Source organism: Desmodus rotundus, chromosome 11, assembly GCF_022682495.2.
Source record: "Desmodus rotundus isolate HL8 chromosome 11, HLdesRot8A.1, whole genome shotgun sequence".
NCBI classification, from domain to species: domain Eukaryota; kingdom Metazoa; phylum Chordata; class Mammalia; order Chiroptera; family Phyllostomidae; genus Desmodus; species Desmodus rotundus.
The window spans coordinates 80669400-80730347 of record NC_071397.1 but is presented as its reverse complement, the minus strand read 5'-3'; the positions used below and the strand labels follow the sequence as shown (position 1 = coordinate 80730347).

The 60948-nt window shown below is 39.8% G+C and overlaps 1 long non-coding RNA gene and 1 other non-coding gene across 2 annotated transcripts; one reads left to right on the top strand and one right to left on the bottom strand.

The window, feature by feature from the left end:
* The first annotated feature begins 2417 nt into the window (after positions 1–2417).
* On the top strand, positions 2418–30633 carry LOC123478843 (uncharacterized). Its single transcript, XR_006654219.2, has 5 exons — positions 2418–2598; positions 19157–19440; positions 22953–23098; positions 23759–23834; positions 30293–30633. It is a non-coding gene; the product is annotated as an uncharacterized lncRNA (long non-coding RNA).
* Positions 30634–41222: 10589 nt separating this feature from the next.
* On the bottom strand, positions 41223–41329 carry LOC112297458 (U6 spliceosomal RNA). The gene has a single exon (XR_002974030.1). It is a non-coding gene; the product is annotated as a U6 spliceosomal RNA (small nuclear RNA).
* Between the last annotated feature and the right edge of the window lie 19619 nt (positions 41330–60948).

Genomic DNA, 60948 nt, shown 5'->3' with positions numbered 1-60948 from the left:
GATTTAAACAAGAAGAAACTGTTGTCAGCAACTCAAGGAACTGGATACCAAACCAGCACTTTCTAATGGGTAAATACCTGAGTACCTTAAACAAAGTGAAAATAACAGCCTGGGACCTGGATAAGTCTAAGTGGGAATAAGAGCAAGTCATCTCTGTAGATGTATTTAATCGAAAGGAGACATTAGAGGTTGGGAGAGTATAGGGTTTGAGGCACAATCCTCCGTCTTCACTGGCTGAGAGTCTGGGTGCCGCCAGAAAGCTTAGTCATTAGGACATGGAGTGCAGGGTATAAGTCCAGCTGTTGGTGACCTTGGACTCCAAGGTCAGGGAAGGACCAATTTCATCAAGACCAAGTCCAAAATAAGGCCCAATGACCTTTCTTCTCCCTTAGAAAATGCACAACATCTTTATACTCTCTGGGCTACTTTAATTTTGCATGATTTAAATATTCATTTCTGTCATCTTTAATCGAGCCAGATTGTTTATGTGCTCTGCCAAAAGCTATTGAGAAGTCAGGAGAATAGCCAGGTTCAGAGTCATTTCCAAAATACAAGACAAAGTATAAAAATTATGAGACTGTTCCTTGAACATAAAAACAAGTAACATTTCCAACTTAAGTTCAAACCCAGCATCATAAAAAAAGAAGCGTAATTGTAAATTTTAACAGCTGCAACTGAGTTACATTTTGTGTGGATTCGTGAAGCAGCCTGCCCACAGAGAGAGGTTATGAATCACCAGCGCGTCTGTGTCAGACTCCGTCAGCACGTCAGTTTCTAAAATGACGTTGACCGTGTTCCTGTCAGTCATCTCACGATGCTTCCGATATGAGTCCTGTGCTGTGGAGTGAGATTACTTTGGAGATTCTAACTCGGGGGTCCTTTTGATCAGGTCACTGAGAAATCTGCTTCTATTTTTCGTAGTTAAAAAGCAGTTAACCCTTGGTGGAGTTGGAGAAGTTCTAGTGGCGGAGATGAAGCAGAATAGTGAGGAGACTGTTTGGGCAACTATGCTGAACAACAACTTGAACTGGACCTGTATTTTGCCCTCCTGATGTTTTTTCAGAGGAAAGAGTAGTGGCAGAACATTGACAACTCTTAAAGGTTGGCGTAGGGACAAGGGGGCCGTTACACTCTCTAGTTTTGTTTAAAATTCTCTAGAATAAAAATTATTTCCCCAAAGTAGTTCCTAGGAAATCCTTTTTTTAATAAAAAGAAAATAATTTAAGGAATTCTTAGATCTTTATTTATTTTATTAATGGAAAAGCAACTGAAAAGATAAAAAGATATTCAGTTATATATGCCTATTATTTTGCTTATTTTACACATTTACATATGCTTATTATTTATATTTCTATGTGAAAGAAAGTGAATAAATAGGTGTTTTCCTAAAGAGACTGTATATTTTCTCTTACCTCATTAATAGTCTGAAAAATTCTAGTAAGATATGCACAGTAGACAACTAGAGTCCACTTGTCACCATAGGGGGCAGGCTTAGGGAACAACTCTTGACTGAATTTACACACACAAATGCATACATTTGCCTCCACTACGTTGGCTATCATCATGTGGGAAAACTCCAGTTAGCATTGATTCCACACTCGAGGTACTCTGAAATATTCAGTGCAGCAAGATTTCTGGTAACTCGCATTCAAGAGGGAATACCCCTTGGCATAGCTATGTATATATCATTTTAATGAGTAAGACTAGCTTATAAGTTACAAGCCACAATGTGATGTGTCTGGTTATGTAGTTTAAAGCCTTGTGTGAAAATTCTTTAAGGCTGGTTGTGTGTGTGTGTATTTGATTATGTTCTTTTGGTGCAGGAAATATAAGGAGAACCAAACTGGTTATATTTTATAGAATTAAGTAAAACTCTAGAACCACTGATTAGTTAATTAATTATTAATATTTAAAAAGTTTTTTGGAAGATTTTATTTATTTTTATTTTAAAGATTTTATTTATTATTTTTAGAGAGGGAAAGGAGGGAGAAAGAGAGGGAGAGAAACATCCATGTGTGGCTACCTCTCATGTGATCCCCACTGGGGGCCTGGCCCGAAACCCTGGCATGTGTCCTGACTGTGAATCGAACCGGGGGCCCTTTGGTTTGCAGTCCGGTGCTCCATCCACTGAGCCACACCAGCCAGGGCTGATTTATTAACTTAATAAATTCATTCAATGAAGAAATATTTATGAAGTGCTTTTATGAGTCAGGCACTGAGTAGGTGCTGCAAATACACTAAAGAGCAAAGCCCTGTGGCCATGGCTTCATGGGTCTTCTGGACTAGAATGGAAGCAAACATTAACCTAGCCACACTTGTGACTGTGCAGTTACAAAAGCTCCTAAGTGCTGTGAGAAAAGCACAGGGTGCTTTGGAAGCATGTGATGTCATCCCCATCTAGCTGGGGGTCAGGGAACACACCCTCCAGGAGATGATATATGAACTCATCTTTGGAGGGCAAGAATGCCAGATTGAGGAAAGGAAACAAGAGAAGACCTTGATTTCAGACAAAAGCATGGCACTTTAGAAGCACTGAGGGGCCAGGGTTGCTGGACTGTGAAGGGCAAAGGGAGACTGGTGAGCTATGAAGCTAGAGAAGTAAGCTTAAGCTCAATCCTGCAGGGCCCTATATGTCATGGAAAGAATTTGCTCTTTAAGAGCAATTGGAAAGTCTATTAAGTGTTCTAAGCCTAGGGATAACATGATCTGATTTACACTTTTAAGGAAATCACTTTGACTAGAGTCTGGGAAATGGATGAGAGGAGGGCAAGGTGCTTGTAGTCTCTGGAGAGGCGGCGGTGATTAGGGGCCCGCCTCTTCGCCACAAATTGGGAATGTGGTGGTGAGTAGAATGTTATCCTGTCTTATTCAAAATCACAAGCCGTGGGAAGGCAGACTTGAAAACAGATAATGATGATACAATGTCATGAGCTTCATATGAATGGTGAGTAAAAGACATGTGAGCACAGCAGATGAGGCAATTATATTTGACTTGGAGGATCAGGGAAAGCTGTACCAGGAGGTAGCAATTGATCTGGGCTCTGAAGAATGAGTAAGAGCCAAAGAAGAGATTCAAAATTATTTCAACAAGAAGGAAGAGCAAGGGCAAATTTAAAGGTAGTTTGAAATGCCCTGAGCTTCTGGGAATGGTAGGCAGTTTGATTTGCCTTTCTCTCTGCCAATCACCACACTGCCTCCAGCCCGGATCAGACACTTCCCCATTGCTGCCTCTAATACCTTCAGTATCTTAGATCACAGCAGCGCCAGGAATCCATCAACTCCCACAGCTTTTCACTGTGCCTCACTCCCCTAGGGTCCTCAATTTCCTAAACTAAATCCCATGTACTATCATTAGCATCATTTCTTGGTTACAAACTCTTAATTCTCTTGCCCTTCTCTAACTGTGTCTTAAAGACTCAGTAACCCCCAACCCTGGTTTGCTGCAATACTGCCTACCTCACCCTACACTTGAACAGCTACCCTTGGCTGGAAAAAAGAAAAAAAAAAAAACCTCATGTCCATAGGCTCTGGCATCATTTGGGTCCACTGAACTCAAGGAAGATCTCAGTGTAGCTAGGCTGTCCTACTATATCTTCCTAATCCAATTCACTCCTGCACACTTGTAAAAGATCATTTTATACCTTCTACTCTCTCCTCAAAATAGCATACCTTCATTCTCACTCTCAGCTGCTGACTAGCCTCTTGTTACAATGGGAAAATAGCAACTGGAAGAGACTCCCGCATGCTCCCACATCACCTCCACCTGCCCGCCAGTGCCTGAGCCCACGGGCTCTTCCTTTCTTACTGCTGTGGGTGAACTGTCAACCCTGCTCCTATCAAAAGCCAGCTCCCTGTTCTCTACACACTCCCTCCCCCATCAAGAATATGGCGCCAGCAATTCTCCTCTTTCTTTACTTCATCATTAATTTTCTCCACTCTACTGACTCATCTCCATCAATGTGAAATACACTGCAATATTTCCCATCCTGAAAAAAATCAAATCAAAATGGGCTCTCTTGAGCCCACATCCCTACAAACTGTCCATTACTCTGCTCCCCTTCACAACAAAATTTCACTAAAGTTTTATCTTTATTTGTCAATTCTGGTTTCTCTTATTTCCATTCTTTCTTAAACCCAACCACTTTCCTGAAATTGCTCTTATTGTTACCAACCAAAACCTGCATTTGCTAAGTCCCATATGAAGATTCGGTCTTCATTTTATTCAACTCAGCAATATTTGATATAATTAAATGTCCCTCTTTCATGAAACACTGTATTTCCTCTGGAGACTCAAATTCTTCTTGTGTTTTTCTTTTTTTTGTAAGATGCTCTCCCCCCAATCCTCTTTTGTTCCATCTTCTTCCCACCAACCTGCAAACGATGGAGGTTTCTGGGCCTTTTCTTTGTTCACATCCATTTCTTAGATGGCTTATCTAGTCTCATGGATTTAAATACCATAATACACTGATGACTTCCTCTTTCTATTTTTTATTTCCCCCATCCGGGACCTCTTCACTGAACTCCAAACTCAAAAGTCTCTCTACTTGATTTTTTCATTTGGGTCCCCAAGAAGTGCCTGAAACTTAGAACTGTTGTTGCCAGCCTGGCCCTCGCTTTTTCCTCACACCTCCCATCTAGCCTATTACCAATTCCTTCCAGCTATATCCTCGGCAAATAACCAAATTCTGATTATTTTTGTCACCTGCACTGTCATGACCCTACTCGAAGACACCAGTGTCTCTCACGTGGAGTTTTTCAACAGCCTCCTAACTGCTTCCACTTGTGCTCTCTCCAGCCCTGTGCAGCATCATTTCAACTCAAAATGCAGAGTGATCCTCTCACAATGTAAATAATATCTTCTCACTCTTCTGCTCAAAATCCCTGAATAACATTCCAGCTCATTCAGAATATCAGCCAAAGATCTTATGATGGCCTTTGAAACCCCCTGTGATTGGGTTCCCTGTTTCCTCTCTGACCTCAAACCTTATCAACCATCCTACTGTGTGCCCCACTGCAGGCATCCTGGCCCCTTGGTGTTCCTTGGACAGTGCAGGCAGGCTCCCTTCTCAGCACCGTTGGGCTCACTGTTTCTTCTTCCTCCACAGCTTTTCCTAAGAGCCTCACCATCTTCTAGTCTCTGCTTTGCTGCTTCATCCGTGAGGTCTATCTTGACCACTCTGTTTAGAGTGGCAGCTCTTCACCTGCTTCATTCCTCATTCCCCATCTGACCATTATTTTTCTCCATAGTGCTATGGCCACCTGACATACTGTTTAGTTAGGTTAACCATAGAACCTGTGCATATTAGTCCCAACAGTTTTGTAGTTAAACATGGTTAGGTCTACCATACAGTTCCTTACAGTTCAGCACTCATGTTCCTGGTTGGCGGGTGGTTTCCCTTCATCTGGGGTTCAGGTGCTGAAATCCTTCCATCTGAAACTCTGCCTTCAGGATCTCAGAGTCTTCTCTATCCAGCAGGCACTGGGGATAGGGGAGAAAAATAAATGGAGAAGGCACACCAGGTTCTTTCTGGAAGTGACGAACATCACTTCTGCTCACATTACTTTGGCAAGAGTTAGTCATATGGACACAGCTGAATGTGAGGAAGGCCAGGAAATGTAGTCTCTGTCTGGGCCACGGCCTGCCAGTGACAACTCAACTCTGGGAGCGTTGATGGACAGAAGTCCAGCTGTGCCACTCACAATACACATTTATTTGTTTTCGTTCCAAGGTAAGCTCCATGGAAAAGTGATCTTTTTGTTTCTATCCCATTTGTAACTCCAGGACATAGAATGGTTCCTGATTCCTGGTAAATTCCCAGTCAATATTTGTTTTCATTTATTTTTAAAAGGCCATGATAGGAGGAAGGAATGGTTATTGTCAGTGTGGGAGTGGAGGCTAAAAAGAAAGAGTCAGACCATGAGAAACCATGGCTGTGTACACCTGTAGCCAGCATGAAGCATGAGCTTTCCTAACACATGATCTTGCCCAGATCACAGGAAATTGGACTAGAACCAGAGCATTTGGCCCCATTTTTTTTTCCATAAAACCATTTGGACAGTAGTTGCACACCAGGAATTTCTCTGTTGCCATCCTGTGGCTTTGTAGATAAGCAGTAGTGAATCAGCCAGAGCCCAAAAATGTAATTCTGTTTGATTTAACTGCTCTTGTATACACACGGCCTATGTTCCTCCATGGGAACATTTTACTTTGTTCAGGGGACTGTGTGTTAAATCTGTGGCATAATTCCAAATTATTTCTTTGGCTTTTTTCCTTTACATGTTCTCCTAATTTAGGCTTAATCTGTTATTACACAGGCACATGTAAAACATGAAAAACCATCAATGCACTTGGGTTGATATTATGGGGGTGACTTCAGACTTTAAGCCAAGCCCTTAGGCTCTTAGGCAGTCCCTCCCCAGTGCCACCATGGAGACCTAACCCTGAATTGGGCAGGCTATGTTTTTAAATATTTTAATGTACTGATTTTATAGAGAGAGAAGAAAGAAGAGAAAGAGAGAGAGAGATTGAGAGAGGTCAATTTGTTGTTCCACTTATTTATGCATTCACTGGTTGATTCTTATATGTGCCCTGACTTGGGATCAAACCAGCAACCTTGGTGTATCAGGACGATACTGTAACCTGCTGATTTACCTGGCCAGGGCTGGACTGTGTTTTTGATTTAGTGATTCATACTGGGTTTCTTTGACCTACAACATGATCATGATATGCTAAAGTAAGAGAAAATATACACGTATATTTGGCCAACACGTTGTCACACATTCAGATGTTTGGAAATATTACATAATTGGTTGCATAGTAGTTATGTTGACATACTCCATATATTTACAGGTATTTTTAATTGGTCACATACCTTAACTTTGCATCATAAAAATCACCCATAAGATGCACCCTCTAAAATGGGTTATGCAATGAGAATGATCAAAATATGCATAAAATACTGGTTTTACTTTTTTAATTAAATATTGGAAAGTATGCTTATTATTTGCAGAGAAATCAATCCAAAAAACTTGTTAACCCAAACAATGGGTGTGTGGTTGTGAGGATGCCACACACACCTCTCTGGGAGAGGGAGAGAGAGAATTTAGCAAATACCTGACAACCCCCTCAATCTTCTGCTGTGGAATGTAATTCAAATTTCCCTTCCTCACTGAATATGGTTTCTGCTTGCATCTGAGGAAGATAAAAATATCTACCCCACATTGTTTCCGACAGGCATTTATGAGTATGAGAAGAAGTAAAGAATGTTTTAATATTTTGAAAAAATGTAATGCACTATGTCTCCAAGTACTAGTATGTTTTTTGTTACTGCTGTTATGAGTCAATGGTTTCTTAACGGGTTGATTATGAAAATTGCTTTTGTCTTCACGAAGATTCCTGGGTGCATCCCCAGAGATTCTGTCTGACTCAGTAGTTCTGCAGTAGGCCTAGGAACTATCTTAAGTGTTCTTCAGGCAATTCTGGTGATTAGCCAGGTTTGGAACTAGTGGTCTTGGAAAAATTCTACTTTAGGAACTAGCACTGTTAATAATGTATGTTTAACTTTATTATTCACATGAAAGGGAAAATATTGATTGATGGTTCCAATAATGGCACTATCAATTGATTTTAGGAAGGCAGTATGTGTTTAGTGGAAAAGTTCTAGGTTGGGTGCTCCTGGATATGAATCTTGACTCTCTACATAGCTTTTCATGCTTCTATATCCATTTAGTAAATGTAAATTAGGCATGTACTTCTGTGAGTTTCAATCTCGGTATCTGTTAAAGTGAGGGTAATAATGCCTATCTTGCAGGGTTGGTGGGAGAATTAAATTGGATAGCTTTTGGAAAGGCACTGAAATTAAATATCTCCATTAAAAGATCATTTCTTTTCTATTCTTCTAATGCTTTTATTTATTTTGAATCACTATCTAAAGTTTTGGAAGCAGAGACAGCCAAAATAGATTAATTAGAACTATATATCATGCTCCCCCTTTTTCCAGCTTTTATCCTTTTTGATTAATATTTCTTGGATTCAAATGTCTAAATGTGGAATTATGATCGCTGGATGTTCTCAGAGAATACCAGGTCCTGATAGTGCGATATTAATTTTGTGGAAGAGTGAAAATATTGGCAGTAAATCCTGACTTCTAGGACAGTGGGTGAGCTAAGAAAAATCCGGTGTGATGAATGACCCATTAACTTATGAGAAGCTTGGGCACATGCTGCAGGGCAGGACAGAGCTGCAGGCCCTGGACCATAGTGTGGTTAGGTATTACACTTTGAGTCGCATGCAGAAGAGGGCTCTATGGCATTCTCATGGAATGTTTTAAGTAAGCAGCTGGCTTTTAACAAGAGGCCATTATTAATGAATGGCAGATCTTTCCTCTGCAGTTCATGTTATTGGTCTTGCTACAATGCCACTGGTGTGCGAAGCATTCTCAAAGTTGGAAAGAACATAGTGGAAAACAGAAGGAGAATGCCGAGTTTATTTGCCATTGTTTGGATCTTAGAGATAAAGCATCAGCTTTTTAATTGCTGAATCTAGTCTCTTTCTAAATTAGTCCAGGCACACTTTGAGGGACGCAATCTGAAGTTTTAAGAAAATATATTTCATTCCAGTTTCCTTTAGTGCACACTAATGGGAGATGTTAGCGCCTGTTTCTGTTCCAAAGCCTCTTTTAGAAGATTTCTCTGCTCCTGAGGTATTCTACGTTCTTGCACGAGACCACGCAAAATGAAACAAGTAGGAAGCCGACTCAGAACGCAGACTAGAGACTGCAGCTGGCCCTTGAACAGTGAGTTTGAACAGTGCGGGTCTGCTTACACGCAGCTTGTTTAAAAATAAATACTGCAAATGTGTTTTTTCCTTACAATTTTCCTCATAACATTTTATTTTCTCTAGCTCACTTCATTATAAAAATACAGTATGCAATACATACAACATACAAAATATGTATTTATCAACTATTTAGGTTGTTGTTAAGGCTTCAGGTCAAGAGTAGATTATTAGCTGTTCAGTTTCTGGGGGTCAAGTTATATGCAGATTTCTGACTGCATGGGGCCCTACACCCCATGTTGTTCAGGGGTCAACTATATTCAGTTGTTGGCCATGAATTAATTATAGTTTGTCTATGAAACTTCAAACACTGTAGACTCTTCCACTTTTGTTGGGTATTTCTAGATTACATTTCAGAAGCTACTGCTCCACCTTTCTATGTGTGACCTGTGATAATGGTGGAGCAGCTCTATGCTGATGGATATCAAGTGTCAACAGGCTTTTCTCCAGCTGTACGCAGCCTGCAATGGTCTCTCATTCCCACTGGCAGATAAGAGCAAAGGGATAATTTTTGTAAAAGAAATGAAAAAGAAAACAGAGAAAAGAGTAGACAATCTTTGTAAGAAGACTCTGAACTGAAGCAATTTATTTTTCTCTCTAAATCTACAGGGGCAAGGTAAGTAGCTTGGTCCAGCTGAGAAGGGTCCAGCAGGTTACGGGGCCCAGAGTCTAGAGAAGAATCCTACTAGTTACTGACAATGCCAAAGGTTGGAATTTTCAGACGAGAGAAAGGTAACAATCGATGTGAGGCGAGTTCTGAGATGAAACAGATCAGTATGTGGTATGCAAGCATTTCAGCTAAATAGTTGAGGTGACTAACAAGGGAGAGAAGGTTGATCCTGGAATATTTTGACTCTTGTAAAGTAAAGGGTGGGGCTCTTTGTTGACCAGGTGTCTGACATTTGTCTTCAGGTGGGGAGAGGTCAAAGTCAATTCCCCTCAGAGAGGTTACAAAGAAAAGCTCCTGATCATAAAATAAATGTTTGCTGAGCTGAGCTGTTCACCTGGCCAGTAGCCAGAGAGCAGAGAGCTTCTGAGGTCAGGCTCAGACCTGAAGGGTGGAGAGGCAGGGACCCTTGCAGCTACCTACATTCCAAGTGCTGACAGCATAGGTTGGAGGCAGAAGAAAATCATGTCCAAGAATAGGTCCTAGATTTTTGCTTTTAGACATTCATTGACTTAGAAAAGTCAGGGTTTAATTTTCTTAATTTCAGAAAAACGGAATTACTGATTAAACAAGACCAGGGTCGCCCTACTTCTTGAAGTGAGCAAATACTGGGAATGCTGCAAATGCAGCTCTTTGTAATGCAAATTAGTGCCACGGTGCCTTTTGCTCAGAGGTCTGCTCTAAGATGGCTGTGATTGTAAAATTGTACTATGACTTGGGGGTGGGGAGAGCTTTTCCATTACTTCCTAGCTTCATGTGTGCAAATCATAACTCTTAGCTTAAGCTTTGTCTGGAAAGTCATTTCTTATTATTCCTGAGTAGAATATGTTTTCTACTACAACAGTTCATTGCTTCACTGTTGAACTGTTTCGTTCATTCATTTGCTTGTTCAACAATTTATTCAACCTTTAATCTGGGCACGCACCGTCTGGCAGGCATGGTGGTTGCATGTTCTGGCGTGTTCCATTTAGACCAAGCGGTTTTCTGTGACTGGATGTTTAATACCATTTAGATGGGGATAAGATGTAACTACGGGGGCAAGTTATGGGCGAAGCCTTTTCTTCTTAGGATAAAGGATTCTAGAGATGTAACAGCATCAATTATTTCTAAGAAAAGCCACAACATTAACAGTCTCTCTTCCAACAACATGCTTTGAAGAGAGATTTATTCATAGGTTATAAGCCCTCATGACCTAGCTGGACAGTTCATCTTTTCACAAAGAAGTCTCAGGAGAACCAGCCTGAAGTCTAGTCTCTTCACATCCACAGAGGGAGGATCCATCCAACTTTACATTTACTTTGTAAAAGTCTCTCAGCCATGCATAGCTTTTCTGGAGCATAAACCTCAAAATACTTCCCATGCCTCCAATGCAACATTAAACTAAAAAAATCCTTGAAAGCAGTGTCAAGGAAAAATGAACAAGTGTTTAAATTCTGCTTTTTTTCTTCTTCTTAATTTAGAAAGCAGCAGCCTTTACTGGTTGAGGCCAGAGATGGTCTCGCCTGCTGTAACAATAGCTAGTGTTTATCGTGGCTTATAATGTGCTAAATATTTCACCCATGTTGAGTCCTCATAACAAGGCTGAGATTGGCACTATTTCTTTCCTTATTTTACAGATTCGGACCTAGAGGTGCAGAGGCCAGGTGAAGTGGCTCAGTGCTAGCAAGTATAATTCTGGGGTGTTGAACTTGGACAGCCTGGCTCCAGAGTCAGTGCTCTTGAACACTACGCCAGGCTGGGAAAAGCAACAGGGGCAAAATGGGCTGGTTCCCTTCCTGCTCTCACATCTTGATTTATCTCCACTCACTACCTCAGCCTTGCTGAACACGAGAGGCAAGTTAAAGTTAGAATGTAAGAACGAAAATGATGCACAATGTTCTTGTTACTCCGGGGATAAGGGCTCTCGTGTGTGAGTGCGTTGGGGGTCGGAGTGGGAAGATTGCAGAGGCAGAAAACAGGAAGCTATTTTGGCTAGCTGCCAGCCCAGAGTATGATAATATAAATGTAAGCCTTCTAAATATAATAAATAACAGGCCTGGTTTTTAGCTCATTGACTTATATCCAAGTTTGCCCCAGTGGTGGTAGTGGTGATGGTGAGGGGGGGCATGTAGTGAGTGGGGGAAGTGGGGAGGTGAGAGAGAGCTGGTGTCGGATGAATTCAGATGAGATAACCTTTAAGAACAGACAGATACAGGAAATCTAGATGGAATGGCAGGATTATAGCATGTCTTTTTTTCAGACTTAAGGGAGTTGGAACTAATCGCTGGTGTGGCTTGAGATAACGCTCGTTTCTGCAGGAACAGGATGTGTGTGAGGAGTCTTAGGTGTGGGTGAATGTCTTTGGTGTGGAAAAGGAGAGAGAGCAGGCCTTTGGGGGTGTCTGGAGCGAGGCTCACATTGGCCACCTGCTAATGGCCAAAAGCGCCATCGTCAGAAATGGTTCACCCGACAGAGGGCTTTTGGAGCTTCGCTGTACAGAGAAGGCAAGAGACTGAGGAAAAAGTGCCTCACACAGTGAGGCTTTCACGGGGCTTCCCGAAATATCTATGCCGGTCAGCAGGCATGCGAACCTTGCACACTTTATACATATTACACTAATCCCTTTGAAAGCACAGTCTGCACCTTCTGAAGGCTGCACCACCTCGTCTGACATTCTGGGCTCTGAATGAAAAATGAAGCATTAGATGTGTTGCTTTTTGCTACCTGCATAGCAAATGGACTTCAGATAAAGAGATTTCCGTACATCTATATGTCCTGGGCTTGCTCTCTGCATGTCACCTTTATTTATACAGAATGAAAATTTTCATTGCCTGGAAAGGCCTTTATTGGGACCTGTAAGAAGTTGGCCTCAAATCTGGCAAGCAGGCTTCCAAACAAGCTCAATGTCCTTGAGCAAAGAAAGAAGTAAAATGTTTGTTTTATTTCTTCATTAATATATCTACAATGTTTGCCTTTTGCCATTCAGGTTTTAAATAAATATACTTAATAATGGACATTTACGTCAGTCACTTAATTTGTTCCACAGAGTATTTCGAGCCTATGAACGGAGCCAAAATAAAAGCAAACTGTTTTATCAAGGTCCACCCCCCCCCACCCCCCGCCCCCAGGCTGTCTCCCACAGTTAAGTCTTATCTCCTGGGATTTGCTGTGATAGGAGAAGCTAGCTCCCGGTAATCCAGGTGTGCCTCATTTTAAGAGCAAGGGGATGTTATTGTGTTTATAACAGCTTTTGCTTTGGAGGTACTCATTACAGATCTGTTCTGAATAAAGCTTCTCTTTTGCTTTTAAAAATCATTTGCATGTACTTTTCCAGGAACAAGTTTGCTTACCGTGTGCTGCTTGGACACGGGTTTGTCCTGAGCAGATAGAATGTTCAGGAACTCCGAGGTGATTTGAAAGATGCCCTTGTGGGGGCCTTGATGCTTAGTGATAAAATTCCTACAGGTCAGCATTGTCCTGACCTCCTTTCTGGCCAGACAGTTCCATCCTGTCAGGTGCTTCTCTAAAGGCTTAGAACAGGTAAAGACCTGAGGTGCAGCCAGGGGCCTGGTGTAGCACAAGGAGCCAGCCCAACCTTGGGCTAAGACTGTCCTGAGGACCTAGCCCACCTCCACCGCTGCCTGGATCTGAGGCCTCGTGTAACTCGTTTAACCCCTACAAGGCTCAGATCTCTTGTTGGGAAAGTAGGGCGGTCACACAGACTTCACAGGGTTGTCATTAAGGTTAAACTCTCCTCTTCTCTTCCAATTCTCACTTTGGTTTGGATAACTCCTGCTCAGCTTTCAGTCCCCAACTGAGATGTCCCTGCCCCCCTAAGTCTTCCCTGCTCTGTCAGGGTAGGATCCTCTTATGGGCCTTGGCTTCACCTTGTGTTCCTGTCGTAGCTGTTTTCATGCCACATTGCATTGTGTCTCTTGCCCATTAAACTGCAAGCTCTGTGAGGACAGGAATCAGATATGTACGTGTATCTGGCAGGTGTCATAGCGCCTGGACTCACTCTGGGCTCTCAGTATTCGTGGAATGGAATTAAATTAAGGCGTAAAATACCTAGTGCGTGGCCAGGGGTGGCAGACCCCCTTCCTATCCTTGCTGTGTCTTAAACACATCACAACTGTAGGCAGACTATTAATACTCTGAGAGCCATTTCACACACAGCTGGGTTTCTCTTCTGCCTAAAGCTAGAACTTCTTCATTTCTCTGTCTCCATAGACACATTTTTATATAAAATTACTTCCTGTTTGCATCAAATAGCCTTGTTTTGAAGACTTCCTGACAATGTATTAAAACTACTTAATGAGACCCTCTGAGAGCGATCCTCCTAGCAACCAAGCAGGATCTGGCGGTTAGGTGGTAAGACCCTGCAGGAGTAAATCTCCAGGGCGGGGAGAAAAGGGCACAGGGAGCTTGAGAGGCTGGGTTAGAGTTGGGTGGCAGGGAGACCAAACCAAAGACAGGGGAAAAGATAGGGCACAAAGAACACTGACCTCAGCATACATGTTTAGCAAGCTAAAATATTGAAAATAAGATGATATGTTATGGTTCATCACTGATGCTTTCTTCTGAATAACAGGGACAAGGAAGAGGAAGAAGTAAGGTAGGGTTGTGGCAAAGAGCAAATAAAAGGCTGCTACCAGACCGCCATTTAGCCCTAAGACCAAATGGGGCCCGTCTTGGAACAGTGGTGGTGCTGATTGTTCCCAGATTGCTTGGCCCATAATTAGGTCTCTGTGACCTCACCTGAGCCTGCCTGTGCCTGTCACCTGCCTTCCTCTCCTGACTAAGAAGGGAAAGCTTTCTTGATGGCTGCAAAACTTGGCTGGGTTTGAAATGTTTAGGATCTTTTAAGAAAAAGTTCAGTTCTATTGACAATTCTAAGTTACGTTGACCTTAACAGTGATGACTAACTTCATGGCTAAAATCACTGAGAGATAATAATTCAACTAATTCTCAGGCTATTTAAAGTAAAGTAGTCCCTTCCTGTCCCCCTAATTTTACTGGGAAAATTCACCAAGGAAAGGGAAAGCCAAAAAGGATGATATGTCAACATGCTCGCAGAGAATGGAAAATGAGGGAGTTTCTCTGTAGCTTGAGTTAATAAGTTGAAACCACCTATGCTGAGAGCTAGGTCATTTTCAAAAATTTTATTTTACTTATTTTAGAGAGAGAGGCAGGAATATTGATTAGTTTAGTTGTTTCACTCATATATGCATTCATTGGTTGCTTCTTACATGCTCCCTAACCAGGGATTGAACCCACAATCTTGGGGTATCTGGACGATGCTCTTACCACCTGAGCTATCCAGCCAGGGCCAAGAGCTAGGTCTTAAGAAAAGGTATAAGTTTCTTAACTTATACCTTAGAGGAAAGATTTAAGGAGACAGTGACTTGGATTGAAGGGCGCTCTAGCTGAGGGGTCGAGTGGTGAGTACTCAAGTATTTGAGTGAATAGAATACATTCATTCAGTGATAACATGAAGTGTAGGGAATGGACCAACCAAACTGGACCAGCTCTCCTTCCCTTGCTTCAGCCACATTTTCCAAATGCTTGTTTCTATCTTTTTTTTTCTCTTTTTCATCTCACCAGTTGTACGTATACTACCAAGTAAACTGAGCTTCTTCCCATGCATTTGTGTATCCTAAGGACTGCAGGACCCCAGTCCAATACTCACCATTGTTCGCTCCTAATATTCTCCCATTTTCACTGACTCCGAGCACCTTCCCACCCTCTATTCCTTGTCATGTCACCTGTGGAGATTTGCTTCTCTGTGCCTAAGGCAGTGCCTCTGGTTTCCAACACAAACACTTTAGCCGACCATCTCCTTTAGTTCTCACCAGCTTATCACCTCTGTAAATTAGCTTGCTGGATATCCCAGGTGTGGGTACTGAGTGGGGGTGGCAGTGAATGGGAAGAGCAAGGTAATTGAAGAATCTGGAGATCTTCATGTGAAAAGTTCAGGGCAAAGTAGGCACAATGTACTGTGATCAGCATAAGAAGTGGGTGCCAGATGCAGCCGGGAGCTTGTCGGAAAAGCACAGAGAGGAGACACTGGGTCTGCCAAAGAGGAGTGGCCCTGCCTGTCTATACCCCCTTTTCCCGGTGGGCTGCCCCCTCTTTACATTAGGAATGGTTAAGTGAGCGCTGCTCGTCTGACGACCTAGCTGGATGGGTTATTCTCTTACAATGAGAAAAATGTTCTAATGCCTTTGACAATCTACTCATGGCAAATATATATTATCTAAAAGATTGAAGGTGGAGGGGGATTCTCATGTATCGATACTGGAAACAGAACCAAAGAGGAGAGAAATGTAAAGGGTCCCTGTCAGGAGACAAAGGCAGGAAACAGGAAAGCAGGAGCTCTTCATCTGAAGGAGTGTGGCCTCAGTCCCCCCTTGGCTCCCCTGTTTGGAGGTTAAGGATGTGGATGTGAGAGAGAAGATACGGAGGTGGAGAAAAAGATCAGACAGCATGTCCGTGTCTGAGGCCTGCTCCAGGTCGTGCAGAATCCCAGAGCAAAAGTGCCGTTCTGCCGATACTGGACGGATTCGGGACGTCTGCGGTGCTGTAAAGGCCCTCTGCTCCTCTCGGTCCAGCCTCTGTGTCCTACTTCCTTGGCATGATTCTGCAGCCAACGTGCTTCTTAGTGTTCCGCAGTGACTTGCTCATCTTCATTGTCTACCAAATAATGGTAAACACACCAACTTCTTATTAAATCAAAGCATAGTTCTCTAAAATATTACATAAAAGGTAAATAAAAAGTTTAGCTCAAGAATAAATGAAAACCAGGACCAAATATCTTTTGGTTTCTACCATTTGGATTAAGGGTGAGGCAGACATAAGAAAGCTTACAGTTCTGTTCCCAGCTCCAATTTTCAATTATTCTGTCAACAAACATTCAGTGGGTGCCAGGTGAGTGCCTGGTGCAGGGCGGGGCACAACGGTGCGGACTAAACTCTGCATTCCCCCCTCTGGCATGTCTGTTCTGTTGGAAAAGCAGAAATTAATCAAATAATCACACCTCTTTATGACTGCTAACTGTGCTATGTTCTAAGAAGGGAAAATGCCATCACTGTCATACTTTCCTGCAAAGTGTAGAAACAGTGCTGATCTCATAGCACTGCCAGGCCCTGGCTCAGACAGACTGGGCTCCACGGAGACCTGCATTGAAAGGTTGTTCTTTCTGCTGTAAAATCGGAAAGGGCAGGATGAGGATGATTTCAATGGCTGAAGACTTGATGGGACAGTAGGAATTTGATTAGACTCAGGACAGTATTCTCTTGCCTCAGAAAGCCTCTAGTAACCCTCTTTCTGGGTCACTGGGCGTCCAGGTTAAACTGAAATGACCACGGCTCCCCATCTTTGAGGTGGAGGCATTTTTAAGATCCATCCTTGGAGAAAAATTAACTTTACGAAGGCAAATTTTAGATGGTATTAAATTGCTTTGCTTTCATCAGGAATACTATTTAATGCACTAATATGAGCACGAAAGGAAAAAAAATTACAGTAATTACTAGTGTAACACCCAAAATTTAAAAATTCTAATTAAAAGAGTAATGGCTATAAAACATATTTTCATTTTTCAATGGGATTTAAACAATGTCTTTAATAAATTCTCAGAAAATCAGGACTTCCAAACTTTATGGCAAAATGATACATTCTCAATACATATTAGATGATGATATTTTGTTTACATTCCAAGAGTTTATACAATGGTATAAATTGAGGTGGCCATCCAGAAGTTTTCATTCCTAAAGCAGATAAGAGAAGGTTGATTTGAAGACTAAAATATTACTTCCTTTGTGGTTATGTTGTCATAGAAGTTTAGAACTTTAAATTTGTCATGTTTCCCCATGTCAATTTTTCTCTTCAGGCTGTAGAAGTGTCACTTTTCCTTCCTCAGAACCCCACACCCGCCGTCTCTTTGCTGCTCCCTTGTCCTAACAGTTGGCACACTAATCTGTATAATTCGATTTCAAAGGTCTGCAAACTATCAATGCAGTAACTGAACTTGTAATTTCTTTGAGCGATGCAGTAAATGAACTTGTAATTTCTTTTAGCGAGAGACCCTTTATGTATATTTTCCTCTTTTCCATTCATCATGATGGACTGTGTCTGAAAGAGGCATTAATTTCATGCTCAAATGAGGGTTTAAGCTGTATCTACACATAGTAAAGTGAGCTCATTCAGTCATGTCTCCTGGACCTGTTTTAGTAACTTCTTTAGCATTTGTAACTTTCCGCCAGCCAGGGTGACATCTCATGTTTAGGCTGAATCATTTACACTAATCCAGAAGGTCTGGACATCCTCAGGAGGCCACTGGTCACTGCAGTCACTGGGGCAAGTCTGACCATGGCCCCACCCCCACTCTGTAGGAAGACAGCAATGATGTGCTTTCCAAAAGATGGAAGATGAAGGTGGTTTTCAACCATATAAGTAGTAACAGGTTATAAGGACTTGGCCTTCATATGGGATCCTGTTTCTTTAATCACACACCACGTACATCAAGACTTGTTATTGCTGCAGCTTGACAAAGTGTCAGGTAACCAGTCAACAGCAGACCTGGTCTCCTCAAAGAGGTTGTACCATGCTTGTCCACAAGTCCTATGTGTTAGGCTTCTGTGTCCACCCACCCTCTATTCCTACCAATTATCAGCCCAGCTTGATAGTTTAAAGGATTAAAATGCTGAAATGGTAAACTAATTCCATCTAAAGTGCTGGTGTCAATTTAATGAATCAACATGTTACCATTTCTAAATAAACACTGAGTTGTAACTGGACCTTACTCCATTGCAATGTTGGTAAGTTTAGCTTACTACAGCATCCCCCTGGAGGGCTTGTTAAAATGCGGAGGAGATTGCTAACTCCTGCCCGCAACGTGTCCTGCCCCCAAAGTGTCCAACTCAGTCTCTCTGAGGTGGGCCCTGAGAATTTCATTTCCAACAAGTTCCAAGGTGATGCAAAGCTGCTGGTATGGAATCCACACTATGAGAACATTTGTTCTCCTGGCTCTCAACCCTGGCCAATAAAATGTTTACCACGTAACTTCTAAAAAAATTACTGGAGAGTGACTAAACCCCACTTCCTGAGACAGTAATTTAGCTGGCTTGGGATGGGGCTTAGATAATATTATTGAAGCTCCCCAGGTGATGCTATCATGCAGCAGGGTTGAGAATGAATGCCTTAATTCAAAAGCAGTAATAAGTGGGAATTATAGGCATCAGGGCTGGGCCAGAATAGAGGCTCTTTCCCTTCCTCCCCTTTGGCCCCTGGGGTATAGACAACAAATGGTATGGTCAGTCTTCACCCTCACCTAATGGGACATGTAGGCTGATTTGCATCATTTTAATTTGATTAGCAATATGAGGTTCAGGGAAATACAGTGATTTGCTCAGACAAGAAGATAACAGAAACTTAGGGCTCCCTCTTCCTTCAAACATCCTCGATTAGTCCCTGATGTGCTAGAAGGCCAAGACCTGGCATTTCACTTCTCAGTGGCTTTTGAAACATGAGACTCAGTCTGTGCTGGGCAGAGATATGTGATTTACTTCTGAGAAGCTTGGCATCAAACGAAGTTACCATTTTCACTTGCAAGTCTGGTGTGTTTCTCAAGAAGATGCATTTAAAAAATAATTTAATCTCTTGTGTTTGCTTTTAAGTGATGGGAAAACATGAGTATGAATTCAGTTTAATGATGAATCACCAGCTGCACGGAGCCCCCAACGGACTGACTCACTCGGTGTCTGACTCATGTGCTGTTGGGTTTACATTGTTTGAAGACGGATTGCTATGACTACTGGAGGTGTTCAACTTTCTCCGGAATTTTTGAAAACCATTGTTTACGGTTTATAAAAAAGAAAAAGAAAATACGAACACACACATGTACGCACATCAAGACTTTAGCAGCGAGAATGGCTGTAGTTCCTAAGGTTATGGCTATAAGGTAAAGTAGGTTATGAGTCCTGACTAGATAAATAATAAATACGTTTTGTTGCTTGACAAGTATGATTGATGTACATGAGCAACCCTCCTCAGGATATGTATTTTGAGTTGCTTCTCAAGAATTTGGATGAGTTCAAGTGATAATTCACTTGTCCCTGATGTTTTGGTCCCAGTGAACAGTAGTAAAAAGTTACAAAGTGATTGTGAACACTAAGAATATAAGGGGATATAATGCACAACCCAGGGAATATGGTCATTCATACGTAGTAATAACTGTGTACAGTGGCAGATGGTTGCTAGACTTGCTGTGGTGATCACTTTGAAAGGTACATAACTGTCAAATCACTATGTTACACACCTGAAACTAATACAATATTGTGTGTCAACTGTACTTTAATAAAAGTAAATACAAAAAAGAATATAAGCATTTTTAAGTTCAAATTCCTTAGGTTTATTTCTTACATTTTGTTTTAGATAACAGTGTTAATGATCAACACTTAAGGATATTTTTACTATTTTACTTTTGCTCTTAGAGGTACAAAAATTAATTTCCTGTTTTCTGGGTTCTAAGTTTAGCATCAGACACCTGCATTGCCTCCCGTTCCTTCTAGTGGAGGTCGGACATACAGTTCGAACAAGGCTGCCCATGACTTTGTTCTTTGAAACAATTGCTATCTTTTCCTTGATGATCACTCACAACACATCGAGAAGATACTCTCTGTATAAACTAAATGGTAGGTTATTGGATGGCAGAAATCAATCTTTTAAATCAAAACATCCAAAGTCATATGGTGATGATTTTAACATAATACCTTAAAATGACCAGAAATAGGTAATCTTTTCTTGGAGGAGCTCATGACATAGATGTTTTAAAATTCCTGGCCTATCCAGATATTAGTGATGGAGAGGAAATGACATTGATTTGGGAATCTAAAATACGCACCCTAAGTGAAGTTATACAAAGAAAGTTAACCTTCTCTAATGTAATAGCTAAACAAAATATCTAAATAATACAAAAGCTTATTTAACTGGTTTTAATATTTTTAAAATTTTTATTTATTGATGTGAGAAAGAGAGAAAGAGAGAGAGAGAGAGAGAGAGAGAGAGATTGATTTGTGGTTCCACTTATTTATGCATTTATTGGTGGATTCAGGTAGGTGCCCTGACCAGGGATCCAATCTGCAACCTTGGTGTATTGGGATGATGCTCTGACCAACTCTGAGCCAGCTCTGAGCTAGCTTGCCAAGGCTAGAAAACTTATTTTAACTCTTATTCCCCTCTCCTGACACACCGTTTCAGAAAGTCAATAAAAACTGTGGAAATGTTTGGTTTGAATTTTATCCCCTTTTCCTTTCCCAAGCTTCAATTGATGAAGCTACTGCTGAGCAGTAAAACGTTTAGGACGACCCTGGTAGTTATGCAAAAAGACTGTAGTTTTTTAAACAAGTGATTAATTTAGAATTTCTCCAAAAGAATTGAGTGTGAAAGACTTGGGAAATATCATCAAACCAACACAATGAAAATAATTTGTGAACAACAGGAAATCTGCTAAAATAGTCTGGAAAATCTTTAAAATCTGTCTGATTAAGACCTATCTAATTGTATACACAGGCAGTTATCTTTAATTTTCCCATAAGGTTTTGGTGTATTTGTTTTCTGGTCTATAGTAGACAGGGACTCTTAGCTGCAAATAACAACAATCCAATATAAACTCTTTGGAGAAAAAAAAAGTTTTGAATCCAGGGCACAAGTTTTTTTTCAAAGCTCTGTCTTTCTCCATCTTGCTTCTCTTGACTTTTCTTTACACATTGGCCTCACTTTTATCTATTATTTAAATAAGATGGTTTATTTCTTGTGGTTAGAAAAGATAGCTGTAGGTTTCTTTCCTTCCTTCCTTCCTTCCTTCCTTCCTTCCTTCCTTCCTTCCTTCCTTCCTTCCTTCTTTCCTTCCTCTCTCTGTCTCTCTCTCTCTCCATCTCTCTCTCTCTCTCTTTCTTTCTCCAACTCACTACTGCTGAGGGAGGGAAACCCTTTCTCATACTACTTCTATATAGGAAATCTCAGCAAAGACCTAGGCTGATCCTCTTGGGACATATGTCCACTCCTGAATGACTCACAATGGCCAGAGGAAGGCTCACTCTGGCCTTCCCCCCTGGAGACCCAGAAAGGGTGGGGTTAGCCTCATTGAAAATACATAAACTGCACTCTTTTTAGGAAAGATGTGTGCTGTTACCAGAAGAGAAAGGGACACTAGATGGACAAAACACAACCCATGGCCACTCTTTGGCCATTTTATGTTATAAGCCATAAATTTATTAGGAAATTGGCCTTTCTGTTTAGTGATTTCTAGATGGGTTTTTGGGTATATGAGTGTGTGTGCACATGTATGTATGTGTGGTGACATCCTGAACTGAGCATGTCCCTGGAATTTGTCCTTGGCAATGCTTTTGAAGCTCTGAACTGGAAATGATCTGGTGAACAACCACACAGAAATGGAGAAGAAAGAAATAGGAAGATGGTGTGCAAAGGGAAAAGTAAATTCTTCACTGCTTTTACAACATTACCTTAAAACAAGTCATAAATGTGAGCAACTTGTTCTCTACTGCTGCGAACGCACCCAAGAAGCCTGCTTATGTCCCCTATTCCCAGAATGACACCGTCATCCTGATTCTATCATCATAGATCAGTATGCCTGCTTTCTCGATTTACGGAAATAAAATCATGTGCTATGTTCTATTTTATGTCTGGCTTATTTCATTCAACATTATGCTTATGAGATTTCTCTATGTTGTGGAGTGTAGCTTGTTCATTTTCATTACTCTAACATTTCATCATATGAATAGGCCACATTTTATCTGACCATTCCTACTCTCTTGATGGATACATGGGTTGTTTCCAATTTTCTGATACTATAAAAAGTGTAGCTATGTACAATTTTACATGCTGTTTGGGACAGATATGAATACATTTCTTTTGTTTATATATCCAGGAGAGAAACTGCTGGATCATAGAATATGCACCTAGTTGTCTTTAGTAGATATATCTAATTTATTTTTCAAAGTTGTTGTACTAGTTTGCACTCATTTTTTTTTACCAGTTTGTACTCTTACCAGCAATTAATGAAACTTCTAGTTGTTTTCATATACCTACTACCACTTAATATCGTTAGAGTTTTTAATTTTAACTATTTTAAAGGGTGTGCGTATGTTTTCTTATTGTGGTTTTAATTTTCATTTCCCTGATGACCAATGTGGTGGAGCATCTTTTCATGTATTAATAGGCCATGTGTTGATTTTCTTCTGTGAATTGCTTGTTCAAATCTTTTGTTGATTTTTCTACTGGGTTGTTTTTTTCTATACGGATTTATAGGAATTCTTTATATATTCTGGACACAAGACTACTCAAACACACATGCATATTTGTGGCTTGTTTTTTCATCGCCTGAATGGTATCATTAGGTGAAGTTCTAATTCTGTTGTATTTCAATGCATCGTTCTTTTCTTTTATCATTAGAACTTTGTACACCTGGGTGTTCTTGACCCTTTGCATCTCCATTTCATCCTACAATCAGCTTGTAAATATCCATGAAAAGCCTGCTGGTGTCAGATTGCTTTGAAGTAAAATTTTAAGAAGATATCTCTTGGGAAGTCATATATAGGGTGAGGCATAAAAGATTGGAAGGAGCCAGTATGTTAGGCTGGGGTTGGGGTGGGAAGGGAGACTTACCTACAGCAAAGGGAACACCATGGCCAAAGGCCCGAAGTATAAAAGAACTTAGTAAAGTCAAGAAACAGTAAGGTGGCCTGTGTGGCAGGAGGAGAGGGACGAAGGTGAAACTGGAGGGAGATGGGTCGAAGCCCACAGCCTGCAGTCTTCAAGGCCACCGTAAAGAGTTTGGATAAACGAGTGATCAGCAGACTTAGAAACTGTTGTTTTGTTTGCTTGTTTTTTGTTTAAAAATATTTTACTTTGGAATTTATTCTACTTTGTTTTTAAAAAGTAGGCAATTTAACTCAAAAAGCTCTTAGAAATTTACAAAGCTATAATTTGATTCTCTTGGACTAAAAGCAGAAGTGTAACATAAGAGTTATATATAACAAAAAGACAATAAAGTGTAATATAACGAAAGAGTTATATTAGATTCTTTGACTCAAATTTGGGCTGCCAGAGGTGCTTTCTGAATCTATTTAACTCCCACAATTCCCTATATTTGAACTCAGTGGGCTAAACCATTTATTTGAGAACTAAGCAGAAATGTCCCCCACATGATTCAATATATGTTCACTTCATGTCTATTTTCTTTCTTCTTTGTTCACCAGGAAGAATCATAAAAGAGATGAATCACCTGTACATGGAGGAGTGTGAATCTGTGCCCATTATCCTCAAGCATCCATGGTAACACTGGTAGCTTAGAACTCTTATCAAAAGGTCTTTTGTTAGTTCCAGGGCACCACTAACATACACAATGCTTACATGTTTTGATGCTTCAAAGAATCTTTCTTATTCTCTAGAAAGAATGCAGTTGCTTTAGCTACCACAACACTGCTCCATGTATAAAGTGCTCTCCAAGAGAGGCCAAACTGTTACATTAATGTCAAAATGAGCAACATATAATAGAACTTTATATCAGAGTGATTACATATGGATCTAGAAAGTAAATCCTTGTTACCTTGTCTTAATGCCATAAAAAATGCAGTTCAGTGAACAGTTGAGTAACTTTATTAGCAAGTTACATTGTTAACTATTTGAAGGATGCAAAGATGACCCAGGCTGCAAAAAAAAAAAAAAAAAAAAAAAGCTAATATTAAGGGCCTTACCTCTTGCAGAGCACAGAGCAGTAGGGTGCTCTTACAGAAAATGATGTGGGGCAAGGTGAGAGGAGATGGAAGAATAAGACAAGAGTAAGAGATTGGTAAAAAATCCAGTAAAGCACATGACTTGCCTACATTTTTTTCCAACAAAAGAAATGAAGCTAAAGTAATTTAATTCTAATCGTGGAATTTGCTATTGAGCTGCTCCCTGATAACACATGGTAACATTTGTTACAGGATTGGAGGGAAAGGAGCCAGTAGAAACCACTCCTGGCACCTTCTGACCATCTGCAGTTACCTCTAAATTCCTATTAAATTACAGCATCTGACCTGCAGAATTAAGTTTTCTTTTAAAGATTGAGTAAGGGGAAGAAAGAAGTAGTTTAGAAGAAAAAATGAGGGCTCATGCAAAATCAGCCTTGGAATCGGAGAGGCACAGAGAAGTCATTGAAGGATTAAAGATGACCTTTTTTGAGGTCATGCTCCTCTTCTAGGCTTCTGTCACACTGCCTCAGCAGATGCAGAAGCAAGTCACAAGGCCGAGGTCACGTGAGTGCTGGGATGCGGGGTCTGTGGCCCCATGCTCTCAGGTAGTTTGCACTGAAGCCCTGCATGTGGACGGTCCTGCATCTGGGCTGAGTGGTAAGGCAGCTCTGCCTCCACTGAGAAACTAGTGGGAAGGACCTGGTACTTACGTGTAACTTCATTGTAATTCTAGCGCCGGCCCTGTGCTAGCTGCATAGGCAGTACTTGATCTAAGCATCAGATTCCTAGAGGGCTGTTGTGAGGAGTATGTATAAAGTGTCCAGAACCCTGGAGGAGTTAGCAAAGTTTTGATAAATAGTAGTGATGATGATGATATTGGTGACTATGATGATGGTGGTGATGAGGGAGAAGAAGGGAAGGAAAAGGAGGAAGAGGAAGAGAAGGAGGAAAAGGATAATAATGAGGAAAAAGATAATGATGATTACAAGAACCAAGCATTGGCTAAGGCTGACTTTTTACCTAAATGTTGGGTGAACGCAGCTCACACCTAGATGAAAGTACCGTGTTTTGCCATGTATAATGCACACCCATGTTTTTGTGCACATTATACATGGGATTATTATATGCATTATTATACCCACGGTATGTAATCATTATACTCATGTATAATGCACATCCTTATTTTTCCTTCAAAAATTCGGGCAAAAAAATACATATTACACATGGAAAAATATAGGTATTTTCTTCACAGCACTGAATTAGACCCAAGCATTACATTGCAGCCTCCTATTTTTATAAGATTTTGCATATGTACACAATTTTGTCATTTCTAACCTTGTATGAATATTCATAAAACAAAGAACAGCAGTCTTCAAACGAAATCAGCTATTACAAGACACATTGGATAAAATAATTTCAATTTTAAATTAGATTCTCTTTATTTACAAATACTTTCTTTTTTTTTTTTAGTAATGAGAGAGAATTTGACATTTGTAGGGCATTTTCAACATTCTGAAAGAACAGGAAATCATGTAGCAAAATTAGCAAGTAATCTTGGCTTTTGGCTATTTTCTGCATCGAAAAATAAAATCAATAAACATTTTTGCAGGTGGGATGTTACAAAAATGTTAAGCCATGCATCATTCAAGATGATTTTAGTAGTATCTTTTTCTCGGAATTCCTCAAATGAAGGCATTAGCTACATGGTGGTGGGCAGAAAAATTGAGGATTGGAGAGACTACAGAACAAACTTGTAGTTTTCTTATTAGAAATCCTCTGGGGGCAATGTAATATATATATTTGGATCATATATAAAATTTTATAAATTCTATTGTATATAAAATTATACACTGTATATAAGGTAGGGGAAAAGTAGGTTTACAGTTGAGTATGCAAAAGAGCTTATTCTTATATTATTATTTATTAATTATCATATTATTTTTCCATACATACAAATGTAGACTTACTTTTGCCCCACCTTGTATGTAGATTCTAAATGTATAATATATACGTTTTCTAAGATTATATTTCAAGTTCAATGGAATTTTGTACTAGTCTTATTGCTGCTCATATCTCCTTTATTGCTTACCAAATAGCATTATAATTAACTGTTTTCTTTTCTGTTGGACTGTGAGCTCTTTGCAAAATGGTTTATCAGTGTGTAACGCAGTGGAGGGTCTGGGTAGCAAAATTGTAATTAATTCATAATTGTTTTTCGTTGGCTGAGTCCAGTTTTGCACATAGTAGGTGCTCAACGAGTGCTTGAATGAATTTTGAATAAATAATTGAATGGAAGGTAGTTTTGAGAGACTTGAAAATGCCTATTCTTAAAATGAGAAGAAGCAACATGCTTTCTTTTATCATTCCCGCTCCTGCACCTCCCCCTACAAAATTTGGCCTATGGTTGGCTTAGGTAAGGCTGGTAGCAGCCCACAACATTCCAGGACTGTGTGACCTTGTAGCCAAGTTTCTGTAAATGTGGTCTGGAGCAGGTGGCAAACACTATGAGACCAAAACCAAACACTGCTGTAAGCCAGTGGGTACCATTATGAAAGGGGAAAAAAGCTTTGAAGAAATTTAATAATGCATTTTGATATTTCCATCAAGTTTATTAAGTCCTTAAAGATCCAAGAAATTTACAAATTTGAAAAAGCTTTTCTTTGCAAATCGTGTACCGACAATTGAGCACATAGCAGTGAAATTGGTAGTTAAGACTACTGGGAGAGTAAAATCCACATGTAAGGTTATAAGAACTTTTGAATGAGTAATGTACTCATAGAGATGAGATTTCTTGCAGAAAACTGATGAACAAGTTTGTTGAATGTACAGTAGATGTTCTTGCTGTGTTCTTAGGCTACTGAAAAAAAAAGATGGAAGAGACATTTGGAACATGTTCTCTTTCACATTCCTTCATTATGTCTTGTTTGCCTCAAATCTTTATGTATGGATAAGATAATGTCTGGAATCTTCCCCTTCTTGAGATAGAAATATTTCCTCCTTATGGTCTAAGTCAGCATTATTTTGAAGCAATGTATATGTAATTTTAAATAAGTTTATCTTGCCCTGGCTGGTGTGGCTCAGTGGATTGAGCACCGGCCTGCCAACTAAAGGGTAGCTGTTTTGATTTCCAGTCAAGGCACATGCCTAGGTTGCGGGCTAGGTCCCTAGTAGGGGGAGTGTGAAAGGTAACCACACACTGATGTTTTTCTCCCTCCTTTCCCCTCTGTCTAAAAAGAAATTAACATCTTTAAAATAAACAAATAAATAAGTTTATCATCTTCAGTCACTTTGCAGATTGCTGTCAGCTATAAATCATCACAGACCACATTTTAAGACTAAAAAGAAATTGAAAAAATGAAGCTTGAACATAGGATGTGAATAATCTCTTTCAAGTATTATTCTTTCATGCCAGGTATTTTTAGTGGGTTTGTCAATGAAAATTAATTCTTTTATTTTTTTGAAGATTTTATTTATTTATTTTTAGGGAAGAGATGAAGAGAGGAAGAGTAACATTGATGTGCGAGAGAAATGTCAATCAGTTGTCTCTCCCATGTCCCCAGCCTGGGACCTGGCCCAAAATCCAGGCATGTGCCTTGACCTGGAATTGAACCAACAACCTTTTGGTTTTCAAGACAATGTCCACCAGGGTAAAAATGTCTTAATTCTTAATTTTTAATTCTTGAGACATTTCTGATTCTAATTCTTAATTCTTAAGACATTTCTGATTCCGAAGCCCCACCCCCACCCCCGTCAAATGGGTAGGAGACTTACTTGGACTGTCTCCAAAAACAGGACAGAAAATGTCCATTACGGTATGCTCCAATGAAGAGCTTCTTTGAGTAGAAAGTCAAGACTATTCAGAGCAGAGGACTGAAAATATGGCTGTTAGTCCACATGCTTGGCAGTAGTTAGTACCTATGGCCTAACTTCCTTTGCTGAACATTTTCATACCATCAGACTTGTTGATTGTCTCCTGGTGACACAAGAAAAATCTGGGTAGAAGGAAAAAGAGAAATTTTAGAAAAGAAACTTGAGTCTCATTAATTCGATTAGGCCTCACGGTATATAAGGTGACAATATATAAAGTTGTGGGGTATTGGAAAGAACCCCATCCTTGAAGTTAGACTATTAGGGTTCTGGCCCTAAACTCTGACACCTAACACTTTGGGCAAGTCCCTCAGATACTCTGAGATGTCGTTCCTCCATCTGCTCTGTCAATGAATTGGATAATCACAAACATTAAATGAGATAATATACACACAGTTGCTTTCTGAAATACAGAAGGTTGTGAAGGCGTAAGGTATTATTTTTCTACGTTATAGTGGATCATATCTTGTGTACTATATTAAAAGCCTACATAAGAATTTTTTACTAAATTAACAACATCCTAAATTTCTTCTTTTTGATATCTCTACTTTAGCTCAAATAAGATTCCTTGGTAATCTGGTTAGAACATTTTCAAAGCAGCACTAGAATGCTTTTATTTCTCTTGAACTTTTACAATATTGGGTGACAAATGTCTCCCTCGGTCTCTGTCACAACCCCATAGAACTAGACAAGAAGCCAGCAGACCCACCTCAGTCTGTGTCCAAATCCATCATTAGCTGTGTGACTTTGGGCAGATCCTATTATCTCTCTGTGCTTATTTACCAAACAATTAAAAAAATAGAAATAGTGCTATCCAACTTGTTTTTCCTCAGAGAATTGTTGTGGAAAGCAAGTGAGGAAATGGCCATAGGCCACTTAGTGAGCTACAACAAAAGTCTGCTCAAACAGTGATTCTGCATTACTTCTCTGACATTACCAATCATAGTTTGTTATATTGTAAATGGACTTGACTACAGTAAAAATAGCTTTCCATATTTGGGGTATTTTTCAAATGTATAGTTAAACAAAGCCATTGTGCCAATGTTTGCATATAAAGGCCAACAAGAAATGGAACTGAAATATGTAACATCTTAGCCGTAGCAAAGTAGCTACTCAAATATAAGCGGAATGCATTACCTCAAAGTATTAAGAGGATGGACCATTAGCTGCTTGGTTATTATTGCTAAATGCAGTTTCCCCTGTGTATAAAATTATCTCAGTGTTACAAGCAATCATTTCAAATCTTAAAAACGATCTGGCATAGGTGAGTTAGCTTATTTTATACAACATAAGATGAAATGGAAAAGGCTATATTTCCTGGAAAAATCCAGACAGTTAATACAAACAACACTGCATTCCGCCTATTGAAGTTCACGGCGTTTCTGATCAAATCACCATTCAAAAGGCTCCTTCAGCCCGAGATTATCCAAATAGCCTATGCCGATTCAATAAATCAGACAATTGGTGAGTAAATATCAAATCTTTGTGCTATGCTGATAAAGCTTCAAAGGTAAAATTAGTTTCAGAACAAAGAAAGATTCACAGAGAAAGAAGCGCCCATAAGGAAAATGATTTTTTTTCAAGTAAAATGGGTCTTTGACATTTTGTTTAAGAAGAAAAAGCATTTACTTAATTAAAGTTACATGTTCATCTTTCCTCTTCTGCATGCCTCTGAAATAGTTTACTGCTAAAATGGCTTGTAGTAATATTCTGACAGGCTTTGTGGAAATATATCCCGTTACCAAAAGTTACATACCATATGCTATTGGGCACATTGATATTGAATAGTTCTCATTAAACTTTGTAGGAAAGAGTCATAAGCAATTTCAGGAGTTTAAAAAAATATTTTATTTATTTATTTTTAGAGAGAGGGGAAGGGAGGGAGAAAGACAGGGAAACATCAGTGTGTGGTTGCCCACCTGGCTCCTGCAACACAGGCAGGTACCCTGACTGGGAATCAAACCTGCAACCCTTTGGTTGGCAGGCTAGCACTCAATCCACTGAGCCACACCAGCCAGGGCCAATTCTGAGATGTTTTGAACACTTAGCAGGGAACCAAGTCAAATGTTCAGTAAAATGAAGGGCTCATTTTGAATGTTCCAGTTCACATCAGTTCTGTTCTGAGTAGAAAGAGTTAGTGATTTCCCTTCTTTTCAACTAAACACTCCTTCCAATCTCTCTCTTTAATAGGCAACACCAGGCATAAAGACTGAATTCTCCCATCTATCTTCCTGTGCCATCAATGGTATGAAGAAAGATCAGCCAACAGCTCACGAGCAGTACAGACTTCAGGAAAGAGAGTGGAGCATGATGTGGGCAAAGCAGGGTGTCTTCTGCTGAGCCCTAAAAAGAGTATAGAGACACCAGCAATGTGAGATTGAAATGTTTCAAACACAGGGCAGACTGTGGCCATGAGGTGAGAGCCTCTTGCTGGCAATAATTTACCATTGACGTTTGAGGGAGAAACTAATAAACATGGTTCAAATACTCTTTGATTATGGTTATATGCGAAAGTCACAAAACTTATTGCATTGCTGGACTACTTTGTGGGATACAAAATTAAATATAATATTTGGGTTATCAAACATAGTAAATAACTGGGGTTTACTTATATAAATCTGCCAGTAAGCACTAAACTTGCCATCAAGAATTCTCAACTTGGGTTTCCAGTGCTAAGATGCCTATAAAGTAAAGCTCTCATGGTATAAATTCAGTGAAGCCAGAAGCTGGCCACAAGAACTCTCCATGTGATGCACACTGAGCATGATTTTTCAGTTGGATCCTTCCATTTGATGGTGACTCAGTTCTTGAAATGCTTGTAACTACAGCCTCCTGAGTGAAGAAATGCAATCATTGTATTCTGTTGCTTTCTTCCTTGCCTTTGTTCTGTCTCTGCCTTGACAAGCGCTCACTGGAAACAGAGCAGGGATTTATCCAACTCATTGAGTCTGAGGCAATTAAAACGATAGCTCTGGTTTGAAATTCCAAATTGTTTCAATCCTGTGCTACCTACATTAAGTGAAGCTTTACTCTGGGATAGTGAAGATGGCCTTTGGCCCCCTGGCCTCATGTTACTTAAATTTCTATTGAGAAAATTCTTTACCTTTTCCGGGGGTTTCTGTGGCAGCACTTTTGTTAAGCACTGCTTCTGAAACTTTCATGTGCGTGCAAATCACCTAGAGATTAACTAAAACAGATTGTAATTCATTCAGTAAGGTTGGGGCCTGAACTTCTACTATTCCAAGAAGTTTCTAGGTGAGCATGCTGGTTCAAGAATATACTTTGAGTTAGCAAGGCACTAAGCATTTTTTCCATCCCTTACTGCACCCATGGAAGGAAGACCAATTTATGTAACTGGTGAGATGGCAAGAATCTGACCTTTATTCATCGTGATCCTCCCGTGAAGGGAGTTATGAGGGCTGAGGCCACCCATTGGGTGTGGCCACACCTTCTGCCCTCTCCCTTTGCAGCTGCCCTGCCAATGGGTGGATTTTCTTTTTCGTCTGGCAAACCTCCTCGGCAATTTCTGCCTGTGGGGGCAGGACATCTACAGCTGGGACTGTGAGACTCGTGTCTGGAAGGTCAGTGGACTTGGTGAGGCTCCACCTCAGGAAGCCCCTCTGCCATTGGGTCTATGAAAGATCAGAAATTCAGCCAAGTAAATCTAAATACCTAATTGGCTTTATTGAATGATTCATGAATTGGGCAGCGTCACATCTAGAAACAGAAAGGGGCTCTGAGGAGTTGTACAAAATGGAAGGCTTTAATAAAGAAAAAAAAAATCCTCACCTCAGGATGTGTTTACTGATTTGAGAGAGAGATCGACTGGTTGCCCCCCCCTCCGCCCCGTAACCCAGGTATGCTCCCTGACTGGGAATAGAACCCATAACCTTTTGGGCATGGGAGGATGCTCTAACCAAGTGAGCCACCCAGCCAGGCCAAAATGCACGACTTTTATACGCAGAAAGAGACTGGAACAAAGAAGTGGATTATTTTCAGGAAAGATTACCTTCCTTTAGGGGAAGTAGGGGTCTTATCAGGCAGATTACTTGACTAGTCTTAACCAGAAAATTCCAGACTGGTTTGAAATTCCACTCCTCAGAGAGGCTGACACTGCACTTAGGCTAGGTAGTAAAGTCTTGGTAAGGCTTAGCAAAAATGACTACATGTTAGGTCCGTGACTTCTTTTTTCAAGAAGTCCAAATATTGTTTTTAATCCAGCTGCACCAGCAGTAGGACTGAGCTTCTGATCTTTATTTGAATCCTGTGTATGTTTCTCACATTTTTCCGAGCCTGGTAGGGAGAGGAAAATAATTAATTGGTCCTTTAATTTCCAGTGAATGCTACAGAATCCCTGGCCTCCTGAGAGGGAGCTCATCGCGGTCTCTTGGATGTCTGAGTGTAGTTTTCTACTGTGTGTGTTTAGGGTTAAATGAGATAGCGTGAAGTATCTGGCATAGAGTAGACACCCGATAAATGGTGGCTACTATTATTACTAGTACAGAATTTTTCAGCCTTTGCTTACTGTTATTCCATAAGCTTTGGGAAAGCATTACCTCTAATGTCTACTTCCTGCCACGATCGCTGGAAAAAGGACACATACGCACATACATTGTCTGAATTCAATTGCTTGCTAGTCTTAATATCAACTTAAAAAAATAAAGTCAAACAGTAATGTGCCTCAAGACATCATATACACAATTCAGGATTCTTTGTTGCTCTACTGCTTTTTTTTTTTCTTTTCTTTTTCATTTTCTGGATCTTTGAAGTAGAGTAATTATATGGCAAGATTTCTTTGAGGATTTTTCATTTGAGATCAAGACCAATTCTATACATTCAGTCTTAATGGACAGCCCATTTTAGATCAGGGACCTCACACACCAGATAATTTGAATCATTCCATATTGAAAGAGAACAGACACTCAAGCTTGGTAACAGGATGTTATCGTTCATGATTGAAAACATGAGGAAGTTATTAAGAACACTAAAATGTGACCTGGCAGCTAGTAATATGCAAAGTAGTGTGTTACAATGAGAAACATCTTCTCCTTCTTTAAATGCCCATAAGGAAGGCACATAAACAATCTCCCAAACTCTTTCCTTGTTTCAATTTCTTTGATAGCATTTGCTGCTATCCTATCTTCATGGAAAAGAACACATATGGGAACCAACAATAGCATTCACTTTTAAAGACATTTTTGGTCATCAAATATGGTTGTAACCACTCAGAATCAAAGCTCTGATTTCATAGAAAGTCAAAAGGCACATATATTTAGCAAGTTTATTTTTGGAGGTAGGGATGGGGAAGGTAATGACATATGATTAAGGTTATACTGAGCATAAAAATTTGAACTGTTGGAGAAATAGCTTTTTTCTTAAATTCCTGATCAAGACAAAAACATTTTTTAGAAGAGGAAGTGATTTAAGATAACTTGGCTGTTGTTAGAAAGGTGTGCTCCTTCAGGGGAGGGCTCCTCATCTGGTTTGCTCTCTGACATGTGCCAAGTGCCTGAAAGAGTTCTGACACTCAGCAGGGTTTAACAGATACCTGCCGAATGAACTCATGCGCCACTTTTTTATATATGACCAATTATGTTATGAATTAAGTCATCAAAGGAAGAAATTATTGTTTAATCATCTTAGTGCAGAGCATTTAATCTGTTTCTTCACTTGCCAAATTGCTGACTTTAACTTTTTTCGTAGAAAAAAAGAGATTTCTATTTTCACCAATGTGACCGAACATTTACTTCTTTTTTATTTGTTTTATATTTTTAGTTTTTAATTTTACAATTATAGTTGACATTCAATATTATGTCAGTTTCAGGTGTACAGCTTAGTGGTTAGACATTCCCATGACTTACAAAGTAACTCCTCTGATAAGTCTTGCATTCACCTGACAGCATATGTATTTATAACAATATTATTGACTATATTCTCTATGCTGTACTTTTCATCCCAGTGATTATTTTGTAACTACCAATTTGTACTTAAATTCTTTGCCTTTTCACCCAGTCCCCCAAGCCCCTTCCCATCTGGTAACCATTGGTCTGTTCTCTGTATCTATGAGATTGTTTCTGTTTTGTTTGTTCATTTTGTTTTTCAGATTCCACATGTTAGTGAAATCATATGGTGTTTGCTTTCCCTGTCTGACTGATTTCACTTAGCATAATGCCCTCTAGATCCATCCCTGTTGTCACAAACAGTAAGATCTCACTCATTTTTATGGCTGAGTAAAATTCTCTTGTATATGTGTACCACATTTTTATTTATTTGTCTTTTAATCAGAGTGTTTAATCCATTTACATTTAAAGTAATTATTGATAGGTTTGTAGTTTCTGCCATTTTATTGCTTCTTAATTGTTTTTGTAGTTCTCTGTTTCTTACTCTCTTGCTAGCTTCTCTTGTTATTGATGCTTTCTGTACTGTTGTGTATGGATTCTCTTTTCTTAATTTCTTGTATATCTCTTGTAGATTTTTGGTTTATGGTTACCATGTGCTCCATATATGCAAGGCTATGTTTATAGCTGTTTATTTTAAATTGATGGTCACTTAAGTTTGAACGTATTCTAAAATCACTATCATTTTTACATATCCCCTTGATGTTTATGTTTTTGTCATTATGTTCTTTTACTTTTGCGTGTGTGTTTGTGTATATTCCTTAATTTACTCTTGTGATTACACATAATCCTCCTGATTTTGTTTTTTAACCTTTGTACTAGCTTTAGTGTTTGTTGATTCACTGTTTTTATTATGCTTGTTGGCTTTGTCAGTGAGAATTTTTTTGATATATTTATTCATATTTTTGACTCTTCTTCTTCTTCTTCTTCTTCTTCTTCTTCAAGAAGTCCCTTGAACACTTCCTATAATACTAGTTTGGTAGTGTTGAACTCCTTCAGCTTTTTATTGTCTGGGAAGTTCTTTATTTCTCCTTCAATTATGAATGATAGCCTTGCTGGGTGGAATAATCTTGGTTAAGTCCTTGCTTTTCATCACTTTGAACATTTTGTGCCAATCCTTTCTGGCCTGAAGCATTCATTTCTTGAAATGAAGAGAAATGTGAGAACACACTCAAATTAAGTTGAAATGTAATTGCAACCCAGCTCTGTCCTGCTCTCGACACAGGCAAGACGAGCAAGTCAGGCAGCTCTGCCCAGAGCCTCTCCTCCAACGGTGACTCTGGGATCTGGCTGACTTTCACCTTGAAACTGTATTTTGGAGAGGTTTCCTTCTAGTCACATCGATAGCAGAGAGGAAATGCACACAATTCACATACACTTTGTCTTGGGCCAGCAGAAATATACTATTTCAACTTACATCCTCATTGGTGGGAACTCAGTCACATGATTTCTACCTCACTTCAAAGGAGGCTGGGAAATCCACAGTGGTATCGATAGCTTGGTAGTTTAGACTTGATGTTGCTATGTAATTTGAAATAAAACAATTTATGTTTTATTTTAGATGGGTGTATCTCCTAGTGGGCCAGGAGAGATTCTGTCATTTGCTTATATTGGTATATTTTATTTCTTCAGCCAATTAAAAATGACTCCAGATTTTTATTTTTACTAATTGACATTTCTTTTGGTCTTGTTTAAATGTATCCCTTCCAATGGGCCAGTGCCTTATCATCAGCTTCCATTGTTTTTTTCTCTCTCAATTTTTGTTAACAGAGTAGTAAGCACTTTAATTTCCTTGACACTGGTTTCAACCAGCTGTACTGGCAAGAAGTCCGGACAAATGTGTCATTAGTTTTCTTTAACTGATCCTGGAACTTGGCTAATTATATTTTCATGGCAGATACACTCTGCTTGTAGATTACGGAATGAGAAACTAAAAACGTTTTACTCAGCAATTCAAGAGAACACTTAAAGGTTAATAAACAACAACTGCGGTGACAGTGAGAACAAAAAACAAGAGCACAGCAATTTTTCGTCCTTGAAGGCATGAGGTCAGAGAACAACGTTCCTGGTGCCCAGTCCTTGCAAACCTTGTCACAGACCGAATACAGTGGTTTGAGTGGTTCTGTAACTTGGATTTGTCTAGTCTCAACCTGTGGTTTTATTGGTTGCTTTGTCTTTTTTATTAACCTGAAAACTTTTTTTCTATATGAATAGAACTGATTGGCAACAATGATTAAATATATTTCCTTATCCTAAGCTAAGATCCTGATCAAATTTCTATGCGATCATCACCCCTTCACTTTGTGTACAGAAGCTCTTGGAGCCTGTTGGATCATCCTTGTGGTCTAGACAATCTGATTTTCATTGGAAACTTTGCTTATGTTATTTAAAAATACTCAGGGACCTCAAATATAAGGGTAAGCTGCCATATTCTCTTTTTATTTCTCAGCGGATTGTGCCATGTCTTTCTCCTGTTCTTATAATGTTATTTTTGATTTCTAAGTGCAGAGCAATTTTGAATACGAGAACCCTGGCTTTGAATTTTCTGTACATTTTCTTATTTTAGAAAATTTAGAAACTTGGATACTTAGGGCTATCTCCTTTGGCTATACTTTGAATATCTCCTAGATGACCTTGTACAAATATTTTGAGTTAGATGCATGTATATGCATAGGACATTTGTTGGCTTTCATGTTTTCTCATATTTTTCTTTTTAAAGTCAACACAGTATTGGTTTCTGGAGACTTCTTTATATTTACTGTGTGTTCTCTATCCTGAAGCGTCTTGCATTTTAGACTAAGTATTACTTAGCATTTTAGACTAAGTATTACTTCTCAATAAGCTATTGAGAAGACAAGGGAGTGATTGTGGTAAGCCAGGAATCTCCAGGGCCCTAACAATTGGGCACATTAGCTTCTCTCACCCTTGGAATAGTGATGGGAGAATTGAGAAACAATGTGACAAATTTAACATAGAAATGTGTTATGAAGATCTGATAAAAAATGAGTAAGAAAACTTGAAAGTTGTTAATTTGAAAAATGTTAAATAACATGGCATATGAATCTATTTGGAAAGTTTTGGCTCAGTGGTAATAGATTTTTTTGATGTGCTAAACACAACTTTCTTTTTAGGTGGAGGGCAGGAGATGGAAAGGAAACCAAGGAGTAGAAAGGAAAGGAAGGTTAGATTTGATTAATTTCTAAGCCATATAAGATTGCTGTCTTGTTGTAAGCCTGCTTCTCTTAACCTAATTTCTGCTGTCGCCAAACCACACACACAATATGTTTCATTGTGTACTAGTCGATTCTATTGATTTAATTTATTGACCAAGAGGCCAGTGGTAGATAGGCTAGTCCCCTGCCAAGTCTATTTCCTTCATCTTTTTTAGTAAAAGAATTTTGCGCTTTTGTTTGGAGTGAAAATGTGCCCAGAATTATATGCAAATAGTAGTGGCCATATGACCTCATTTTAGCCAATAAAACATAAAAGAAAGTCTACTGGCGGAGCTTCCAGGAAATAAAACTCTACTTTTTCTAACAAAAGGGGAAAATCTCAGCTGCTATGTGTCTTTTGTCCTTTGCCATTTCCCCTTTTGCCTGCCTGGAGTAAGAACTTTATACCTTAAGGTGCAGCAGCTGTTTTGTCATCGTAGAGATAAAGGTCACATGTTAAGGATGACAAAGCATGATACGGATGGACGTTGGCTCCCTGAACAGTTGTCTCAGCCCTAGACTATTTGCCTTTAGTGTCCTTGTGAAGCGAGATCTACAGGCTTCTGTTTTTATAAGCTGCTCTGGCTCCATGCAGCCAGTTGCGATTCTAAGTGATTCAGTTTAATTAAATAGTGGTTCTGTAAGTTCTACAATGAGATCCTTTCTGATTCTTCCATGGTGAGACCAACTGTTCTGTTGTGTGCCTCTATCTGTGTATAGATTTGCCGTTTCAAATATATAAAAGCTAAAGTTATTGCGAGGGGTTATCAGCTCCTCTCCAGCAGCTAACGCAATTGACAGGAAGGAATGAAAATGCAATGCTTTTTGTTTGTTTGATCATCTTTCCTTAAAATATGAGACCTGCTTTCAAAGCCCCTTAACTGCTCTTTTGGAAAATATTTTAAAACTTACTCCTTCCCTGTTTTTAAATCCATCCTGTGCTCTCCTCGGCACCCCTCTCCCACTCTGTCCACTTTGTTTTCTTAATTATTACAAATGCATAGTTCTTTGGACCCATTTTACAGTCTACATTAGAGCTGAAAGGACCTTAGAAGTGGTCTATTTTAATTTTATTATTTCATTGAAGAGGAAATGAAGAGAAAGGATAGTAAGCTAATTGCCCAGATGAAAACCTCCAAATTAAATAAGACTGTTGGCAGTCAGTTGTACATGGCAAGCACCAATTACAATGGCAAGCATTTGTGGTGTTTTTACTATATTCCTGGCTAAGCATCATTCATGTTTCACCGATGTATCATCCTCCGGGTAACACCATGAGGAAGGATTTATAAGCGTCTTTGTTTTACAGATGAGGAAACTCAGGCACAGAACAATGAAGTAACTTCTCAGGGCCATAGATGTAGTCACGCTTCACTCCACGAGTCTGGGAAACAGAGTCCTGAGCTGCGATATGTCAGAGGAGATGTCAAACAAATCAACTTACACCTGCCAGAGTGGAGATTGAAAATAAAATATAGTTGGTCGGTCACTGATGAATAAAAATGTAAAAAATTACCCTGTTAAACATTATTCACTTATAGGTAGTTTGAGAATAGTAAAATTTCCATTTTTCCACTTAGTAAATGAGAAGTTTCTATATCAGGCATTAAGCCAGGGCCTGGGGATATATCATGGTACAGTCCCAGACGTTGCCTTTGAGAGACTGATAGCCTATAGGGAGTGACTGAGAAGTAAACAGGCAAGTATATGCCGTGCGAATATGCTGCATGTCATGGAGGATGCTAATAAGCACGTAGAGGAGGAAGCTCACGCAAGACATCCAGGAGGCTGGACCGTCTAAGCCATGACCTGCAGGAGAAGCAGGGATTCAACAAGTGAAGTGGGGAGAGGGCATCCTATGCATGAGAAATACAGTATGCTGAGGACAAAAAAGAAGAAAGCACGGTGCATTGTAAGATGTCACGTAGGCAGTATGGCGGGAATAGGAACTCAAGGGATCAAATGGTCAGAAATGAGCTGGGAGTTTGGTTAGGCCGGAGAAATGGGAAGCCATCGAATGTTTTTAATCAGGAGAGTGATGTGATCGGAGTTGTATTGTAGAAAAATCTCCATGGCTGCCTCAGAGAGGCCATATCAAAAACAGACTTTTGATCTTGCATTTTAAAAACTTCATTGTCTTTGTTTTACATTCTTTATTTTTTCATATCATTCATAATAAATACTCATCAGAAAATTTAAAAGAAAAATGATTCCTAGCTTTATCAGAAATGTATCAGGACCCTGGGATCAGAGAGGAACTGGTATAGTTTCCTGTGTCTATTTGGACAATTTGGTGAAATTGCTCCATGTGATCGCAAACTAAGTTTATTAAGGGTTTGGGACAGAGCAATAGATTGAATGTAACGTATCCATGCACATTTGCCCGTGTTTGCTCCGAACTTCTGTAGCTGAGCGGAAGGCAGCATAGAGTTGGTTTTGACAAAGAATGTACTCCATTTTTCCAGACTTACACATACAAAAATGAAAACCTTTCCTGCTCTCTCGGAAAGGTCAAATGCTCTACTCTGAAGGGCATCTTTTTAAGCCAAATTCAAAGGCATTTTTATCACCATTGAGGACATTTTTCTAAAATAATAAACATTCTAGCGACTGCTGTGTGTCATGTCCAAGTTCGGAGACAAAAAGTGACGGTAGGTAATTATGCAAATGAGAGCTGCTCCAGTTGTGCTCAATGTTAATGATAGTCATTACGCTTTATGATTCATTGCTGTGCTGCGATCCATTCGAGTGTTTGTTACCGCCCTTTCTGAGCAACTGCAGGGGAAGAAAACAAAGCCCTCTTTTCAGCATCATAGTCAGTAATGATGAATATATGCAACAAAGTCCACAATATGACAAAAAGAATTTGTATAGTAAATACTGAAAATTGAGAGATATGCTGAAAATACGCAGTTGTTTCCCTTGTTAATGCTGGATTTATCTGCAGCAGTTGGAGAACATTGAACTTAATTAAATTCTATAACTGAGATTTCTGGGTCTGGTTGTGATGTACATTTGACCTCTCCAGAAGATGGATTTATTAATTAGAGTATTAAAATTCCACGACTCAGTGCTAATTCTAGTTTTTTTTTTTTTTAAATGCTAGTGTCTTGCTGGGAGGGAAAAGGAGTCTCATATGATTAGCTTCATGTCGGGTACGAAGTTATTATTAAATCGTCTTAAGATTCATAAAGGTATTAGATCTTGCTTAAGGCTCATAGCAGGTAGATGAAAATAGTCTATGTGTAGATCTATCTGTGCTATTTAACAGTGAAATGTGGCTTTGAGCAATTTAATCTTTCTAGGATCCCAGTTTCTACACTTGTATGCAAGTAATGCTATCATAATGGGTTACTATGAGGATCAAATAAGATAATATAAGTGAAAATGTTTACATAATATCTGGCTAAAGGCTCTGAGAAACCCAGCACAAAGAAGCCAATCTTTGTTTAACTCAGTTTTTCTCATATTTACTCAGCCATGGAAATCTTTTTCTGCATCAGGCACCTTTGAAATGCTGGTGTGGTCTCATTAAATATAAATACCATCTCCCTTATACTTCACCGCTGGTCATTTCTATTTATCATGTGTATGACTACTGAGCCGGTCTGACATTTGTCATGTCCAGCTGGGCTCATTCACTTCCGTTCCATCACTACTCCTGGAACGGCATCCCTGCTGGTCACTGAAATCTCATTTCACATTTGATCTGCCGTCTTCTTGGCTTGTAAAAAATGGAGAAATATGGGAAATGACTAAAGCTATGACTTCCATCTGCTTTTGCTGTTGCACGGTCACTTCAGACTGTTTGTCACTGAGAACGTGATAAGCATACCCTGCCTCTGAGGTAGCAGGGCCTGGTCCCGCACTCCCCTCCTACCAGCCATCTGGGCAGGCAGTGAGGGAGGTAAGCGAAAGATTACAATCCTGAGAGAGAGAATTTGCCAGTGATTAAATCTCCTGGCAACATAGACACCAGAACTCTGGTCTGTATTTCATGCTTTTTTTTTTTTTTTAATGGAACGCTTCACGAATTTGTGTGTCATCCTTGCGCACGGGCCATGCTAATCTTCTCTGTGTCGTTCCAGTTTTACTATATGTGCTGCTGAAGCGAGCACTGTACTTCGTGTTATATGCTGTCTGATGACTTTGCTTTACAACTGAGCCAAGGTTTGTGTGGGGGTAACGTGAAACTAAATTTAGGTCCTGCAGCCTGTCTTAAACCTGGCAGAGGGGAGGGGTGGGGTAGAACTGAACTTGTGCTGAACTTGTCTGCTTCCTGTTCGCTTGGTATAAATGTGTTACTGACTGAAACCAAACCTGAACTTGCTGCTGCCACGACTTCCACATGTCAGTGTCTGGGTGCATCCTGGGGCATCCTTGACAGGCTGTGGGCAGGACAGGCTGTGTTAGGGAAGAGGCCAAAACCCAAGGGCAAAGAGGTGACAGACAGGGAGGCTGTAAGTGTGAGGGCCTTTCTAGTTCACTAACCTTCCCTGGTTGCCTCCCTTGTGTGAACTCTGAAAGTGCCTTCCACCGCTCTCTGATGTCAACTTCAGACTGATACCCCATCTCCTATTATCCATTGCTTTCCTGGCATGCCCCACTGTAAGGGCCATCTTGAGGTCTCTGTCCAGGCATCGCTGTGACTCAGATGGCAAAGGTGATCCGTATTCTTCAAGTGAAACTTGAAAGTATCACCTTTGCACTGTACGGCTCTCATAACTCCATTGACTAAATCTAGCTAGGAAGTATTCTTTGAGAGTTTCTTCTTTTTCTAATTTTTTTCCAGTTAAAGAGGAAATTATTAAGTATCCATTTTAAGAACTAAATAAAGCGGAGACAGAATAGAAATAGCATAGGCATATTTAAAGTTTGAGAGAGAAGTAGAAAATATAGAAAATTGGAGTTCATACAAATAATGTGGTAATCTCTGAGTATGGCGAAATCTAACTCTGGTCCATAGACAATGCTGAAGGTTGTGTCATCGCGAGTGAGAATTCAGCCTGGAATGTCCGTCAGTTTCAGTGCTTGCGATTTCAGAAATACTACCTGCAAAACTGGTCTTCATGGGAAGTTCAGCCACAGGGATAGATCGTCTGATTACTCTCCTGTATCTTCACACCAACTCAGAGATGCCCAGGTACTCTCTGACAGCGTCTTCTTCCCCCACTGCTGTATAGTTAAAAGAAAGTCAATGCAAGTGTGAATTCTGGAAGTACTCCTGGCATTCTACGTAACTCAGCCCAGTGGAACCTAGCACTGGATATGCGATTTCCCATTCAAGCACTTACCAGATGCAGTGAGCGGACCTTGTCATAATTCATCCCCTTTCTTCTCTGTGGCTCTTCTGTTACTGCTATCATACTATTAACTTCTTTACATTTTGCTGCTCTAGTTTCCCTCTTCAGAGCTCACGATTATGAAATCAGGTACTTCATGTATTTCCTAGACATTTGGCCGTGAGCATAATGATCATGCCTAGGAAAATGCAGTTTTCTTCACTCCTCCATGTTAATGTACTAAAGTCCTTTCTTGTTTAATCCATATATTTAGAGCTTACTCCCACTCTCCCTCCTTTTCTCTCTCTCTCCACTTGCTTATTCATGCAGTTGTATGAAAAACGTCCATTTGTCTAAGGAAGAATAGGTCTGAAACCTAGAGGGAATTCTTCATTCAGTGATATGTGATCAACTCAATTACAGTGAAGACAATGGAGTGTGGCACAAGGTGACGAAGTCCTAGTGGTGTTAAGAACTCTTCCAGGTTTCATGAGGAAAATATACTTCCTCTTAAAAAGTATTTGATTGATTAAGAATGACAAACTGGTAGTTACAAAATAGTCATGGGGATGTAAACTAGAGCATAAGAAATATAGCCAATAATATTGTAATAAAATTGTATGGTGCCAGGTGAGGGTACTGGAAACATCAGGGGAACACTTTGTAAAATATATGGTTGTCTAACCACTATACTGTACACCTGAAACCAGTGCAAAGTAATATTGAATGTAAACTGTAATTTAAAGTTAAAAGTGGAACTGCCTTATGGCCCACCAATTCCACTTCTGGGAATATATCTGAAGAAACCCAAAGCCCTGAGTCAAAAGAATATATGCACCCCTATAGCAGCACTATTTACAATAGCCAAGAATTGGAAACAGCCCAAAGTGCCCATCAGTAGATGAGTGGATAAAAAAGCTGTGGTACATTTACACAATGGGATACCACTCAACCATAAAAAGAAGGAAATCTTACCTTTTGTGACAGCATGGATGAATCTGGAGAGTATTATCCTAAGTGAAATAAGCCAGTCAGAGAAAGACAAATAACATATGATTTCACCTATATGTGAAATCTAATGAACAAAATACAAACAGACTGAAAGCTGTCAGAGGAACCCAGCTTGGAACCCAGTTCCCATCGTGGGCTGTGGAATCTGCTTCACTTTCTTGCATTATTTAGAGAATAGTCCTTAGTGTCATCTCAATAGCTGAGAAGACAATTTGCTTTAAGGCAATGCTTATGATTGGGTGAGAGATTGAAAGGATGTAAGGGTTGAGAAGGAGAACCTGGTTTCTTCTCTGAGCCTAGGAAAAATAATTTAAAGCATCACCTTAGAAGCTGATGTTAGACAAGCCCAAGGACTCAGTTTTCTAGTAGGGTGAGAGAAGCACTGGGCAGATGGAGGCTAAGATTTTAATACTGAATTTGCCACTAGAAAAACCCTGTTTTTTGTTTGCGAGCTAAGGAGTCTGATGAGAATGATCTTTAAAATTTCTATTGCCTTTGTTTTTCAGCATAACCATAAGAAAAATAGTACTATAGAAATTTCATATTTTTCTCACTGATGAATCTATATTTTTCTTCTAACAAATAAATTGGCATATTTTAGTAAAGTAAAATATTTTCAAGACAAAATAAAACAGATCACCATTTAGTCAAAAATCGGAATTGTGTATATGAGGTCTGTCTGGGAAAAGTCCAGTCATTTTTAATATAACGAGAATGGTTTACGTGACATTGATGTAGCCTGGCAGCCAAGGAGAGTGGACTGGAAAGTGCATGTGTGAACAACGATGACTTCACTGTACTAGTCAGTGGGGGTGGTAGATGCTATTGAGTGAGCATGTGTACTGTGTGGCCATTGCATTCATAATGACTGAGAGAGTACAGCAATGAATCTGCATCAAATTTTGCATTAAACTTGAATATTCCTCCATGAAAACTATTGTGGTGATTCAGAAGGCCACAGCTCTGGGCAATGGGTGATTGGCAGCTTCATCATGACAATGTGCCTGCTCATGCCATCACATCTTGTGCAGAGATTTTTGGTGAAACATCAAATTGCCCATGTGACTCAGCCAACTCAACAGCCCAGATTTGGCCCTCTGCAACTTCTGGCTTTTTCCCAAACTAAAATCACCTTTGAAAGGGAAGAGATTTCAGGTTGTCAGTGAGATTCAGGAAAACATGATGGAGCAGATGATGGGTATTGGGAGACCTGTGTGAGGTCCCAAGGTGCCTACTTTGAAGGGGACTGAGGCGTCATTGTCCTTTGTTCAGTGTTTCTTATATCTTGTATCTTCTTCAGTGGATGTCTCCATTTTTCATATTACATCGTGGCTGTACCTCTTCTGCACAGACCTCGTGTAATATTTATATTGCCTTACTTTCTCATTTCAGATGGGATCAGGAGCATGAATATTCAAATGCAAATAGCTCCAAATATTAATGGAATGTTCCATGCTAAAAATGTTATGAAATTTTGGGTGCCAATGAGACTTTAAGATAGAGAGATCCAGTAGATATTGGTCACATAATAATAGATTTATAACTAGCCACAAATGCAAATTTGAGGCTACTTACCTAAAATGAAGTAAACATCCATTTTTAGAAAACGTTTGGTCTTATCACTCTAAATAATGTTTTTTTTCTGATACTTTTGTTTCCCTTTTGTTTGCTGTGATAGAAACTGGCACAGAAATTTTTCCAGAATTGCAAATTTGCCTTACTTAAAATCCAAGTGTAGTGAAATTTACTTCTAATACCTTTTCAGTAATCAAGAGAATTATGGTTCCAAAATATATTAATTTCACAGAATGAAAATCACTCCTATAAGAATTGAATGCATGTTTTACTGGACTTTCTTGGCTTGGCTTTATACCTCTGTGAGGTAGACACCCTGTCTTCCCAACTATTTCTGTCATGTTTGTATTTCCATGAGGCTGACTTGATCGTTATCTTCACTCTCTGCTCCAACATCTTCTTCCTGGGTATCTCCATATCCACCAAAACCCGCTAAACTGGGCATTGTGGGACCTTTCTTTTACTGGACACTGCCTTGGCTGAACTCCTGTAGACCACAGGTGCTGCAGGGGATGGTTTCTCTTGTGATGGGATGTGCCAGAGAGTACCTTTCTTTTCTCTTGTTGAATAGACACGCAATCTCTGCTGGGTGTGCCCCAATAACATTCTTCATAAAACAGATCTTTAATTTCTTATCTTGAGTGTTATTCACCATAAGAGTCAAAACAAGGATTTAGGGAGTTACTCTGGGAGTGACCACCATCTTCGAGTCAAACTGTCTCTCCCCTCTGACAACTAAATCATTGTTATACCTAACTCTCCCCTTAAAGTGGAAGGCTTCTCAGGTCCTCATGCACACAGATTTCAGGCAGATATTTGTACTATTTCATAGACATGTGACCTGTCTGAAACTCACTGGAGCACACAACGTGTATGCAGTTTGAAGTCTCCTTCCTATACAAGGAGAAATAGGGAAATAGAAAAGGTGTTGGAAAGTGTAGAGCTTGGTGAAGAAGGAGAGATTTTTGCCATGATGCTTTGGGGGGGCTGAAGAAAGCTGTAGGAATGTTAAGCTTAGAACACTATATCTAGAATGGTAGAGAGAGAGGGTGTTTGAGAGTGACGGCTGAGGCAGAGGGAAGGAAGGGAGTGGGATGCAGGATGGATTGATGGTGAAAACCAACAATTCTTGGGTCTTCCAATTATAAAAGCATTGGTGATACAGCATTTCCCACTTAATGGAAAGGATAAAGCAGTGATAATACCCAAATTGGGAAGGGGTGTGGTAAGGTGAACCCTCTCTCTCACAGCGAATTTATTGCTTTGGTGTGTAATCCCTTCTTTCTTTCATATGTGTATAGAGAATCATTACTGATAATGATTCTCTATACACAATGGAAATTGAGAGGTAAAAAGTCCTCTATGCACTTTTGCAGACAGAAATTTGGGTCAGAGCCTTACAGCAGTAGAGACTTTTGTTTTGACCTATTTACGTATTTAATAGTACTTTATGAATGATGGCACATGGATAACTAAGAGACATATGAATGCTCTTCACATCCCATGGATGGTCAGCTGTGTGCTCTTGCCACCTCTTCGTCGAAGGCATTCTGGGCCAGTTAGACTCAATTTCTTACAGGTCTTTAGACTGTTAAGAACACATTTTTCTCTAGGCTTTCAGTTTTAACAGAGCAAAGTAAATACGGATCTGTGGCCTACGTCAAATTGTCTGCGATTCAATAAATGAATTCACAAATAGCATTTTCCAATTTTTAAGAAAATTGCTTAAATAATTTACTTTCAGATATAGTTTAGAAAAAAACATTTGTGCCATTGTGTTGGAATAGAAAAAGTTCCTGTGTTAATATAATGGTGCCAAAGAGGTTTTTTTTTAGGCACTTAAAAACGATTTTGTGGATTTGCTTAGTTCATTAATTGCCTTCCAAATATGGCTTTTGATAAAGAAAAAAACCCAGAAATGCAGGGAAGGACTCCAAGAGTAAATTGTGATGTGAGTTATCTATATCTATGAAGTAAGAACATTCACTCTTTATAAATAGAATCCTTAACTTGATATTCTTGGCAATGACTAGACAGAGAAAGGAAATAATACTATCTGAAATAAGCGAGTCTGTGCACATCATCACAGAATATGCTTAGCATCATATTGTTCTCATGTTTATTCGGAACAGGAAAGGAAGCATTGTTTTTTGTATCAAGTAGCTGAGAAACAATTAAGAATCTTAGGTTCTTTTTGTGATGTTTTTTAATGACACATCCAAGATATTTATTTAATATTTTACAATGAGGATGTACATGGATAAATTACTTCTTTCTTTCAATGAAGAATATTTTAAAAGTCACTGGTAGTCAGTTGTCTCTCCCATTTTCCACACGTGTATATGCAGGACTGTTAGAATTTTATGAGCATGTTCCACAGGTTCCCCCTGTAGAGATTTGTTGTCCTTTTATTATTATTTTTTATTTAAGCCTTTGCCCAGAAACCTGGGACAACCCATTACAGATAAATGCTTTGCCACTTTGAAACCTTCTTGTTCAAGGTACAAATGCCTTTTAATAGTGACAGTTGCCAATCGGAAACCACCTGCATCTCCTTCAGGAACCTCCAAGGGGATGCTGGTGCCATTACTGGTATTTGTGCTTCTCAAAGTTATATAAAATTGATAGTCAATATATTTACTTCCTTAATTCTTCAGCCCACTGAAGTCTGCCTTCAGACTTTTGAACTGCATCACAAAGGTGAACTGCTTTACATGGCCTCTCCATCGCCAAATACAGAGCTCTCTTTAGTCTTGACCTATTTGCAATGTGTGATCACATCCTCATGGACATTCTCTTCTGTTTTGGTTTCCACAGCCCCAGTCTGTGGATTTGTTTTTGTCCTTTCTACAATTCTAATTCTTCTTCAGGTCCATTTCCCTATTTTCTGTATTTGCAATCCTCAAAATCCTTAGAACTGTAGTGTCGTTCTGGGATAAGCAGCATCAGCAACACCTGGGAGGTCGTGTTGGAAATGCAGAATTCAGGCTGGACCCCAGACCTACTGAGTCAGAATCTTCATTCTGACAAGACAGCCAGGTGACTCACTTGCACAGTGATGTTTGACAAGCCTGCTGCAGTGATGGCATTCCCTGAGCTTCTGTCCCCTCTCCTTCTCTCTTTTCCTGAAAAATCACATCTGTACCAGACTTTAACTCTCATATCCTTATGAATTTCAAAGTAACTCCAGCTAGATAGACATATATCTAGACATATATTTTAAATGCCAGACATTCACTTTGATTTGCTCAACTACTTGCATACCCCACAGGCATCGTGAACTAAATATGTCCAATTGGACTCATTTTCATTTACTCCTCTGTCTGCCTGAGCACCCAAGTCAGAAACCCATTATACTCGACTCTTCCATCTCCCGTCAGTGGTAGAATAGACTAATAGAGAAGCATGAGCTATAAAGTATTCCCTGGGAAAATTTGAAATTAAATGTTCCTATTTTATTATATGTCAATTCCCCCATCCCATCCAAAAGAGGGGAAAAATTCTATTAAGGTCACCTGTCAAACCTGATTTGCTCATGGCTTCCTGAGTGAATGAGAAAGCATGAAGTGTTTTGGAAAATGGTTGCACATTTAGCATAAATGAGCTCTTTGTTTTTAATAGTTTGAAATCAGAGTAGAGAGAAAATCTGAATCCTAAACAAAGTCAGTTAAGATTGGAGGTCCTTTCTTAGTACAAGAAATGGCAAAAATATATACATCCTGGTTTGCCTCTAACTACTATTTAAAGGAAACATCTATAATGCTTTGGAAGCTCACCAGATGTTGATTTTTTTTCAACTCTTAAAGCTATATGCTTTCAGAAGTGAAAGTTTACATGCAATTTTCTTACTTGGTGTTTTAGTTGCCCTCTGCATAACATCTAGACTCAAGTTAATCTGGTTGTAATTAGTTGAAGTTTCATGTGTTGGGTCAGAGGCTGCTAATTGCCTATGAATACCCGGCATCTCCTCTTCTTCAGTGACAGAATTCTGACTTGATTTGAGGTGGCCTCTGTCCTGCAGTCATTAGCATGATGAGCAGTCCGAATGACGGCCACACACTGGAGCATCTGTGCCACCACCACCCTTCTCTGGTTGCATTCTGGAGTGGGCCTCACTCCATGGAAACCACTTACCCCTCTGACCACGCTGCTGCTGCTCATCCCCTAGTTCAGAAATCCCAGAAGAGCATGCTGGCCCCCTCTGCAAGCACCCCCTGGCACCCTGGAACGCCGGCACAGTGAGTGAGCAGAGCTTCGAGACCATTCTCCTATAGTGCCATGGAAACAGTGCTAGAAAGCAAGCTTAGCATCTATAAGTCTCTTAATAGCATCATTCACCTGTATTGTGTATACACAGGCATTTGCTATCTGGACTGGATAACCAACGACCATCTGTAACACAAATTGTATGGAGAAAATGTGCTTGGCACTCCAGATATCTAATTTACTAAGAAACATTTGCAGCACAGCCTGTGTGTGTAAGTGGATGCCTGCCAAGGTATGTGGACTGAAATGAATCAGGAATCAAGAGCCTCAAAATGAAAAATGGATTTGATCCCTAAATATGGCTGTGACTCTGCACAAGAACAGATTTAGAGAAGTAAAACCATAGATGATTGAATTCAGTGAAAAAACAACTAGCAATTTCATGTAATTCAACTATTTCCTCATCCACCCACTTTGGCTGAAACCAAAAGGGTTTATGTTCTCGTTTGTCTAACACTTGATGATGTCCTCAGAGGGAAATGTAAATCAGACCACCACTGAGTCATGGGAGTGTCGCCAGAAATGCCGTGCACCACGAGGAAGGCAGTATCAGTTTCATGTCCTTCCTGTTTTCATATGGACATTTATATTAAAAAGACAAGGTTTTAAATCCTCTAATCCAGGATATATTCTTAAACTTTATGAGTCCCCATTGATTGATTTTGGAATAGCAGAACAAATAACTCGAAGAGTACATGTTGCATGGGATCGTCTGGGGTTTATTTCTTTGTAAGCTGCCAATTTCTTGTAACCAGCCAAATCCCTCTAAGGGAATTGAAGATATAATAAAACAATACAGGAGATAGCAATTTTCTGTAGTATTTTTTCAAAGAGATTGAGAAATAAGACTGGATTAAATAAGGTCAAGTCAAAGCATCTCAAACCACAAGAGAACCAAAGAGAATGTGACTTGAGGAGGTGGTGGTGTTGGAGAGTGGCCTGAAGCTCCCTCACTCCCTGGGCTCACCCAGTGTCACTGCAGAGGCACGCCCCGCCCCTTACTGGCTACTCAGGTTTGGAGAAGACGTTGAACATGTTTAGGCCTCCGTTGTTTCTTCCATAAAATGTGGATTGAAATAATAAATAATATCTGCTGCTATTGCTGTTGTGATGAAAGTAACTAGGCCTGAAATGGTGCTGATGAAAATACCTGTGTTTTAGAACATTACTATGGCTCTTTTGGGCATTGGCAGACCAACCAATTTGAATTATATTCTACATTTGCTTTTGAGACCTAGCAGAAAAATCATTTTTGGAAAAGGAGACACTTGGTTTTTTAAAACACATGCTTTAAAGTATGTGATTCTCTTCATGGCACCTTTGAGACTCTCCTCACACACACACAAAGAGAGGATAATTGTAGTAAAATCTCTCTCATTGTTATTTTGGAAGGGAATTTTATATTCTGTTTTACTGCTGGCTACTCTGTTACATTAGGTTTTACTAGAAACTTGAGATGAAAGTCAGCTTGATACATTGCCATAACATATAAAAAGTGGTGGAAGCTCTTCCCCTGTGGTCTACTAAGGTTTCTCCATGTCAGACTCATGATCCCTAATTCTTATCAGGGTGCTAGAGTGGTGTCATTTAGTGAAATTAGGAATACTGGGTTTGTGGAAGAGACCAAGATATGGACATATCAGTTTGAGACACGGATTTGATATCTAAGTACAATATATGTACCATAGTGGCAGTTGGATATGTGAATCTAGATTTAGGGATGTGGTTGAGGCGAGGGGTACAGAATTGGGAATCTTTAAGTATATGCATGATTTCTAAAACCATGAGACTGGGTGTGGTCACCTAGGGCCCAGCATAGCCAAATAAAGAGGTGTTTAGAGAAAAGGGGACATTCTATGATTGATATCTGCTACTTAGGTTTATTTCCTAGGCTCCAATAGACTCCTATTTGACTTGTATCCAGAGATAGTGATAAAGCACTGTAAGTTAAAGAACTTGGAGGCTTGTTTCACTCAAGGTTCCATAAGACCCGGAAGTCAGAGGCAGTGTGACTTGGTCCCATCCTAACAGGAGTAACATGAAAAAGGAGGGACAGATGGCACCTAGCTGAGACAGAGCCCAGCTGAAGGGTGACTCCATTGAGGGTGGTGTCCACCATAGGGGGCTGCTGTGCTCAGCTGAGGAGGGTTGGATGCACAGACACTGGCCTGCATGGGAGGGGTCAAGAGAGGAGAAAATAGCTGATGGTTTTTGAGATCTGGCCGAAAAAGAGCACACAGGAAGTGCCCGAGCACTTGCAGAAATGCCTTGGAAAGGCAGTGGGAGCGGGGTGGTTTGGAGGAAGATTTGCTGGTGGCTGAACACTCACATGTGACCGGGCCTCTCCATATCCCGAAGATTTCAGTTAACCTCTTGCCCGTCTCTAGTTCTGCCCATTCATAGGTTTTATTTACTCACAGGCAGCAGCCATGAACAGTGGCGGTGATTCGGTGGGCCAGTTGCTTTAGCACCGTGTTCTTTGAAATCCCTCAGATTTCTCAGAGATCCTCAAAGTCACAAAGGCAGGGTGGGGAGAGTGACTCTGGGTTTCCCACTTCCACCCCTCTTCAACCAAAGCAATCTCTCTCTATTCTGTTTTACATTACAGCTTCCATGAACTTTCATTGGGAAAAAAAAAGCCATTTCTACAACTTAAATTTAAAAAACCTCACTCAGCTGCAGAAAGGATAAAGTTGTAGTTGAATACATAAAATATGCAATGTGATTTGTTTGAGAAACACAGGGATGTATTATTTGACTGGTTGTCTCAACCAATTAATCTCTGAAATGGAAGACAGCAGGAGAAAGAGGAGCAAAACTGTCGGACAAGCACTGCTGGTAGTGGGGTTGTTTATCAGCTTAATTCACTGACAGACTCTCCAATTCAATTAAATGAGCTTCAGACACACTTATGCATTTTCCCAGATGATGTCAACAGTGACCTTTTAATGCATTATTGTAAAAAAATTCTTTGTATCATGAATCCAGGACAATCTTAGAACAAAAGCATTATTTTATTCCTGTACTGTGTTTCCAAGACTTGGTTAAACAATGGACTGGACATTGTTTCTGTATTCAAAACACAGAATAAAAATGTAAAAAGATAGAAGATTATATTAGGTTCATTTCTTTTCCAAAATTCTTAACCCCCAAGAAAGAGATGGAGCAAAATGCTAACAGATGAGATTGTTGCACCCAGAGAAGGGTGAAATCCTTAGGCTATGAAGTGGTGTGGAGTGTTATTGCATCCCCATGGGCCCATCTTCCACTTCTTCCAATTCTATTTCTCTCTCAAAGCACAAGTTGTATCTCTCCTGTTTGTGACAGTTTCCTTTTCCTTTTTTTTTAAGATTTAATTTATTTTTTAGAGACAGTGGAAGGGAGGGAGAAAAAGAGGGAGAGAAAGATTGATGTGTGAGAGAAACATTGATTGGTTGCCTCTTCCACACCCCCAACTGGGAACCTGGTCCACAATCCAGGTATGTGCCCTGACCGGGAATTGAACTGGCAACACTTAGGTTTGCAGGTGGGCACTCAACCCACTGAGCCACACCAACCAGGTGTGTGACAGTTTTCAAGAATGGTCCAGCATCTCATTGGTAGTGTAGACACATAGCTTTGATTATGTGATTGTGTTCCATTTCTTAGCTGTCTTCCCAATCCATTTTAACACTGTGAATACTAGGACCCATCATTCATATATATACACAAACATACACATATATACGTATACATATATATATATATATTTTCTTGAAGTGGCATACAGTAAATACTTAAAGAAAACATTATCAGTGCTCTCCTGGTAGAGACCACTGAAAATCTACTTGTAGGTGCACAATATTAGAGGATTTGGCTTGTGTTAGGTGACTTGGGAGAGGGTTCAAGGAAATAGGACTTCACTCTGGATTGGATACTTTCAGGAAGTGGGGGTAATTCCATCATGGTTATCTTCCTATGTCTGATCTAGAAAGAAGAAAGATTAGCCTAAGGCCAAAGCTGCAGCAGTAACTAATGTTAGTCAGGATAGGGGGATCTGGGTCATTTTTACTTTTTTGGACAATGTTCATGTTTTTGTGTTTAGACATTATTTTGGGGTGGTCTTCTTTTTGTCCTGACCCATCATGGTCATGGAGTGGCCTTGCCTAGTGCTGATGTTCTGTGAGATCATTTTCATCTGACAGGAGGACACCGGGGCGCAGCTGTGCGCTCTGCTCTTAGGAGCTGCTCTGCTTTTTCTCCGTGTTGAAGTGAATTGATTTCAGCAGCATTACATCTTTATCAAAGATTCCTATTTAATTCCCTGGGTGGGTGGAAGGCATCCCCAGAGAGAAGACCTCTGAGCTTTATAGTCTCTGATCTTCCTTTTCCTACTTACATTGAAGACATTATATAATTTTTTTACAAGGCTGCCTTTTGATCTACGGAGGAGGTTGCAATGCACTTCAATGGAGTGTCCTGATTCTTCCCTTTCATTGGAATCTCACGGTAAGGATCAGAACCTAAGTTTTTCTTTATGCTCTAGAGGCTCTGGGAGCTAGCCCTTAGCTCATCCTATTCTCTGGGACTGGGTTCCAGTGAGGGTCTGCTGAAGGGGGAAATGAAACTTACGACACAATACAGCCTTCAGTGTCTGAGGACTGCTTCCCGTAAGCAACCGATGTGGCCGTTTCATGCCACCTAAAACTGGAAGTTTTGGCTAAAAACTAGCATGCGTCTATTTGACCTAATCATATGTAAAACATTTGTTTGGTAATTTGTCTGTAATGGAGACTGACTTTTGAGCAATGGTTCATAATCCTGGCTGGACAGCAGAATTAAAGGGAGCTTTTACAAGGAGCCCCTAGTTTGATTGACTGGTTTGGGGCCTAAGCATCTATCTAAGAAAATAGCTCCCAAGGTGATTCTAACAAGACTCATTGTTAAAGATAAAAGAACCCTTTGCCCTGAGTTGATAATGTAAATTTTCTTTTGAGGAGATCAGGGAAGATTTAAGACTATAGGTAGACACGCTTGGTATAATTTGCCTCAAAATAGTGATAACATATTTGCTTAGGTCAATGAAATTTATGTGACTAGCTCTCAGAAAAGAAGTACTAAGCTTAAAGGCAGAAGTGGGGAATCAATCATCTTCAAACAAAGCAAAACTGGCTAGTTTCTCCAAAGCTTTGGTGAGTTAGAATAATTCTGTGTCCATGGTTATCCTCCCTGCCCTATAAACAGGATGAGGGAGCAGCGGCAGTAAAAATGGGAGCGCCAGTGACTGGCGCTGGGTTGACAAGCAGACATATAAACAGAGTCTTGGAGGAAGCTGTGTTTACAGCAACTGAAGGGGAAGCCCTGACCTCTGAAGTGACTGGGAGACTCCAGTGTCTATAAATAGTCAACATTTGATAATAACTACTCATCAATAAACGTCTTCCATTATGTTTAGGAAATTAATCATTAGTTTGATACCTCTTCAGCTACCTATTGTACTCAGGGTTTCCACAAAATCATTATAAACCACACAACTTCCTAGTGCATAGATAGCAATATGTTTCAAAAACTGACTTACAATCCTAAAACTCTCAAGGAGAAGGTGACTGAGGTTTAAATGTTAATTCATATAATTCCACATCCCCTGTGAAGGGCCCTTAAAAGTTTTCCTCTAAAACTGATGCTAGTGATTACTCTACAGAAAAGGATTATATTTCTTTCAAAGAAAACTGCCAATTGAACAATGTACTCTGGCATATATTCCATATTTATGTTTATATTTATATTTATATCTATCTATATATTTGCTAAAAATAAACATTTGTGGATTGACTGGTGTGATGTATACATGGAACGATATTGGACTTACAGCTTATTCAGTTAGTAAGTTGGGTTCCTGGGAACCCAACATTATTCCCTTCAAATACATTCTAAAAGGAGGCATTGAGAATTTCATTATAGTGGGAGTATGTTGTTGGATGTACCGATTTTAAAAATATTCACTTTTATTTTGGAAAAAAGAGGTAATGTGATTGAGTGGTTAGGACTGAGGACTCTGGAGCAGACTTCTTGGGTTTACATACCGACTCCATCGTGTGCTAACCCTGTGTGAGCCCGGGCAAGTTATTTAACATCACTGTATCTCGTCCTCATCTGTAAAATGGGACAACGACACTCATTGAACTGTTGTGAGGATTAAATATTTAATATGAGAAGGCACCTGGAACAGTGCCTGGCACAGAGTAAACGCTTTATTGTAAATACCAGGTTAGATTTTTGGTCTTTCAGAGATAGTTGAATGGTATAAAAGGGACTTTGAACAAAAAAACTTCCTGAAACAGTATAATTCTGAAGACATTTTTCTGAAATAACAGCTGGTTCAGTGTCATTAATATTTTATGCTAAGCACCTGGTCTAAGGAACAAGGCTTAGAAAACCCCTGAGACCAGGGCTGTTTGCCTTTCTATCAATCACCTTATACTTCTTAGGGCTTCTGAAGGGAAATGATAATTTCTTTGAACAGAAATCTCTCTACTTCCATCTCAAGATGGATTAAAAACCCCAAAGCTAATTAAAATAATTTCAAAAGGCTTCTGTTTACAGTGTAATATTTAAGTATCTGTTGTCAAAAGTGCTTTTATAAGCATGGAGGACCCTGAAGGACAGAGGATGTGTAGTCCTTTGTCACACACTTCCTTTCATCTTCAGGGGTTTATAAGGTTGACTTCCTGAGCTCTGTGTGCAAAGTGCGGCAGTGAAGCTCACTCAGACCTTAGGGAAAGCAGGCCCTGCCAGGAGTTCTTCAGGGGCCCTGGGAGTGCCCGCAGCCTGGCTGCATGCTCACTGGTATGTGGCTTCTAAGCACCTTCTTTAAATGTGATGGAGAAAATCAACACCAAGACACCAGCCATGGGCCCCGGGAGCCTGTTGGGATGTTTCCACACTGAGGTGGTTTGCTGGCCTTTCTTAAAATAAATCAAACTGATTTATAATAATACATGAACTCAGATGCTAGAGAGTAAGTGAAAAAGATTTAAAAGACATCTGTGTGTTCATATCTGAAGGAGCAGGACCATTAGCTCCACTTTGATTACTTTTAAGTGACATGGTCGTGGGATTGAAACTGAAGGTCCCATTATTTAGCAACCATTATCTAAGTAATAATGATAACAAGAACAAAAGTGAGTATTTATTGTACATTTATCACATTCTGGCACAGTTCTATGCTTCACATATTAGGAATTACTTATTTAATCCTCATGACAACTGTACAAATCATCACTATCCACACGGGTTTCCAAATGGGGGTAGCAGGAGATACAAAGTTAGAAAAACACCAGCCTGGTTAGAGTGTCCTCCCCATATACCAAGGTTGCAGGTTCAATCCCTGGTCAGAGCACACATAAGAATTAACCGATGAATACATAAATAAGTTGAACAACACAATGTCTCTCTCTCTCTCTTCTTTCCCCCTGGCCTCTCAAAATCAATCAATAAAAATTAAAAATTATAAAACAAAACAAAAAACCACAGGGCTGAATGAGTGGTGCTGGGATTTAATCAAAGGCACAATTAATTTAGAGATCACAAAATCTGGGTCAGATCCACGTGTTCTGATCTGGCATCTCATGACTTGGTATTTCTCCAACTACAGAGTTTCAAAATGAGAAAAAGGGGATAACTCCTGAACAGAGAAGTATTTTTCTGTAAGGCTGACCCTGTTCTTCTGTTTATTGAGTGCCCTTCACTGAAAGTACCATTTTCTATGAATATTATACATGCACACAGTGCAACTGAAAGATTTTTTTTTTAACAAGACAAAAAGTTTAGCTTGTTACATGGCTGTGTGCTAGTCCTTGAAGTTGTGGGGGGTGCTTGTCCCCATGCTTACTCTATCCTGTGAAGAAAAGATTTACATAATCTCTAATATTTCCCTGCAGTCCTGAGTGAATTATGTTTCTCCATTATAGTCCTTGATCCCCTATTTTCTCCCCCTGGTCCTGAAAAAATAGCTTAATTTTCTACCAGGGAAAGAAAAGGAGGCCATTAGCTTGTGTCTGGAAACAGTGAAGGAATTACTGAGTTATTTACAAGCTCTGCACATGTGGAATCAATCTAATTTTCCATTGGATGGTTCAAAAATATATTCGAATTATGTAGTTTTGAAATGCTAAACTTTGGAATTTATTTCTCAATAGGAAGCTTTTTAGGATAGTTTGCCTGAGGAATGTTCCCTTTAGTGAATTTGAATAACAAATTGTTTATAATAATACATAAGCAATCTTAATTTATGTTTTATTCCGGTTTCCTGAAGGTCAGGGCAAGTCTGGCAATGTGTATTACTGCTCCCTTCCTACGGGGAGGTGATGACTGCGGAGAATTGAAAAGAAAACCAGGGTGATAATGAATCCCTCTGTTCCACTAGGCTCCTATTTTGATATTTGCCCATGAATTTGAAGTCATCCTTAATTAGCCATAGACTAATTTCTATGCAAGTTTCTTCCTTAAAGAATATAACAGTTTTAAATCCATGTGCATTTTAAAGTGAGACCTTTGAAGCAATAAACTCAAGGTAAATAAACGATTAACATAGAACGGGGTATCTATAAGGACTGTTGAGACACAGCACTTCCAAATCTAGTTGAACTGTGTTAAAATATGTAAATTCCTTAAAGCCATGGACATGGAAAATGATATTTCAGTTACGTTAAGATCCATATTCCTGCCCCTATATAAACTTTCCCCTTGTGTTTATATTAATGAGATTGAAGGTATGGAAGAGACATAAAGGTCATGGCTACTCTTAGAAAAACAATCTACATTTCTGTACAGTACCCTCACATATGTAATTTCTTTTGATCTTTGTAGCAGTTTCATAAAATTAGGTATTATTTTCTCCATTTTACAAATTAGAAAGCTTAGCTATGTAGAGGAATGGAGATAGCACACAGGAGATGGCGTGATCTAATGGGAAGGGGATGGACTCTGGGATCAAACAGACGACTCAAAATCCCAACTCCATCTCTTCATGCCTTGATGGACTATGGACATACTACTTAGTCTCACTAAGTCTCATTTTTATCATCTGTAAAATGGGATAATGCTTGACCTCACAGAATTACTCTGAGAGACAAAGGCATGTAGGAGGCCTTACCAGTCATAGCTTAGCTTTTTTTGGAAGATATAGGTCTTAACTCCAGGACTCACCAATCTCAGTGTATGTGGTATTTGGATGAGATCTCTTTTCTGTCATTCATGACTCTGGGACACACTTGCCTGGGCTGTGTTGGTGAACCATAGGGAGCCCCTGACCAAAGAGAGGAGCAAAGTGACCTCTGCCCCTGGTAAAAAGCATTACCTTCCTGATGCCTTAGCACCCTCATCTGGATTTAGCCATCATTATCCCCAAGAGCTAAAGATCCACAAATGTATGTGATAGAAAGAATTACATGGTCCTGCTGCTTATATTTTCCATGCTTTACTTTTAAGTGCTTTGTGGGTACATCAGCTGTAAGAAAACTGCTCTATCCATGTGCAGAATTCTTATCCCCCCCGGCCTGTGTTTACTGTGAGCACGAGCAGGGCTATTTGTCGTAACACACGGGGCACGGATGGCTTCGTGGTGCTATGTATCTCTAACGTCTGCAATGAAGAAGGTGACCGGCCCCGGTTAAGTTCACTCCCAAAATGGAGAAGTGGAGAAGCAGGGAGGGAAATTATTTGTACAGCATTACACAAAAAGTCCATGATGAAGCAGGAATGGGAGCCCACGTTACGGGACTCTTGTCCAGTTCCCTCTCCCCGAGAGGACAATGCTGCTGCAACCCTGGGGCATTCAGCCACAACTTCATCCTTTTGCACACTCACAAGTGTGTTTTCCGGGAGCACCACTGCATGGGCCTCTCCCCACCCCCGTACAACTTATATTTAGCTCTGGAGACAAGGGTTAGCTTGACCTAGATAGAAATCAAAGGGGAGGCCAGACTGTGGGGGCCTGGAAAAGGGGGAAAGAACTCAGAGAAGTGGCTCTGTAGAAGCTGCAGGAAAATCTCTGACCTTGAGGCCCTTGGAGAGAAGGAGTTCTAACCCCATGATGACAGAGTTGAATTACAATATAAATGCTTCCAAATATCTGTTGCCAGGAAGCAGATGACATGCTAAATTACTCTGCAGATTGACTACTTAATTCAGCGATTTCCTGAGTCAGGAGTTGCCAGAAGAGCCATTTTGTCCTTTCTGGCAAAAAAGCCGCTGGGATTGCTGTCTCCAGTCCTCTTTCCTGTGCTTCCTGTGTAGGAAGGCCTGTTTCCTGCAGAGAGATGCCTGATTAGACAGCACTATTTTAGTAGGCTGGGGATGTGGCAGCAAGTGAGGTCTTTCACTTGATATTGATTTGTGGACAGGGTGGCTGTCATATATATCATAGAAATACAAATCCTTTCAGCAAATGTAAAACAGTGAATCAAAAACAAATGAGACCAAGTTCCAAAAAGTCATACCGCACCATTTTCATCTGTTTGTTTTTAAATGTTTTGAGATGCTGAGTTTATTTTTTGTGTCAAGCACTCTGTTTCAGCCTTAATGCATTTCTTTGAAACTAACTTTTTTGAGTGATGGGATTAATATTTACCAAGAAAATGTAATGCTGCTACGGGACCTGAGGCTGGTGCAGCATGACTCTGAGAAGCCGGCCCAGCAGTAGTCTGGAGCTTTAACACTTGACCCTGAGCCAGTGTGGGAATTTCACAGACCCTGTTTGTATCCTAGCTTGTAACTACTCCTGTGGCTTCCTTTAGCAGTACCTTCCTCTTGTCTCTAAAAGAAGTAGATGATTAAGATGCATATAATTCAGCGAAGCTAAATAAATGCATGTAGTTTAGCAAATCTAAATAAAGGTCAGAACATTCAGGCAGAAGGAACATAAGGGTAGGAAGTAAATTGGTACCACAGGTGAATTTGTCTGCAAAACATAGAAAGTTATTTTTTTTAATACTTGTTTAATGTTGTGTTTGATCTTATGTTACTACGTGTATACCCTGACCATTCAATTAGATTGTTAGCTTCTCAAGGGCAAGGCCTCTGTCTTGGGCTTATTTGAATTCTGTGTCTTATTTAAAACCTTACTTGCAGGCTGTGCCCCTTAAATATTCGCTAGTCTTGATGGTGATGGTTGTGTTTCTTCTCATCTGCAAGGTTCAACATTGGAACACCCAATATTGCAACATCATTTAACCCATTAGCAATTATTTCTGGAGTTGTTATTCTGGATCACATAACATCTCAAGTTAATTGCCTTTAAGCAAATTTGGGGTCACTTTGTTGAACAGTTTCTAATTTCTATTTTTAGGTTTTCAGTCCAACATCTTCTGGGTGTTGGTCAGAGAGCTCCCTGTCACTAGAAATGTTTGTGCAAAACCAAAATTCATTAACCACAGGTGTTGTGGGAGGGCATCCTTCCCTGGAGGAGGGGTGACTAATTTCACATTTTCCGCAACAATGATTTTGCAACTGAAGCTCTACAGTGTATTTTTGGAGTTTGTATTTCTTTAGTTTTAAAGAAAGGAATATAAAATACTTGAGAAATGTGTTAAATTTTGTCTACTTGACTTTTTGGGCACTGTTTC